Source organism: Lepidochelys olivacea (assembly GCF_965140295.1).
Source record: "Lepidochelys olivacea isolate rLepOli2 genome assembly, chromosome: 7".
In the NCBI taxonomy this organism is placed as follows: domain Eukaryota; kingdom Metazoa; phylum Chordata; order Testudines; family Cheloniidae; genus Lepidochelys; species Lepidochelys olivacea.
The window spans coordinates 84298879-84370967 of record NC_140417.1 but is presented as its reverse complement, the minus strand read 5'-3'; the positions used below and the strand labels follow the sequence as shown (position 1 = coordinate 84370967).

General features: G+C 43.2%; 1 protein-coding gene across 1 annotated transcript; it reads right to left on the bottom strand.

The window, feature by feature from the left end:
• Positions 1-15392: 15392 nt before the first annotated feature.
• LOC311524326 (uncharacterized protein) lies at positions 15393-63271 on the bottom strand. The gene is made up of 4 exons (XM_084635326.1): positions 63192-63271; positions 58794-58936; positions 20095-20186; positions 15393-15862 (listed from the first exon to the last, which is right to left on the bottom strand). The coding sequence occupies exons 1-4, from the start codon at positions 63247-63249 to the stop codon at positions 15820-15822; spliced, it is 336 nt and encodes a 111-aa protein (XP_084491452.1). The 5' UTR covers positions 63250-63271; the 3' UTR covers positions 15393-15819.
• Between the last annotated feature and the right edge of the window lie 8818 nt (positions 63272-72089).

The window sequence follows — 72089 nt, the reverse complement described above, 5'->3', positions numbered from 1 at the left end:
AAAACTGTTCTCCCCTTCACGTTGTATATATATATAAGGATGCTGTGTGCTATGAAATAACTCTTTCATTCCATGAAGAGCTGGCTGCATTTCAGTGTTGGGTGAATTATGCAGTTGTGGTACCAGCTGCATTGTAATTAGTGTCGCAACTCGCTTCTATTGTATAGTAACTCAATTCCGGCTCCCCTTCTAACTTCCAAATGATGCTAACGTTATATTTATGTTAATAGCATCTGTGGAACCTTAATTCTGAGTTTCTTGACTTTCAAACATTTAGGTTTTTCAAACTGCCATGGCCTAATGAGGTCCTTTTGGTACAAGGCACATGTACTGTATTTAAACCCTTAACTCTCTCTTAGGGCCTTATCCAACCCCAGGCAAATCAATGAAAAGAATTTCATTGATTTTAATGGGCATTAGATCAAGCATCTAATGAAGTTTTTTGTTTGGGATCTGGTGAGGTGCTTAGGGATCCTTTGGGATAATAGGTCCATTAGGAATGTAAGTTACTATTCTTATAAATCATGACATCCTCTTATTTTGCTCTGAGTGTATTCTGATGCAGTTCTCAGAAAATACGAATATATTGTGACTGGCTTCTACTGGTATGCAAGTTTTCCTCTTGCTGGAATGTTCTTTTATGAGAAGGATGTTTTCACCTTTAACAACAAAAATCTTATGATGAAACCTGCAAACCATGCTACTTCTACAAGTGGGATGATGTATCATAAATACACATCTGCCAGCAGAGCGGGGGTGTGGGATATGGTTTTTATGGGTGCCCATCCCACTATCAAGGTGAAATCTTTACACCATAACAAGGTACCCACAAAGCCAGGAATCTGAGTTAGTTTCTTATTTAGTCATTCATAGTATTAGCAGCACTGCAGGCCCTGAGTTTTTCTACCCAGGATATAAATATGCAATATTTTGACAAACTGCCAGTGTTTGGGAAATGCGCATCTCTCACTGAGGACACTGGGATCTCTGCCAGAGTTGGTTTTTTTTAATAATATTTTTAACCAAACTGTTTTAAAATTAGCAAGGTGCATTCAGCTGAGTTCAGAGTAGTGGATCATTTGTGAGGAGAATGTGTTATTTACCACACACAGGTTACTTACAAATACATTCCTGTGGGCCCAAACTTGTTTTAAAATATTTTAAATCAGGGGTTAAAATCCCTTCAAAGAGGAAGCAGAGCCACACAGATGTGGGTGTGTTTTTATGTGATATTTATATTATGGCATCATAACATTTGTGTTGCAATGTATCAAACAAAGCACACCACAACGGCCTTTGCAAAGCTCAGACAGGTAGAGGCACTACCTGATGACTCTTATAAATGGGCTGGAGCTATACTCTAATCTGTTCTGGTGCCCTGTAACTCCCAAATTAAATGGATCAGGAGTGTCATGATGCAGAACACCCCACCGGAAGAAACAAAAGGCTCCTTTCCCCATAGGCAGATGGATGACAAGTCTTGCAGGGCAACCCATTTCTAATTCCAAAGACACAAGTCCTGTCTTCCCCCTTTGCATTGCTTTGTCACTAACAACAAGGGCTAGATCTCCAATAAACACAGACTAGAGTGTATGAAGGGGTATGGGGAAGAGGACTGTGGGAGGAACGTTTTTCCTGAGGAGGGAAGGGTTAAAATAGCTACAAGGGCTTGTTCACTCCATCACATTTTTTAAAAGGTTCCCATTTTCATTCAGCAGCTGCCATGATATTCCCAGTGATGAGTAGGATAAAAAGTCATTGCAGCTGGCAGTCTGCCTTTCCATTCCAGAAACAACCTGAACCCTTGAAAATGCAGCAATGACTAAACCAGCAGAAAAGGAAGGGTGGGGAGGAGAATACAATGTGGATTTCTCCCTGATGTGTCAGTTTCCCTTGGCTGTGGGCCCACACGCTTGTCTGATAATGTTATTTCATTTCCTCACCTAACTTGCCATCCAGTTGCTCCAAGCATGTCAGGCTCAGTGAGAGTGGCGGTTGTCCGAACCCCAACGTGAGGCTAACAACTCTCTGGATCAATTGATGGATCATCCTCTCTCGCTCTTCTTGCTCTTGGGAATTAAGAAAAAGGGTATGTCTCACTGAGAATTATTGACAGGCTAAGCCAGGGGACGGAGGGGAGGGGAAGAGAGGAAGGGAGAATTAAAAGGAACTATTATGAGTTATGGTCAAGCAGGTCCCTCGGAATAAAAAGAGAGATGGAGATGGAGAAAATGTAACCAGATTTGAAACAGAGAAAGGCTTTGGGCATGTATTTTGAATGGTGAGCAAGGTAGATAATGACCAAGATACAATATAATTCACAGAATTTGTGTTCAAATAGGTTCCATCTTTTGCTATAAAAGATAATACCTAAAAGGCTGAATAGCCCACAACTGTACAATAACGTATCTACTGCTTCAATCAAAAGGCTGCTAGGTTCCCACCTCTTTGTAACACAGGACAAAATAATAGACTCGAGCTACTACCCATGGAGCCTCAGCATCTGGCCTTCATGGCATTGCATCAGGGTATGAATGTCGCATTTGCAGTGTCATGATGCAGCAGCATCGCTTTGTGATGCTGTGTCGCAACACCATGCCCCAACATCGCCATGTGAAGGTGCTCAGAATTATTGTGGGGCTCTCCAACTACTCTCCGTGCTAGGACTGCAAAACAGAGAGCAGACCTACCATAAACTGGGATGTCTTAATTTCAGGGAGAGCACACCACTAGAAAAAAAAGTATCACTTTCTACTTTGTCAACTCTCACCTTTGGACCACTATGACTACAAAAATGTACTGTGAGTCGTTTATTCTGTTCTCACCCCAAGTCTTTGGCAGAGAACGTGAGCAAGCTCTTGCATGATAAGAAAAAAATGAACAAAAAAATCTATTTGATCTGGGATTCCCTTTGGCCAGAATTTCCCTCAACTTTTGTGTTGTGCAATGGTTAGCTGCCCACTTTTGCCCCTGAAGAAACTATAGATTGTTGATGCTGTATGCACTTGTATATAGAGTGTAAAGTGTTCTGAGATCTTTGGAGATGACAGAGTTAGGTTACTGAAGGTTGCTATCATGTTTACACTATGTTTTGTTATTTGAGGCCCATTTCTCCAAGGTCCATGTGCATTTGGGCATGTGCAATTGCCTGCCTATTTTGCCCATGCAAGCTCTGCAGCTGCACATGCAGACCAGGTGTTTGTATGCACAGAGGGGCGTTCGGACTCATTTTCAAGCACAATATCCAGTTTGTATGGGCAACTTCATGTGCTTCAAATGAACATTCCAGGGCCTGTGTTATGGAGAAAGTCAGACTAGATCATCAAAATTGTTCCTTCTGAGCTTAAAATCTACTACATCTCTGAAACAACAGTGTGATGGGGTGTACCAGGCCTTTGCGACCCCCTGCTGGAGGCTCCATTGCTCTGTTGCCCCTGCACCCCATCCCAGGAAACAGTTCTCTGTGATGAAACGAGCAGCCATTTTAGGAACCAGTGAAATCTGATCCTCCAGTGGCCAGAAGGGCTGGGGATTAGCAACAGCCAGTCAAGGCTCAGCAGGCTGAAACAAAAAGAGCTGCCTGATGTCAGTGAGTCAGTTCCTGGCTGGAGCCAGAGGAATGAGGAGGGATGCTCCCTAGGCTACAGCCAGAGAAACCAAGCTGGGCCAGGGCCCGTTGCTGGCCACACACACAGGAGTCCAGATGGAACCCTGTGGATTTAATTCCAGAGAGCAAATTTAACTGGGAAAGGTGAGAAACTATTTTGCTTATAATTGGCTCTGAAAGCCAAGGAACTGCTTCTAATTTGAGTTTGTTATACTCCAGAAGGTGGTTTGGACTCTGCAACCTGGCCACAAGGCCAAGCCACAAAAGACCTGCAGAGGCTGAAGGAGGTGCTGGGAGCTGAAGAGAATGGCAGTGTGGCACCCGACTATCAAGGAGGCACTCGAGGTGAGTGCAGCCTACTGCTACCAGCCTTGAACTTGATCCCATTGGACCTGAGGCTTAAACTTCCTGAAAATCAAGCCCTCCGTGTGACTTTTTGTAGGGAATATGCACTGTTCTAGTGTGCATGTGGCTCAATAACAGTCCAACTCAATGAGACATGCCTCTGATTAATCTGATATACTGTGAATCCTCCCACCCTCTACCAGTCCCCTCACCAGGAGGAGGAAATCCTGGGTTTCTTGGTAGGGGTTCTGCACCCTTAATGTGGGTCCATTGTGACATTTCAGCAGTTGGTCTAATCAGCCAGCTACAACACGGGCATTTCTATAAAATAATCATCTCTCCACTTGAGACTCCTGTAAGTTGGTTCCATGGCTACAGTTCATGTGGGGGCTGGAGAGGGGAGAAAGAACATTTTGATTTTCTTTTATAGCTTCTGTACAGAGGTCAAACTCTTCTCTAATATTTCTAGAGTCTAAAAGTAATGGTAGTGCAGGATTACTCTGCCAGTACTAGAGAGGCCTTACAGGGTTTTCCAATGCAGTCATTTTCCTTCTTACTTTCCTTTTTATTATCATTTAAGTGCAGAAACAATTGGTCTCAATTTAGAAAGGGTTATAGTCCAGAAATAGAACAGTCTTTTTGTAATATTGCTCTGTTTCCACAGCAAGGGGGGCCGGGGGGGGCGAATAGTGCCACTAGCGATTTGGTGTTATAAGAGGCGTAGGGGTATTCCTAGTGATTCATGTGGAAACTTACCAAAGAGGAGTCCGGAAAAAACCTACGTTTATCAAAACTCTTGCTGTTTCCCCTCCTAGGAAAGCGAAATAATAGGGAGCAAAGTTTAAGTTAAGCTGTGTCAAGAACATGTTGTTCAATAGCTTTTAATTAAAAACAAAAAACAGAGCAGCCCCTCAGATCTTGATTTTGTTTTTAAATTTAGTGTTTGGTCGTCCCAGAAATGGAAAGTAACCTCTCTTTAGCTTGCCATACTGACTGAAGGGTTATACAAAGGGAAAATCTCACCCCAAGAAGGCCTGTCATGGCTTTCCTCTGTCCATCTGAACCACAGATTTGGCCTCCAGATTCCCTGAAAGCCATTACCTACCAAGCATTCCACTTAATTCGAAGGAGAGAGCTCCTTTCTAAACAATACATTGAGATGTAGGGGAGATTCCCTCTCTCAGCATCTCATGTAGCTCTCGGCATAAATCCCTCTTTGAGTTGTAAATAGTGATGTGTGAACCTCAAAAGTACAAGGTCTTCAGTGTGCTTCGGATAAATCTTGCAAAGTTGAGTATCAGAAGCATCTATAAACAATCCAGCCCTTTGAAAGTTTCCTCCTGCACCAACCCCCACCTTCGTTCTCCCAAACAGCTCCTTCCCTTCTGTCTAATCCTAAGTCTTTGTCCCACTTCCTCAAGACATATCATGATTCCTTTCCCTCTCAAATACAAGTAAGCTCTATAACCAGGGCTGGCTCCAGGCACCAGTGAACCAAGCAGGTGCGTGGGGTGGCAAATGTAACGGGGTGGCAGGATGTCGGGCTCTGGGGCAGCAGTCTACCCTCAGTGGTGGTGGGAATTCAGCAGCCAAACCATCAGTCCGCCTCCATGTTTGGCGGGCAGGATTCCGCCTCCCCGTTTGGCAGCAAGTTTTTTTGTTGTTTTTTTGCCGCTTGGGGTGGCAAAAACAATGGAGCCAGCCGTGTTTATAACCCATCCTCTCTCTCGGTAATCGTCTGCTGCCCCTGTCTCCTCAGGCCCTGGAGCCTTGTTGATTCCACTGTGAGGCCTGGCAGCCTCTCTGCTGAGCCTAACACACTGTTTATAAGCAAACAGCACATGGTCTGGGACTTCCCCAGAAAGGAGTAAACCACAATATGTTGAGGTTCATGCCAGTTCATATTTTGAAGCATCTGCTGAATTTGAGAATCAAACTTGGTATCCTGTGTATATCCACCCAGGTGCTACCATAAACCACAGAAAGAAAAGGAGTACTTGTGGCACCTTAGAGACTAACAAATTTATTTGAGCATAAGCTTTCGTGAGCTACAGCTCACTTCATCGGATGCATGCATAAACCATAGCCTATTGTTGAATTACGATATGCACGACAGAGGAGAAAAGCTAACTCAGAACATACTGGCATTTTTATTGAAAGAGAGGGTGAAAATTGAGGGAAATATATTAGAACCGAAAAGTAAGACAGGCTTTGGAAAACAATCCCTACTTTCTGATGTGGAAATGTGCCTAGCCCCTCTTTGTTATCTGCTCAACAGCTATCCTTTCTAGCTGTACTTCATCCGGGGGATCCAATCAAGTCCTCTTTTATTTTGTTTTACATTTCTAATGCGCAGCGGCATGTTATGCTGATTACTAAGCGTCCCATGATGTTAGGTTATGTCACGTAACGAGGCAATTTGATGAGATGCATGGTAATGTGATGTGACATAATGCAACATGATCCATCAGACCCATCTCCAGACATTCATCCAGAAGGAAATGGCAATCCCCAGTGGAGGTTTGGGAGGAGCCTCAAATCTGTCCTCTAAAAACCAATCAGATTTCATAAAGAAGGTAAAAACTGAAGAACATTTCTTTACAAATAATGTCTGACAATGTCTTGGTCATACATTGAACAGGCACATGCATTGATTCAAAATGCTATAATGTGCTTTTTAATACAAGGATGGCAGCTCAAATATACTGTTAATCATTATCAAACAAACAAAAAACAACAATCCCCAAACAGTGATAATTCATCCATTAATTAAGTAGCCTCTTACTCCACCTTTTCATGTTCTCTGTATATGTATATACATCTTCTTACTATATGTTCCATTCTATGCATCCAATGAAGTAGGCTGTAGCCCACAAAAGCTTATGCTCAAATAAATTGGTTAGTCTCTAAGGTGCCACAAGTACTCCTGTTCTTTTTGCAGATAAAGACTAACACGGCTGCTACTCTGAAACCTGAAAATTCATCCATTATTATCAGAATCAGCCAGTGAGCATGAGGAAAGAGAGACATTATCAACACAAGTAATCAAATTACATCAAGAAAAGCTGCTCAGACGATAGCTGATGCCCTTCCTGCACTTTGTGGGACAGACACTATTTTACTAGGTCTGTTTTGTGTCTTGCTGGGCAATTAAAGAGTCCCAAATCTAGTCCATATGCTGTGATTTAACTACATTGGCTCTTCATGGTGCAATGTTGCCTCGATATATGATGGTGTGTTGAGTCATGGCATGGCAATGCGGTGTCACCATCTATGATGTAGAGATCACAATATCACTATGAGATTATTTTGCCTCAAGACAAATACAAACAGGTGGGCACCTAGCACAATGCTCCACCATTTTGGTCCAGAATAGAGGGCTCAGACACTCTGGCCCAACCATTCTAGTGACATTTTAAAGAAAGAATGGTGGGATAACAAGGGTTCAGAGTTCTGCAAAGATTCAATCCCATCCACTAAATAATCCACTTTTAAAACTAGGTATATTTTGAATGAGGGAGCTATAATTCCAACCTGAGGGATTCTAGTGGCTCAAGCTTCACATATGATGCAACTAGAACCCCTCAATGGAATTTATAGCCCCATAATTCACAACTGCTTGCTACCTGATCCTCTGTACATAGCAGCACCTGTCAGGAATTTACTACAAATGCATTTTTATACCAGACTTCATAATAAGTAAAGAAAGAATCCAGCTACCTCCAGTGGCCTTTTAATCATCTAGGGATGAATTCAGTTAAAAGCTCTACAACCGAGGTGACAAACACCCAGCCCATTGGCTGGATCCAGCTCTCTTGACGTATTTATGTGGCCCATTCCTCATGGCTGCGAAGAAAACCTTCCAAATGTGAGCTAAGTATAACCAATGCAGCAATCAGGTTTCAGAGGGGTAGCCATGTTAGTCTGTATCAGCAAAAACAACAAGGAGTCCTTGTGGCACCTTAGAGACTAACACATCTATTTGGGCATAAGCTTTCGTGGGCTAGAACCCAATTCATCAGATGCATGGAGTAGAAAATACAGTAGAGAGGTATAAATACACAGCATATGAAAAGATGGGAGTCACCTTACCAAGTGGGGGGTCGAGTGCTAACGAGCCAAATCAATTAAGGTGGAAGTGGGCTATTCTCAACAGTTGACAAGAAGGGGTGGAAATCACTTTTCTAGTGCTAATGAGGCCAAATGTAATCAAGGTGGCCTATTTAAAACAATTTATACCTTCAAGCCAGCGGGACTGCTATGGGTACCCGCATGCACCCACAGTATGTCAACATTTTTATGGCCGACTTAGAACAACTCTTCCTCAGCTCTCATCCCCTAATACCCCTACTCAACTTGCGCTACATTGATGACATCTTCATCATCTGGACCCATGGGAAGGAGGCCCTTGAGGAATTCCACCAGGATTTCAACAATTTCCACCCCACTATCAACCTCAGCCTGGACCAGTCCACACAAGAGATTCACTTGCTAGACACCACAGTGCAAATAAGCGATGGTCACATAAACATCACCCTATACTGGAAACCTACTGATGGCTTTACTTACCTCCATGCCTCCAGCTTCCATCCAGGACACACCACAAGATCCATTGTCTACAGCCAAGCTCTAAGATACAACTGCATTTGCTCCAATCCCTCAGACAGAGACAAACACCTACGGAATCTCTATCAAGCATTCTTAAAACTACAATACCCACCTGCTGAAGTGAAGAAACAGATTGACAGAGCCAGAACAGTACCCAGAAGTCACCTACTACAGGACAGGCCCAACAAAGAAAGTAAGAGAACTCCAATAGCCATCACCTACAGCTCCCAACTAAAACCTCTCCAGTGCATCATCAAGGATCTACAACCTATCCTGAAGGATGATCCCTCACTCTCACAGACCTTGGGAGACAGGCCAGTCCTCGCTTACAGACAGCCCCCCAACCTGAAGCAAATACTCACCAGCGACTACACACCACACAACAAAATCACTAACCCAGGAACCAAACCCTGCAACAAACTCTGGGGCCAACTCTGTCTGCATATCTATTCAAGGGACACCATCATAGGACCTAACCACATCAGCCACACCATCAGGGGCTCATTCACCGGCACATCTACCAATGTGATATATGCCATCATGTGCTAGCAATGCCCCTCTGCCATGTACATTGGCCAAACCGGACAGTCTCTATGCAAAAGAATAAATGGACACAAATCTGACATTCAAAAAACCGGTAGGAGAACATGTCAGTCTCCCTGGACACTCAATAACAGACTTAAAATTGGCACTTCAACAAAAATACTTCAAAAACAGATTCCAACGAGAAACTGCAGAACTGGAATTAATTTGCAAACTGAACACCATCAAATTAGGCCTGAATAAAGACTGGGCGTGGATGGGTCACTATAAAAACTAATTTCTCCCTACTGATACTCACACCTCCTTGTTAACTGTTTGAAATGGGCTACCTTGATTACATTGGTTTCATTAGCACTAGAAAAGTGATTTCCACCCCTTCTTGTCAACTGTTGAGAATAGCTCACTTCCACCTTAATTGAATTGGCTCGTTAGCACTGACCCCCCCCCACTTGGTAAGGCAACTCCCATCTCTTCATATGCTGTGTATTTACATCTCTCTACTTTATTTTCCACTCCATGCATCTGATGAAGTGGGTTTTAGCCCACAAAAGCTTATGCCCAAATAAATTTGTTAGTCTCTAATGTGCCACAAGGACTCGTTGTCAAAGCAGCAATGTCTTTCTGGGTCAGACGCTTGTCAGGATACTTAAGCACCTTGGGAAAGCACTCAGATAGCATGGCGATGGGTGTGGTGTAAGAACAGACAAACAGAAATAATGCCTTTAGGAGCTATAAACTCCCACTCCCCCGCCCACCACCTCTAATCTTACTGTAACTGGTGATGACACTTTACATGTCATCACTTATCTATTTCATAGAAACTGAATAGCTTGCTTCAAGTCTGTTCATCAGGTAAAGCCTGGGGAAATGGTCTTTCAATATACTCTGCGCATCCTCAAATGTAGGTATGGCTGGACCTAAGCTGTGTGGAGTAGGTTCCAAGTCTAGAGATAAAAATCCTGCTTTGGAAATGGGGATATAATGTTTTATTATTTGTGTTAGGACAGTGCCCAGAATCCCAATCAGGATCAAGGCCCCAGTGAACTAAGTACTGAACAAAAAGTGGCTGGGGAGAGAGTAAACACGCAGCAGAAATAACAGTGGTTCAAAAGCAGAGGAGATTTTCCTTCTATGTGATGTTGAATGTGACTTCACAAGCAATAATGACAACAAAAGGGGTAGTTACTACAAGCAGGGCCCATTCTAACCTGGATTTCTGTGCAAATTTCTCACTGACACCACTGGAAGCTCTGCTGTGCCTTACATTAATGGCCTGGTAAATGAACCATAATAAAAATTGGAATTCAGCATTCTCCAAAAATGAAGTGTGACACCCGTATCCCTTGCCTATCTTTTGCCATTGCAGAGACTCACCACTAGATCTGATTGGAAAAATTTTGACAAGACATTTTTCATCAAAATTTGCCAATTCATCAAAATTTCACCATTTTGTGGAGCTGGCTCAGTGTTAATGAAGTTCCCCCAGAAGCCAGGCAGGGTTTCTGATAGCCAGCTCGCACACCCAGCTTCTCAGCAGTTCACACGGCATTCTGACAGCGAGCCAAGAGTCTGGAAACACTGAGAACCCAGGTTCATGATTCCTCAGCAACCCAGGCTGCCAGGGTCCCAGGATCTGGGGCAGCCTGCCAGGTGGACTGCATCAGAGAGGGGGCTTGCATTTTCTGGGTGAAGAATTTAAATATCTGGTGGGGGGGGGAGGAGTTCCTAAATCAAGCAAAATTAATTTTCAAAAGGGTTAAAATCCTCCATGAAACAGAATTACCATTCTCCACCCAGCTCTAGTCACCACAATACTCTGACACCCCCAGCCCATATACATATTTCTGAGCCTTTTTGGTTGCTTTTAAAGTATTGTAAACAATAATTGGCTGCTGCCAAAATATGTAAATGAATAATAATACCTAGCTACTACACCGCACATCTCTCACACACACATCTCAAAGCACTTTATAAGGGAGTTAGGTATTATTTATACCTATTTTATGGGTGGGAACACTGGAGCAGAGGGAGATGAAGTCACTTGGCCAAGGTTACCCAGCAATGCGGTGGGAGAGTTGGGTTTACAACCCAGAAGAGTCAAGGGGCTGGGTCAATAGCCCACATTCACATTGGGCCAGAGCACAGTGCAAGTCTTCTGTTAACTTCAGTGGGATTTAGATCAGTCCCTTAACATTTTAGCTATTCTAAAATGCAATTGCAGCAATTTCTTTGCATTCTCAGTGGCCTTTTTGACTAAATTCCCTAAAAACTAGTGATAAGAGAATCTCTAAAGATGTGGCATTTCATTTTAGCAGTCAAACATTCAAGTCACTATCCAAATTTCAGTGGTCTGGAAATTGCCTCTCTTCTGAGATTTCCAGTACTTCGTGGTTTGGGATTGGTTGGCAATACCAAAAGAATGTTTCTTTTTGTGTTTTTATTTCCTGACTCAAGCTATGCAAAACTGCAGGAAATATTCCATGATATTTCATTTCCCATTTCCTCATGCCATCCTGCAACTCCAGTTTTTGTGGAATTTTAGAAACCGTAGATCTGTTGTGAAAATATGAAAAATGGAAAAATTTCCAGTGAGAAAAAGTTTTGCTGGAAAAATGGGGCCCATTTTAGTCCATTACATAACTAAAGGCATATTCTGAGCATTTCTAATTTTGTTGCCAATATTTAATGCACCTCTATTCCTCACCCAATGGAAACAAAAGTTGCAGGTCCCTGCTGAAAATATTTGGGGAAATAGTGATGAGGAAGTTAGCAGTGAACATTATAAACTGCAGAAACAGTCTTCAGTCTGGTTTACACATTGTGCAAATGTTCTGCACAGTTTGATTGTATTCAAACCAGTTTGCCCAGTTATTAAAAATAAACAACCACAACAAAAACTTTTTACCCTTAAAATACATTGCTACTGAAAAGCTATTGCATAAAGAGTATTCCACTGATTATAAATTAATTGATGCACTGGGACACCTCAAAGATTATTAATCGTCCTTTATATATCACATTCTTTTGGGACCCGCAAGACTGGAGACTTGAATTCTCCTGTGACTTTTGACACACTTTACATGAATTTCAGGGACATGGAAACCACAAGAATAGATGGAGGCTAAGTGGTTCCTGGATCAATCCAAACAGCAGGGTGGATCCTCAGTGGAGTTATGACATTTTACTTCAGCTGAGGACTGGCCCCAGAGACTCAAACCTCTCTCACCACTACTGACTTCTGGGAAGGAAACGTGCCTCTCCTTTCCCGGCTGGTGGGGAAAAAGGAACAAGAGGAAAAGGAGGAAAAGCTGGTCATCCTATTTCCTTCCTTCCTGGCTGCTGTGAGGAATGCATGCTTTCCCTCCTCTGCCCCAACCCTTAGGTAGTCAGGGAGGTTCTAGGACTTCTGCCCTTCTCTCACCTTATGGTTAAGTGATGGAGAGAGCTTGATGAGTTCAGTGCTGCCAGGTCTTTCTGCTAAGCCCCAAAGACCAGGTAGAGCTAAGGAAACATTCTTCAGTGTACAGAGCAAACCCTGCAATTCACTAAAACCAGGCAGTGGGAGCCATGGGTGGGGACAGATCAGCTGATCTGTCTTTAATCTGCCACTGAAGACCTACACATAGATTTTAATGAACCAGGGGCTTACCAGTAATATTGTATTAATTGTTAATATTAATCAAGTCAATACAAAGAGAGTATTAATTCAAAGTGTCACCAAAAGACTATGGCACTAGAAGGAAATATCAGCCCAGCAATTGTCCCAGTTTCTCTGTCTGAAAAATCAGGGACTACTTAGTAACATTTGTACAGATCCAGGAAAGTCTCTGAAATCAAGGAATAAAGGTTCTAATTAGCTTGAAATAGAGAAATTATTTGCCAGAGTAACATTTACTGAAAGAATGAACATTGGCTTTTCAATTCCCACTTGCCAAAGAGAGAGAATCTTTGTCTGCCCTGAGAAATGAGTTGGGCTAGAAAATGTTAAACTGTACAAAGAGAGTTGTGTGTAAAAACATGTTACTGGCTGTGGTTAACCCTAGGCCAGCTAACCATGCCATATTTTTAAGCATGATTGGCATTGCCTACACTAGGTGTTAGATGGTATGGAACAACAATGTGTTTATTTAAAGCAATGTGGTTTCTGACAACCCATTTTCCCACTGTTGTGATTTTAAAGGACAGTTCAGATAGCTGGCTCTGCAGACCACCATTCTGGTCATCAGTGTTACACTTTCTACATCATTCCCTTTGGGGTGAAATGTAATGTGCAGAATCTAACCCCAGGAGGGAGATGGGGTTTGATCCTTCAATGTGCTGAGCAGCGAGCAGCAACCTGAAAAGTGGTTATGCCTTCAGCTCCCATGCATGTGGGAGACATCCCACAGAATGTGGCTTGTGGTTTGCTGTTCTTTCTATTTTGGCACTTCCCCCAAATGCACTTCATTTTGTAATGAATATGCACATATAATGTGTGCATTCATGTGTGTTTCTCCCAAAAGGCCTGGAAGAGGTAGAGACTTGCCTCTGTGATAGCGTGGAAGATAAAAAAAGAACTGATGTAGAATTCTAAGAAGGATCCTATTGTTCTGTGGCACTTCTACTCCATGGCATTTTGAGGTCTGATGGCTGTGCTCCCATACACAATATGCAACACAACATGTCTATTGAAGGTAATCAGCTACTGACTTGGGTGTGTCCCAGATATTGCATGTGGTGATACAGGTTGCAGCAAATTCAAAGCAAAAAAGACCCTTTTAAAAGGTAGACTAAACCCGTGGCTAGACTTTTTTTTAAAAAAAAATGTATTAGGAAAACGGTTTATCTTTGTGTTTCAGAAATGACCTCATGTAGTTGGTCTGTGGCTTCTGGCACTATATCCTGTTGTCAGTCATTTTATCAACCTGCAAAAGAATAATTGTCCACTTTAAAACTTAGTCATTTATATAGACTATCGATCCACCCACACTAGAGATGAGATTCCAAAACTGGAATCCAGATTTCCAGCTCCCCAAAATTCAATATTGTTTGGTGGTGGGAAATTTAAAGCTGAAGGGAGTTAGACTCCAAATCCTGATGAATTTCAATAGGAGCTGAGCTCCTAAATCCCTTAGGTTTTTGGTGTTTTGGGGTTTTTTTAATCCCAGCCTTGATCCAGATTGTCCCTGTCTTTATAACGGGCCAAACCAAAAATTTGCAAAATTCAGACCTGGATCTGTACTGTGATTTGGAACACATGTTCAGATCCTAGTTTTGTGTCAGGCCCAACTCTAGCATGCTCATACAGAGTATCCTTCTATAGTATCCATACAACGTACTCTGGAATTTCATGGTTTTTGTGTTACTATGATTCTCTCCATGCTCCATGCACAGCAGGAGAGGGAAGTATCACACAGTCATTGATCATTTTGATCAAGCCTCCTGCTGAAAGCAGTAGATTTTCAGATGATAGAATAAATGGATGGGGAAACATTGTTATTTGAAAATTGACTGGGCACAATGACCAGACCTGATGTGGTTCCTAACTGATCAATTGATGGATCTCACAGGAACAGTCAGTAGAGAACTGTGAACTGGGAATTATGGAGATTACTTGTACATTATTTTTAAAAAATCATGCATTGAAAGAGAGTAAGAAGTTGAACAGAAAGGACCCCTTCTCTGTGAATGTATGCAGGAAATCCTGACACAGTACAAAAACACTTCACTGGTATTGGATCAATTCCTAAATTAAGTCTCAGACAAAACAGTTCATTTCATATGAAGATACTTTTTGAATTACCATTTTGGCACCTTTGAACCTGCAGACAACTCTAAGAAGCTAAAAAAGACAAAAACTTGTTAGTTTTAAACCTCCCTCTTATCAAACAGCTTCCACCCCGTCCAGAGAACTTGTATGACAAGAATAAAATAAAGATCCCACTCATCTGAAATCTGGGTAGCTGAGAACATTTACCTTGTCAAAATCTGGACACTGGGTTGCATCCTGAAGTACCTGCTATTTTTTTAGATTTTAAATCTTTAATTCTGGAGGAGTTAAAAATGGAGTGCTTCAAACCCTAACAACAAACTCACAAGTGGAAAGCAATCCCACCACTATGAGACCCACTGGAGAGTGGTAGGCCAATTGCTTTACACAGTAGCTCATTCTACATTTAGGAGATAAACGTTTGAGTGAGTGATTGGACTATATGTAGCCAGTAGAGAAAAATCAATTAAAATACCAAGCAGCTTAGAAAAAGGAGCTTTAATTACCCCATAGGAAAGCCTTAAAGGAGCAGCTATCCACCCGCCTTGTGATATGGGTGGAAGTTCTGCAAATTGAATGGTACACCAGTATTCACAAAGATTACAGGTTAACTGCAAATTAACAGAAGGCATTTTTCTGATTCCTTGCAGTTTCACTGAGATGAGGAATGCTGAGGCATTGCCCTCACTAAGTCGGAGGCCATCCCTACCAGAATCCAGAAGCAAGTAAGCAGATCTTGAACGCTAAAGCAAACAGCTTGCAGTCCCTGTATACAGCTATTGCTGCAGGCAGTCTTTGTGTTGTGGGAAACTGTTCATCTAGATCAGCCTGGCCTTATAGGAGATAAGAGATTCAATAACAGAATAAGTCTTTGACAAATACAGAGTAGGTGGCATCCAGGGGGAAAGGAGTGTGTTGTTGTGCTGTTAAAGGAGACTTGCAGTTTGAAAGAAGCTGATGGTGAGAGTTACAGTATGACCTTAGCACAAGAAAGGCATCGCTGGGTACCCCTGAGGAAAAAATAAAAATAAATCAGTTTCCACAATGTCTTTATCCCCACCTCTCATTTCCCCCTTCCGTCTAACCCCGCTGCAAATGATGGGAGTCAGTAGTGCAACCTGCTTCCTCTTCAGTGGCTTACTATCTAGGAAATGAGTCCCAGGTATCCAGATCATAGCCAGCACCTTAATTGTCAGCCAAGAAACCGAGGATTATGTGGGCACAGAAGACACACTATCCTCTCATTTGTAGAGGTGGGCCCTTCAGCCCATGGTTCAGGCACATGGGAGGGGTAATATGTAGAAGATTGCTCTATTGTTAGCTAGCCTGCACCTGTGCTGTGAATAGAGCGAATTTAAAATTTTTGCTCAAAATATTTTCTCAACAAAAAACATCACTTTTGTCAAAATGGAAGTTTTCATAGGAAATATCCCAAAAGAAATCAAACATGAAAACTGAAAATTTTTTGAAAAATTCTTGTAAATTGTAACTGGTCAGATGAAAATTTCCAAAAAAAAAAACCCCCAATTTTTGCCCCCAAACTATTTTGTTTTCATCGGTTTTTCGTAGGAAAAACCCCATTTCATGAGCACCATCATATGAGACTAAATTGAGGTTTTTGTTCTTCTGGACTGTCAGTTGGTCAATTTTCACAAGAATCAAATTCAAAAATGAGAAAAATCACAAAAATCTAATAAAATGAAGACAGCTGCCTGAGCATGTGATGTCATCGATGGTGCCAAAAAATTCAGGGATCAGGATAGAGGCAAAAAGTGGTGGCCTTCTACTAAAGCAATGGTTCCCTTAAATGGTTTTAATAAAGCAACCCATTAGCTGCATTTTGTCTTTTTCTGTTACCCATCCAGGAGCCAAATTTGGGGGGGGAACAATTTCATAAGCTACTGTGAAACAACAATTTCATAAGCTACCTCCGCCTCCACTGTCTCCTCCTTGCCCCACTGAGGGGACAATGACCACCTACAGCAGCACCCTCCACCCCACCACAACAACTCTAAAGGCCCACAGGGTACGTCCTGATGAGCAGCCAAGCCAAACCTGCAGTACCACTGTGTAGGTCACTATGCCCAGAGCAGGGAGCTGGGCCCAGTCCTTCAGGACAGGAGTTGTCGCTGTGGGGCGAATGCAGAGCATGCTTGCTCTCCAGCCCCCTCTCAGGGTATGTCTACACAGCAAAGAAAATCCTGTGCCAGCCTACTTAGCCTCACAGGGCTTGGGCTTCAGGGATGTTTCATTGCTGTATAGACTTCCTGAGTTGGGCTGGAGCCTGGGGCCTAGGATCTTGCTAGCATGGGCCAGCTGTGGGTATCTAGTTGCTGTGCAAATGTACTGTCAGGGGCTTCCCCTCCACACTGGCCCTGTAAGTCATCTAGAACCTTCCCACAACCCACTAGTCGGTCAGGACTATGGGAGACACTGTACTAAAGAATGATTCACTATCCAAAAATATTGATGTGTAAATTAACCTTAATAGGGTTCAGAATTAACATCATATTAAGCTGATTGTGATAAGGGTAACACACCTCTCCCTGACTGCTATTTTTTCAATATCTGTCTCAAACTTAATAAGATCTCATATTATCTTTCAAAACCCAGAAGATATGTTTGTGAAGATAAGCTTAAGGGCTCCATTTTATTTTGTTCTTTAAATCTTTATTTAAGTTGAAACTTATGGCACCACCAAACAGTATCAGTTTAATTCAACCCCTACTAAAAATAGTATGCTATGCCCCCAAAATTACCATGCTAGAAAATGTCCCTCTGTCAGACACACAGTTCGATGGGAGATATGGAGATTTTCTGCATGACACCATCAGGTGTTTTTTGTTAGACCATTAGATTCTAATAATGCATAGTTGCTCCTTTCTCCAAGCCTTCTGTAAGTGGTTTTGGAAACAAACTACCCAGAATGGAACAAAATTAAACTGCCTGACTGCAGCAGAGTTCAAAATTCAGCAATGAAAAAAGGCAAGAAATACCTTCTGCCTTCAGGGGAACAATGAAGCTACAAATTCCAAGGAATTTGTACAGTCTAAGCAGCTGGGGCAGGTACATGCTATGCTGCTTCTCTCAGTAGGAGCTGAGGAAAAGAAAGCATTGGAGGGGGTAGAGAGGGTACGACAGGGAGACGAGATGCAAAGAGGTGGAGAGAGATACTAATGATAGACTACCTGAGCTTGTCTCTACAGCTCCACAGTCTGGACTATGCAGGCGTGATTTGTAGAGCTCTCTAACTGCCTAGTGTGGAGCCTCTCAATTCTTTGGATTTGCCGAACAAACGCCATCCATTCTGTTACCATGGAAACTTTGGGTCCTGCTATAAATCTTACACACTCTGATATGTTTACTTGCAGTATATCATTCAGCAACTACATGTCCCTGTGTGCTGTATAGAGTACTTGGCAGGGTATGGTCTTTGGTCAACAAATCAGATTGTGTTGGAACTTGAGCTGTGTGGAAGTCTTCAACCCTCCCCACCCCATCCATCTGTATGTTTTCTTCCTTCTGTTTGACTCTGTAATTCCATATATCATAATGTATAGTACAGTGCACTGCTGAATCAGTCCTAGGGACATGCAGTGTGCTTGAAAATGGTGTCCCCTTGGTCTTTGGAGCCTTTCCTGCAGTCAAAGCACTGGAGCTGGAAACGGTGACAGAGATGAGCAGCTGAAGCCTCTTGATAGGCAGAGGGAAGGTGGAAACTGAAGAAATCAGCATACGATAGGCCATCCTTGCTTTTCCTATGCACAAGACCAGCCTGTCGCAATAATCACAGATGGCATGACACCTAGCAGATTATGCATGTTGCTACCAGAGGCTCAGACATGAAAGGGATCAACCAAGGGCATCATTTTTTTCCCTTGGAAAAGTTTTAAGATTCTTTTTGAGGGAAGCAGCAATCCTTGAAAATGGCATTAGAGTACATCGTCTCCCTGAAGGCTACTGCACCGTGCTGCTGCGAATCACTCTAAACCACATGGCAGTACACTGTCTCCAAGCTCCGAAACCAGAACAAAGCATGACCTTCCCTAAAATAGCCGATTTACACATTAGCACTGACCCGATTCAGTGGCTATTAAGTGAAATAGAGTCACAAGCAGGTTAATAAGTCAGCCCAAACAAGTGTAAAGAGATTTCAAGTGGCAGAAAAGGGCATTCTGTGAGATAACCTTAGCCAGGTAGGTGAGGCTCCTTAGCATTCCACCCCTCCCAGGATTGTAGAGGTGTTCCCTTATCTAGAGTATCATGGAAATGTAGGGTTGGAAAGGACCTCGAGAGCTCATCAAGTCCAGCCCTCTGTGCTGAGGCAGGACCAGGTAAATACACATCATCCCCCTCCAATGATGGGGATTCCACAGCCTTCTTTGGAAGCTTATTCCAGACCTTCACAACCCTTATAGTGAGAAAGTTTTTCATAATATCTAACTTAAATCTCCACTGCTGCAGATTAAGCCCATTACTTGTTCTCCTACCATCAGTGGTTATGGAGAACAGTTTATCACAATCTTCTTTATAACAGTCCTTAACATATTTGAAGACTATTATCAGGTTCCCCCTTAGTTTTCTTTTCTCAAGCCTAAACATGTCCAGTTTTTTTAAACTTTCCTCATAGGTTAGGTTTTCATTTTTGTAACCCTCCTATGGGCTCTCTCTAAGGAAAGAAATTAGGTTGGTTTGGCATGAATACTTCTCAGGGACAATGAAAAGTTAAATAAACATATGGGGGACCTAGGCTTGCACTCAGCCAAACATGGTTTTCAGTCTGCTAAGTGACTAGTATGCAGAACTTAATCCTCTGGTTTAAGAATTGCTCATCTGCACAGGGGTGTGTCACAGGGAGGGCTTTTTCCTCCTTAACTTGGTGTGCCAACCCTGTAGTTTCACAATATTTTAAGGCCCTAGCTCCTGGAGTCAGGTGATTACGTGAGCATCTCCGCTTTCAGATTGGCAGAGAAAAAACGACTCAGTGTATCCTAAAGGCTCAGAGACCAGAAGGCAACAAAAGAGAACATAACATGTACTGTTTTGTTTAAAATTTCATGATTTTTTGAGGGCTGACTCATGGTTTGTTTATTTTTATGCTTAGAGATTCACAATATTTCCATTCCAAAATAAAGCCCTCTCCTTCTGGGGTGTAAGCATAGCTTCCAAATAAAGAATGCTCTTCTTCCTCTGCGCTTCAGATCCATGAGATAAATAAAATCACTGTCTTTCTCACTCTCACCTTAGCTGCTGCTTCTTACTGGCTGGTACATCAAGCAGTGGGCCCTGCTTGCCTGATGACTTCCAGATGCCTTGCCCTCTCCTGCCTGGCCCCTGCCAACAAGAACAGGAGAGGGAGTGGTTTTTAAGCAGGATTTTTCTTGAGTGGGCCCCAGTGCATAGACTCCTTTAGAGATCCTGACAGGCAGTATGTCCCATCACTGTGCAGCAGGGATATAGCTCAAGTACAGAAACACCTGACCCTCTTGTGAATAATTTTGTATCAAATGCTTGGTAAGGACTGAACAGGCCTTGGGATCATCACTGGTTATCACCACTTATTGATCATATTGACCACTTGTTTTGTACAAAGAAGACAGGAGAAAGTATGCTGAAGCTAGCCCTTCCTTTATTCATTAGTGCATAAAAACAAAGATTTTCTATGGGAGTAAAAGTGAAAGTCATCTCTCTGGATGCTTGTAAAGAATCCAAAATAAAATAATCCCAATTCTCATCCAAAGTTAATAGAGAAAACATCAATATGGAATGAGGGAGCATCAGAATAGAACTTTGGATCAATTAATAACGAGATCATTACTGCTTATTTATCCCTTATTAACTCTGGACTTCACCACCTGATTTAATTTTAATATTGTCTTAATAAGCATACGTGAAAAGTTATTTAATCTGCCCATGAAACATATTAGACATGGGGTTGAATTAATGGTATAAAGAATTATACATGTTCTTCCCATTTAAAATCAAACTGTGCTATGGAAGACCACCACCATCCATGAGAATTAACATGCCAAAGCATAGGTCATTAAGACAGTCACAAACAGCACGCAGCTCTTTGGCGGCTGTGAATGTTTACTGGAGGTGAGAATGGTTGAACTAGAGCTGCAACCATTACTACAATGTGTGAATGGAATTGAGGAAAGGCAATGTCGGCATTAATGTCACTCCGGTGTGTGAATAAATCACCTCCCTGAGTGACGTAAGTTACACCAACATAAGCGCCATTGTAGACATTGCCTCTCCTATCAGGTGTGTTGCATGCAGGGCTGTGCGATCCTATGGATGTATTGGAAATGCCAAATAACCATGGATAAGAATGGAGTTAAGGTACCAATAAGGTTGAACTCAGGGCTGGATATCAGTCAGGATCGGTCACTGATTCCCTCTGTGGCCTTAAACAAGTCACTTAACATCTCTATGATTTGGTTGTAAGATGAGAAGGGACATAAAATACTAAGGATTCATTGGGGACAGACATTCAAACTGGGTTTGCCTGGGAATGGATCAGGCAGAAGCCAATGTATTGTTTAATTGTACCACCCAGCCTGTGCCCTACCTTCCATCTTCAGCTGGTAACTACACTTTTCTGACTTTGTGGGTACTAATATAGTATTTGGTTCTGTGGAACACTGGTCCAACTCTTATGGAGAGAGGGGGCTGTAGTGTTTTGGTGGCCTCCACTTCAGTAGAAGGAGGACCAATCTTCTCAGGGACAGGAAATGTAGACTAATCAGGAGGGTGTTTAATAAAGAGGGTAAAAATAGGGATGATTTGAGCACTCAGCACAAAATGGAAATGTTGAGAAGAAAATTAATCAAGGAATCAAAGGACGTGAAGAGAAGATATTCTTTAATTGCTAGCAGCCTGGTAACAAACCAGAGGAATTGAAATTGCTCATTTATAAGTGTAAATTTAATCTAGGTGAAAACTGGTGCGGTGGTTCCCATAATAGGAATGTTAAAATCAGTGATTATAACCTATTTAGAAAGGATTGAGTGGGCAAAAAGGGAATGGGAGTAGCACGCTATGTCAAAAATGGCATTACTTGTTTCCGAATCACTGATTACTCAGAAGAAAATGATCTTGAATGTTTATGGATCAGCATCATAACAGATAAAGCACATGATGGAGTATTAGTTGGTGTATGCTACAGACCACCAATTAACAATTGGGAACAGGATGACCGATTCTTTATGTACCTATCTATAATGTGTAATGTTGGGGAGGAAATCTGCATGATCATGAGGGATTTCAATTTGAGTGACACATGCTGGAGGTCGGATGCTGTGAGGTCTAAAACGTCCAGGGAATTTCTAAATATTATAGATGGTAATTTCCTACCCCATGATGGATCCACCATATTTTTGAGGAAATTCTACATTAGACCTCATCTTGACAGAAAGAAGAATTTATTACAGAACTAAAAATTAATGGTAATTTAAGTGCAAGTAATCATGATTTGATCACATTTATAATGTGTAAACAGAATGAAGTCCAGACCCATTTTATATATATATATATATATATATATATATATATATATATACACACACACACATATACATATACACATACACACTTACACTTCTTGAAAAGGGCCAGTCTCACAAAGCTGAAAATAATTATGACCCAGATCTGCTGGGAGGAAGAATGTAAACAGAAAAATCTGAATGATATTTGGGAATTGTTTAAGAACATTTTACTAGATGCCCAAAAAGCCATAATCCCACAGTCAAGGAAAACGGCTGTATTGGTTTAAAAAGTGAAGGTAGCTATAAAAAATGCCAAATAACAAATGGAAGAAAGGGGAAGTTGTAAGTAATGAATATAAATCAGGAGCTACAAATTGTAGAAAACTGATAAGGGAAGCAAGAGGATACAAGGAGAACTCTATGGCCAGCAGCATTAAGACAATAAGTGAGTTCAAGTATATTAGGAACAAAAAGAATCCAAACAATAGTATTGGTAGAATTAATAATATTGGAGAAAAGATATCAAATTAACATAGCACACATTAAATGGATTAAAAACTGGATAACTGTTAGGTCTCAAAATGTATTTGTAATCAGGGAACCATAATCTAATAGGTGTTTCTAGTGGTTCTTGGCCCTACACTATTTAACATTTTTATTAATGACTTGTAAGAAAACAAAATCACTGACAAAGTTTGCGGATGACACAAAAATCAGAGGAGTGGTAAATAATGAAGGAAACAGGTCACTAATACAGTTTGATCTGGATCACTTGGTAAGATGGGTGCAAGCAAACAATGTGTGTTTTAATATGGCTAAATGTAAATGTATACATGTAAGAACAAAGAATGTAGGCCAGACTTTTAGGATGAGGGATTCTATCCTGGGCAAGAGTGATTCTGAAAAAGATTTGGGGGTCGTGGTGGATAATTGGCTGAAAATGAGTTCCCAATCTGATGCTGTGGCCAAAAGGGCTAATCTAATCCTTGGCTGCATAAATAGGGGAATCTTGAATAAAAGAAGAGATGTTATTTTACATCTGTATTTGGCATTGGTGCAACTACTGTGGAATACTGTATTCAATTTTGCTGTTCACAATTCATGAAGGATGTTGATAAATTGGAGAGGGTTCAGAGAAGAGCCATGAGAATTGTTAAAGGATTAGAAAACATGCTTTATAGTGATACACTGAAGGAGCTCACTCTATTTATCTTAACAAAGAGGAGGTTCAGAAATGATTTCATTAGAGTCAATAAATACCTACCTGGGGGAACAAATATTTAATAATGGACTCTTCAATCTAGCAGAGGAAGCTATAACATGATCCAATAGCTGGAAGTTGAAGCAAGACAAATTCAGATTGGAAATAAGTCATAAATTTTTAATAGTGAGAGTCATTAAACTTTGGAACAACTCAACAAGGGTCATGGTGGATTCTCCATCACTGACAATTTCTAAATCGAGATTGGATGTTTTTCTAAGAGATATGATCTAAAAACTATTTTGGAGAAGTCTATGGTCTGTTATGTCGGAGGTAAGACTAGATGATCACTGGGGTGTCACAAGTACTGAGCAGGCAAAGCTGCAGGGCCTTACTCCTGACAAAAGGTCTCTTCTGACCTTGGAATCTATGAATCCATGAACACTAACTGCCAAAGCTGACAACAGAAGCTGAAAGTGGCAAACTTTATTTAATCTGTGCTAATGAAAGCCAGAAGCTTGAGATTCCAAAAGCCCTAGACAGTATATTATTAGCTCTTCAAAGTCTTTTACTGTGTGTTTGTACAACATCTAAAACAAGGGGGCCCCAACCCTACCTCCTGGGGGTTATTGGTGCTACCATAATACAAATGCTGAATAATTATATTTGCCCATAGCCCAGATGTCCTGCCACATGGTGGTCCTGAGCAACCTGTTCCCTAAATCAGCAGAGAGCAGCTGGCTGATACATGAACACCACAAGTGAGACTCTTTGCAACAGGCTTTATCTTGTATTTGTCTGTGAAACACCATACACATTTTATAATACTATTAATAATGATATGAGCCATTCAGATGACAGGGACTGTGCCATCACAATAAAGGAAGGGGAAGGGGGACAGGTAATCAGAAGACACATGGTAAAATAATTAAGTACAGTCCTTCACTTCTAATATTCAGGCTCCCATGGCTCTCTAGAGCAAGCAGAAGATTTCCATCTCCTGGTTCTCTCCTTGTCTGTCACTGTGCTGTCTTTTGTGGGATTTGTCAACACAATACACAGAGGCACCTAATTACCCCCACAATGGTCGGTATGTCTGCAGCATCCCAGCTTCACACTGAGTGTTTCTTTAAAGAAACACTGACCACCTTCTACTGGCACACTTTCAGACACTCTTAATCAAAGTGTGCTGTTGATTAACTCTCATTTGCAACTAACGTGTATGAATTGGCAGATTCCGCATTCTGACCCTGGTAGTGCTTTACAGATGCCCCCTCTCTCTGCACAACACCCTCACTCCAAAACACACACATCTGGGGCCCAGTCCAACTCCTTGTGGATTCAGTGGGCATATTTCTGTTGACTTAAGTGGGAGAGGGATTGGGCCTTTGGTCCTTATCACCACACCATGACCAGAACTGCTTTCACTCCCTGTTCACGGGAGTCTTGTCTACAGTAGCTATCTCACCATTGCTATCACTTGGGTCCCTCTGGTGGTAGGAGCACTAGCATTTTAACCCCTTATTGTCCAGTCTTCCTCTGACCAGGGTTCGATTGCACAGTAGTCAAAAAATACCCATAGGAGCACTACAATTGCACAACACCTTGCTTCAAGGGATAGTAATTTGCTGCTGTACTATACCTAATTACTACCCTTCCACTCCTCATGCAGACTCAGTTCTGCTCTATTCATTCCTCTCGCCCGGTCCTCATTCACAAGCCCTGGATGGGAGATAAACAGGTGTGTGGCACCCCGACCCTTGCATATCTGAAGTAAGGTTTGGATAGCCCAAGTGGGAATGCAAAGATAGGGTGTTTTCCCCTCCTCATACTTCTGTGGGGATGTGGCACACAACCTGAGTCAAAATCCAGCCCACAATAAGTTTTGCTTTAAAAATATTTTATGGCCTTAAAAGGGCCACAGATCCCAAAACGCCTGTCTCCATAAAGCTCCTCCTGATACTGCTTCTAAACAAGGATTCCAACACTCCAAGGGCTGAGGTGGAGTAACCCACCACCCAGCAGCCAAAAGCACTGTGGGAAGATAGCTTCAACAGAGAAGCAATGGACTGATGGAGGACTTAGAATGAGCTCCCTTCTCCCCATTAGGCATAGGCCTCTGGGTCAGGTCTGAGGTACACTGGCAGAGTGAGGTAGGGAAATCTTCCCCAGCTGCTGCCCATGATGGGCTGCACCTGTTTGGAGGATAAAAGGTTTCAGGATACAAGGTTGCCACCTTCAAGAGCATTAAATTAATACAGGGTGCTGGGTTTGTTTTGGTTCCTGGGCATGAACATTGCATCATCCATCAGCTCTGTCTGTTGGCCGATAAGAACTGAACCCACAGGCTGAGCAGAGCAGAAAGTATAAGATGCAAAAAACCCCTCATAAACTGGTAAATCTAATTTCAAGTCTCCCAGCCCCTCCAGTTACCCTTTACTCTGCAGTTGGTATGTAATTAACTCTGAATAACATATCCTGAAAATGTATAATCAAATTCTATTGCTCTGGCAATCTCAGGCAGTGTGAGCACAGAGCGGCTATGACAGTATAGTTGACTAGATGACCTGTATTTTATGATGATCCCTGCACTGTGAATAGCTCACTTGATTTAATTCATGGGAAGTATTGCTCATAAGCAGAAAGACAGCAAGAATCCTGCTTGCTCAGTTAGGGCCAGATTGTGGCTCATATTTACATGGCTACAAGGGGGCATAAGAGGGAGTAACCCCTCCCGCACAAGCCCCTATGTGATGTCCAAACACCTATACACTTCCTTACTAGGCCTTGGACATGGGTGGGAGAGAGTAGGGGTTGCATGCCTGGAACTCCCACCGCCAATGTCCAGGAAAAGGTGAATAATTGGTGAAGGCTTCGCTCTATGCCCCACAACCAGCCAACGAACAGAGCTTGGCCAATGCAAAGCACTGTCACAAATTAACTTCACCTTAGAGTAAGGAAGAAACCAGGGAACGATCTGTGTCTTAGTCATAGTCTTCCCTAGGCTGCTCCCTGAGTCGTGCACCTACACTCTGCTCAGAATATGGGCCAGTGAGCTAAGGTTCAGCTAAGGTTCAGTAAGACAGACTTACTTCTGTCTCATGTAATAAAACAGAAATAGGTCTTGGATTAAATGCATCTTGCTCCACAATTCCATCACTTTCCTTCTGAACCCCTAATGTCTACCACGGTTCAATATAGAACACTGGAAGTAATGCTAAGAACATGACACCATTTGCAAGGCATTCTGTTGTACTTATGAGATAATTAGATAACCACTGCTAACAAATACTTGCATTTAATAAGCATGTTAATTGATATTGACTAATTTACCACAGGTACTTTGTCAGTGCCAATTAGATGCCTAAAATCAACTTGAAAAATGGGAAGCCATGTGTTTTTTGTGGTTGGATTAGACCTAAGAGTTGGGATCCAAGAGATATTGGCTGCTAATCCAACCCAAGTCCTTACCTCACTGTTTGACCTCAAGTCACTAAAGTGCCTTAAGCCTCTGTCAAACCAGAAAGAGCAGGAGTTGCCCTGGAAACTGGGTGCTACCTTTAAGTTGGAAGTCCCTGGGGCAAGCACAATGATGGGGAGTCAATGACTGGGTTTTTCTAAATCCATACTCAATATGTGAATATTATAAATACAGAGCTGTAAAGAGAAAGTAGGGCCATGCCTATAAACTCTTCTTAAAGTGTTTCAGAACTCTGAGACAGAGCAGGAAAATAGTAAACGCTTTTAAAAGGAGGGGGCCAGATTCTCTTCTGTGATCCAGCCCTGAGCTGGACCACAGCTGGGGATTCCTTTGGGGTGACAGTTCCCAGCTAGCCTAGAGACCACATAGGCAGCTCCTGTGCTGCCTTTCCTGCAGCCTCTGACATAGGGGGCATGTCAGGGACAGGAGGAGGAGGGCCTGAATGTAGCTATCCTTTGCAAGCAGACGGGACTCCTAAGCCAGGCAGCATATTATAGAGTGGCTCCCAGGCTATGTAAACTCACTCCAGAATCAGAGAGCTGGAACCAGCTCCTTGTGCTCTCTACCCTCAGCCACACCAAGTGGGCACAACTGAGAATCAGGTCATCCTAACCTATTTCCCCAAATGTCACGCAGTGAAGATGGAATTATTACACGTATGACAATTTACAAAGGTTTGTCTTAATGCCTGGGGATTAGATTTCACTCTTGAATGCTGCCGAAGCTTCGGAATCTTTCCCACGGTGGCTCGGCAAACGTGAAATTTGCAGAAGCTCCATGCACATTTGAAGTTAGCATGGCAATGCTGGGTGGCAGGAGGCTCACAAAGGAGATCTCGCAGAAATGGACCAGTTTTGTATTGTTTTGTACCAATCTAAATTTCTTGAAGGTTATTTGTCAAACAGAACACGCCATCCATCACTCATTGTAGAGGGAGGTTACATCAGTGGAGGGTTTTCAGGGTTAAAAATGAAGGTGAGCAAATGCAGCAAAGTTTGGTTTTAGGTTTGCCTGTTTCCCATAAAGCTGAGTAAACTCAAACCTGACCTTCCACCTATGCTGTGGATTAGGTGACCCTACATCAGGGCCAGCATTAGAGGATAGCAAGCAGGGCAATTGCCTGGGGCCCTGTGCCACAGGAGGTCCTGCACAGCAGGGTTTGGGCTTGGGCTTTAGCTCCAGCTTTGCGTGGCAGGGCTCGGGCTTCGGCTTCAGAAATATTGTGGAAATTCAATGTGTCAGACGGTAAGGCAGCAGGGTGGGGGCCCACTCCTTAGTGTCTGCCCTTGGCCCAAGAAAGTCTAACACCATCCCTGTATGGCAAGTTCTGGAGAATGGAGTCTTCTGAACTAGCATCTTCTGCTACTCTATACAATCATTCCCTCCTACAGGCTAAGGGTTGGTGCTTGGGAATCTTCTAGGCTGCAGAAGTGCTTCTCTATGCAATTCCCATTTCTTTTCCCCGAATGGGAAGTCAGGAGTATCACTGTGACATGACATCCTCAGGATGTGGGGCTGCACTTTCTTCATGCAACTGTCTAAATAAAGTCTCTTCTGGGCTAGCTACATCTTGTTCTGTTTGGGTTGCAACCGAGCATCATATAAAAGCAGCACTGTCTAATGGTTTGAGCCTGGGACATTGATCCACGTCTAACCCGGACTCCACCTCTTCCTCACAGTAGGTCCTTAGACAAGTCACTCAGGGCCTGACTTTTCAGATTTGTGTTACACCCACAGCTCCCATCAACTTCAATTGCACTTCTGAAAGTCAGGCTCTTAACCTCTGTGCCTTAGTTTACCCATCTGTAAAATAGGAATAACTGTGCAACGAAGGGGTTTTTTTTTAAGAGAGTAACTCATTAATGCTTGCGCAGCACTTTGAAACTGTAAAAGTGCTATACGTTATTTCACAATGCAGTGCAAATTTGCAGTATAGTTCAGCAGTCTCAAATATGGCTTGGTTGGGTAGGAACCTTTGATTTCCATCAGAATCAATTTTCTACTTTGAGTTGCAGAGTGGTAGCCATGTTAGTCTGTATCAGCAAAAAGAGCGAGGAGTGCTTGTGGCACCTTAGAGACTAACAAATTTATTTGGGCATAAGCTTTCATTTAGCCCACGAAAGCTAATGCCCAAATAAATTTTAGTGTCTCTAAGGTGCCACAAGTACTCCTTGTTCTTTCTACTTTGAGTTGAAATTCTGAAGGCAGGAATTTCCTGCTGCAAAAAAAGCAATCAGAAACTACTGATGATTCTGCCAGTTCTTTCCAGTTCACAATAGGTCCCTCTTATCAGTCTCTTTCTTACCTGAAGCTTCAGTGGGCATTGAACAAAGGAAAAAGCTTCTACAGGGGAGACTAACACCTAACATTTGAAATAATGAGAGTGTTACAACAGTTGTTTAGAGAGTGCTGACAGCCTTCAAGGCTTAGAATTGAAATAGAAGATTGCCTCTTAGCAGGAAGGCTGTAGCTGATACACTGAAAATAAAGACAGACTCTTTGGCTTCTGGAAGGTGTAATCATTTTCACCAGGGGCCTACTCCTGCTGCCCATACCTTACCCTGCAAGCAGACTCATTGGACCAACTCATGGCTGGTCCTAACACAACCAGGCAGGGGTGAAAGAGGGAATAATAGTCTTCCACAGCCATCTCCCTGTACAGCCTGCCTGGACTTTGGGGCCAGATACAGGGGAGGAGATCAGAAGTGCGAGTCTGTTGTTCCCCACAGAGCAGGTGCAGGTGGATGGGACAAGGACCCCCTTTGCCTTGGCTATCCCCAATGCACTAGCCACCAGAACTGAGTTGGTGCTGGATGGTAATAATTTGCGGCTTATATAGGCCAGCAGCAAATTGCTACCTTCCTAGAGCCAGGGTGAAGCAGGGAGAGAATCCCTGAGCCACAGTCCTTTCCCTGGGATGCTCCTGGGGCAGTACAGCACATGCTGCTCCTTAGTGTGGGCTGTGTCCTGGTGGTGTATGATGGGTCTTGTTTTGATGTTACAATTCTGCAAATTAAAAATGTTGTATAAAAAACAGCAGGAAATTCAGGCAATAAAAAAATGGGCCATTAAGCAATAGAATGAAAAACGCTTTCAACCTTTGTTAAGATTTCGGCTGTGTCATTTTGGTTGGTTTTTGAAGTTTGCTGGTTAGAGGGAAATGAGCCGGTCACATTTTCCCCAAAATTTAGTTTTTGTAAAAATAAAAAGCCTAAGAGCAATGGAAATGTGTCCATAACTTTTTTTTTTAAATCCCAATTAAAAGTCTGGGTTTTTTTAAAGCAGCAAACATTTTCCATAGCCTTCGCAATTCAGATATTGCTGCTTTGGTTGTCCATATGAGAACCTGGAAGTGAAATTGACTAGAAACAAAGGTGAAGCTGAGTAAGTTGTTTCCATTTTGTTCATCTGGAACACAGAGATAGGTAAACAAGCAGCATATGTAGTTCAAAGTACATTAAAAAACAACAACAACAATTCTTTCCGTTTTAATAATCAAAGGTGTTCTTAGTAAGACGAGTAAGGGAATATTTTAAAATCAGATTTTTAACATGAGATTGTCCCCTTAAATAATGAATTGTGCTTTGATGCCTTTCTCAGCTCTCAGGCAAATTACCATGGATACATTTCTGTTCTGGCTTGTTGGAATGGGTTTCTAATTGCATGAATTTGGAATAAATGATAATGGGAAACTGTCTTACAGTAGCTCACTTTGTTCAGATTATTCTGAAATGACTGAGATTTGGTAAACATACCTTGGGATAGAAATAACTCAGTTAGCCAGTGAAGACAAACTCACGTCCTTCCTTGCCAACAGTAGATAGGTAACAGGAAAGGAAGCCTCAGTAGAGAGAGATGGTAAAGGCACAGGGCACATTGCCTGACACTAAACAGGCATGGCTGCTGCACAAAACACCATTACCCCTTGTAACAGCAATTACCAAACTAAATGACCAGAGGAAGAATCAGAGGGAAAGGGGAAAAGGAGGCTGACACTGAGGCCACAGAACTAAATAGTTGGTCAGTGAATCAATGGTACCACCCTATTTTAAGTAGCAAATGTGTGGTCTATCCACACTAGCCATTCTGTCTCTCTGAAGCACTGCTGCATGCCCACCCTAGTCTGTTGTTGTTGCACTGCACTCTAACACCTATCATCACACAGGTTCTCAGTTTCCTGACATGATAGCTTGTGGGACATTTTTGGAAAGCTTTCTGGGGGCCCAAGGGGATTGTGGGGGAAATGGTCAAACACCTTGGGAGTAGCCATTTCCAGTGTGAATGGTCAGAGCTTGTGCCATTTACTTAGCCAGACAATTTTCTGCTGAAATTCCTGAAAAGTAATCATGAAGCAGTGGAGAGTAAGTATACCAGCTGCACTTGTGCAGAATCAGGAAATGACACCTGCAATTAACGGGATTTGTGCTGCAAGTTTTACTCTCCCTTCCCTGTCCCTGCCCCCACCACTCTCTATCCCTGGAGTAACCAACTCCATGCACTAGGACGTTCAGTGGGTGGAGCACTGCTTCTGGATCTAGAACAGACTAGAAAACCATAAAGCTAGTCTGAACACCAAGACTGTTAGCAAAACATCTGGACAAAAAGGTTCATCTAGCAGCATTTCCAGAATGTGGCTGGGGTCAGGATTTGATGTATTTCCATTAGAAGCAAATACAGAGGCATGGATCTGCAGAGAATATCCCGCAACCATGGAACATTTACAGTAATTTAAGCATTCCTGACAAGTGAATGTTGCGTGGTAGATCAGAAAGGGGGACATGGTCTTGGAGGTTGCTGGGCCTAAATCACTTAGAGCTTTGTAGATGATAACCTGTATCTTGAATACCATCTGGAATTGGCAGCAATGTAGGGTGTGCAAAAGGAGTGTAATATAGTCTTGCTGGTACTTCCTCTAAGAAGGGCAGTTGTATTCTGCTCTAGTATTTCTGGGTGGTCTTCACAATTAACCGTGGGCACTGCAGTAATCTAGCCCAGAGGTTTTTAAACTGTGGTCAATTGATCACTAGTGATATGCAGAGCAGAGCCCTTTCTGCTAGTCCACAGTATGAAATATTTTTCTAACCAGGCAGTGCAAGGGTTGGAGAGTTGGGAAAGGAGGTGAGCCCATTAGAGGATCTCGGTCTTATAAAGTGGTTGCAGAATGAAAAGATTGGACAGTTCCCGGTCTTGTTAGAGAAAAACCCAGCACAAATGACCACAGTGAGGTTTGTATGTGAGATCTACATAGGATAGGAAAGTGTGCACAGTCTTTCAGCCATCTGAAGATGAAAGAAGGTATTTGTGGCCATCTGAGGATCCCTGAACTGAGACCCTCAGATTGCAAACTGCTCTGACAATGGGTGGGGCAGGTGCCCCTTGGGTGAAGGAGCAGTCATAAAATTAATCAATTCCTCAAGAATGCTTTTCTCTGCCAAGCAGCATAACCTCTGTCTTACTGGGACTGAACTTAAGCCAGCTGGCTTTCATCCAGCTCCATGTCTCTAGCAGGCACGGAAGCTGATTCTCCATTGCCTTGCACCTAGGGTATTCATCATTTGCACTGTGCAAAGTGGATGTAAAAGGCTGCTAGGTCAGAATGACAGCCTCTTAGATCCACTTTGCACTGGTGCAAGTTACCATGCAGGTGCAAGGCAGAGAAGAACTACACCCTGAGAAAATTAGGAGATTTCTCTATCTAGGTCTCTGGAAAAGGAGACAGAGCTGACTGTTAGAGCAGCATACTGGAGTTTTGCCTGAGTAAGGTTGTGCAGGTTTTAGCCCTTAAAGAACAAAGTCGAAGGAAATAAATAGGGTTACTCTCATGGAGTATTATAAAAATTCAAATAAGTAAATAAGTGTCTATTTAAAGTGTGATTTTAAAAAACCAGATGGCTAATTTTAGCCTCTCATTATTTTTAAAGCACAATGGCTTAGTGCGCGAGGCTCATTTATCAATCCCATAAGCATGCAGGGAGTTTCCTACAATTTCTTTTGTACCATTGTTGTTTACAGTACATGTGCAGTTTGGGGGAGAGGACAGCAGACTTTGGGGGCTAAGTGCATGAGAGGGAGAGAGCCATGGCAGATGAAGAATCTCATGTTACATCTGCACATGCGTCATTATGGCACTTTCTGTGGGTTCCCTGGAGCTCTGAAGAGGAAGAAAGCTGAGGGCGGGTTGACCCTGGGAAGGTTTAGAAAGGTAATGTGAGGAATATAAATATTTTCCTTCTGTATAAAATGTCTTGTAACTCTGACCTTTATTTAGGGACAAAGTTACTTCTAAAATCCTTTCTTTCTACCACCACCCTCTTCCTGTCTCCTTCAGAACAAGTCATTGGCAGTATGTTTGTTGCAGGGCAGATCATTGCTGTGCTCTGGTGACAACAGGCTCTAATCCCTTCCCGAATGAGTAGGGAGGGTGATGATCCATACACCTCTTGTCTCCAAGCTGAATGTGGAGCATGTGCTGCAGCACCCCCCACTGCAATGCAGCCACCTTTAGAGAGGAGAGGGGACTTGGCAGCTGTTTAACTGCCCGCAGCAACACTATGCGGCAATCCATTCTTTCAGAAAGTACAGCTTGCCCTGAGATGCTGAAGATGTTCTTGTGCAATAGAATGAAGGCCAGAATCTTCATTGAACTCTGAGATCTTTGTGTCATTCAAGTGGGACAAAGGGGAAAGATTCTGGCTATAAATGGCCAGCAGAGACTTCATCTGACAAAGTGCAGGACCCCCACTGGCATATAGACAGATCCAGCCCCAACCACACCCACCTACCGCTGGTGAAAGATGTATGCCGAGGGAAGGAGAAGCATGCCAGCAGCATGGTGATGCTTCACTCCACCAATCCTTCACTGACATTACACCAGTCGGGTAAATTAGAGAAGATCCGAAGCTGCCTTAACTCACTGGTGTTGGGCCTTATGCAGAATCAGGAAGCAGTAGGTGGCTCCCTGATGGCCACCGTCCCTCCTGCACTGAACAGAAGGACTGTCAAACCAAGGTTCTTTTATCAAAACATCTGTAATGCAGAAAATATTTGGAGGCACATTTGACCTTCTGTAAAAATAAGACAAAGGAGAAACAATGACAGCTCATTATATAATAAAATAATAATAATAATAGCAACACTAGCTAGCTCTTATAATAGTGCCTTCCAGCAGCAGATCTCAAAGTGCTTTATAAAGGGAGGTAACTGGAGCTCTCATCCTACAGCCCCTGCTCACATGAGTAGTTCCACTGAAGTCCATGGGAATTCTCCTGTGAGATGGGTCTGCTACATTAGGCCCATATAAAGTAATCATAACAATACCTTATATTTTATATCCTCTTTCATTCATAGATCTCAAAGCACTGCTGCTGTATACTGCAAAGAGGGGCCCGTTTTTACTGCAGAAACTTCCGTATTCTAAGCTATAACATGTCAGTCCCATAGAACCTGATCTACCCTGTCAATGATTTATTGCATTCTTCCTTCTATTCATTTAACAGGTTTATTCCTTTGTCAGACATTCATTTAAAAAGGCCTCCCTTTCCTACATTCTCTGTCTGGTGCAGAAGAAACTGATTACGTTAGTGGGCCTATTCCTCTAGCTCTAATTTACGGTGGGCTCCACTGCACATAACTGGAACAAGAACCACCTATCGGGGCTGAAAAAAATCCCACCCACTCATAGGAAGCATCGATTGGACACTGTGCGATCAATAACTCCAACAGGCAGCAGAGTAAACAAGCATACTTACTAACTGCTGAGGGTTGCAGTCTGCCTCAGGCTCACTCTTGTTGGTGGCTAAAACTTCTGGCCAAGCCCAAGGAGTGAGCCTCACCAGAGTGTGTGTTTTTAGGGTTGCTGGTGTGGGCACAAAATACAGCTTCCTGATGGCACTTTAAGAAGCTGCCCAAAGTCTTAGGAAACCTGCGGATTTGGCATACATGACCCACTGCGTATGACACACGATCAATCAGCAGATTACCTGTCTGCGGTATTACTATGGTGCCCACTACAACAGTGTCTCTAAGTCTGTGCCAGATCATACCTTCCTGCATTAAACATCATGGGAAGGGCTCTGTGGGAGGAAATCCTGAGGATCCCCTTGTGGTGACTGTTCCCCTCCCCTCATATCACACATCAGGGGCTGGGGATTTCCACCCCTGAAAAAGAGGCCTGCCCCCAAACCTGGTAGATCTGAGGGTGGGATTCCCCTAATTCCCAGGCACCTTGGTCCCACAGAAACCCCGGAGAGGTTCTGCAGAAAAAAGAATAGCCTGCGGCTTTGTTACTTTTCCAGGTAAGCTCTCTGGGGGCACAGTAGGGCTAATATGCATCTCTGGTCCACCTAGTCTAGTTCCCCTCCCCTATGTGGATCCCAGACCATGTGGAAAGGGGCCTGTGACGTAGGGGTGTGGGGATGGTGCTGTGGAGGAGACTGAACTCCCACTTAAGCCTAGAGAAGGGAAGGCCCACATCAGAGGGTCTGCAGGACAGGGGACTATCTAGCACTGTGTTATCAGTGTCCTTTCCCCAGAGTAGCTTGTTGGTCAGTTCTCACCCCACGCCTAGCCAAGTTAAACTACAGGAATGTGTATGATTGATGTTCCCTTTGAGCTTAGAAGTTGAGTCTGACTCCCATGCAAAGCAGCCAGGGTGACTGTGTAACTGAATGTGTCAGCAACAGGCTCCTCTGAAAGGTTTCAATGTTCTCATTTGCCTGGATTGCTTTTATTTATTGCCATCGTTAATTAGTTTTGTTTGGTAGGAAGGACAAGTCCCCTGAGAATGTCTGTGCATTAGAGACCATTATTCCATCTTGTCTGGAAGCTAAGGCAGGCAAAGCCCCTCACTGCTCAGCCTGGCACAATTAATTAGCCAACCCCATTAGTGAAGCTGCAGGCCAGAGAGAGCATACTGTGTAATGCAGATAGAGTTTCTTCCCAGTGCGCTGCTTCACTTGACCCACGTCAAGTGTAGTGTGACTCTGAGATAAAGGTGGGCAGGCTGATGTGCAGCACAGGATCACGGCCACTTGTTCCTCACTGGTGGTAACTTTCTCTAAGAACCCATAAAGTGAAACTCCTTTCCCTACAGAGCTAATGCGCTCAGCATCCATCATCTGGGTTCATGCCTGATGGAATCTGTCAGCTACTCACACATATACAGTGATAAGGTTCACAACAAGCATATGACAAAGTTACAAGTGTCATACTGGAAACCTTTGAAAACCAGGTACTTGGGATCTTTTAGTCCATGCCCCAGCCATTGTGAGATTAGGCCCCATCATATACAACCCATCAGATTGAAGCCATCACTTTAGCTAGATGACCAAGGAAGAGCTCAGTGATAGGCACTGTTGTCTCTGCCAAACAAGCACCTAGACACAATGGACGATGTCAATAGCAAGTGAAGTCCTCCCAGCTGAGGTCTAGACCTAGTGTTCCTTTGTCTCTTACCTATTACTGTGAGGTCTTACAGTCAGATTTGATGGCATTTCTCTATTTGTAAGCAATGTGATAACTTTTGAATGCCACATTTAATTTATACTAAAATGTCAGGGAATGTTCTAGGCTTCAATGGCCACAACCTCTTAATTTGGGGGAAAATGGAGGACACGTGGAGACCCTGCCCTCTGGGTTTGTACAGCCACTGCTTTGAGCAGGTCTGCAGTTGTCTAAAGACCAAAGAAGTGGTTGATGACAGCCATTAACACCTTCCAGTATGACAAGATCCTATCTCATCTCTGGTTTCAGAGGAGCAGCCGTGTTAGTCGGTATTCGCAAAAAGAAAAGGAGGACTTGTGGCACCTTAGAGACTTACCAATTTATTTGAGCATAAGCTTTCGTGAGCTACAGCTCACTTCATGGGATGCATTCAGTGGAAAATACAGTGGGGAGATTTATACACACAGAGAACATGAAACAACGGGTGTTACCATACACACTGTAACAAGAGAGTGAGCACTTAAGGTGAGCTGTTACCAGCAGGAGAGCGGGGGGGCCGGGGGGGGGAAAACCTTTTGTAGTGATAATCAAGGTGGGCCATTTCCAGCAGTTGACAAGAACGTCTGAGGAACACTGGGGGGTGGAGGGGGGAATAAACATGGGGAAATAGTTTTACCTTGTGTAATGACCCATCCTCTCCCAGTCTCTATTCAAGCCAAAGTTAATTGTATCCAGTTTGCAAATTAATTCCAATTCAGCAGTCTCTCGTTGGAGTCTGTTTTTGAAGTTTTTTTGTTGAAGAATTGCAACTTTTAGGTCTGTAATTGAGTGACCAAAGAGAGTGAAGTGTTCTCCAACTGGTTTTTGAATGTTATAATTCTTGACGTCTGATGTGTGTCCATTTATTCTTTTACGTAGAGTCTGTCCAGTCTGGCCAATGTACATGGCAGAGGGGCATTGCTGGCACATGATGGCCTATATCACATTGGTAGATGTGCAGGTGAACGAGCCTCTGATAGTGTGGCTGATGTGATTAGGCCCTATGATGGTGTCTCCTGAATAGATATATGGACACAGTTGGCAACGGGCTTTGTTGCAAGGATAGGTTCCTGGGTTAGTGGTTCTGTGGTGTGATGTGTGGTTGCTGGTAAGTTTTGCTTCAGGTTGGGGGGCTGTCTGTAAGCAAGGACTGGCCTGTCTCCCAAGATCTGTGAGAGTGATAGGTCATCCTTCAGGATAGGTTGTAGATCCTTGATGATGCATTGGAGAGGTTTTAGTTGGGGGCTGAAGGTGATGGCTAGTGGCGTTCTGTTATTTTCTTTGTTGGGCCTGTCTTGTAGTAGGTGACTTCTGGGTACTCTTCTGGCTCTGTCAATCTGTTTCTTCACTTCAGCAGGTGGGTAGTGTAGTTGTAAGAATGCTCATCCTCCCCTTAGGGTTTAACATGTCGACACCCTGCCTGACCTTTCTCTTTCTGTCTGAGAGAGAAAAGGGAAGGGGGGAACAGGGGGAAGGAGGGGCACACAGAGGCCTGGCAGTGGCATGGGGTAGAGGTTGGGAGGGAAAGGGGGTAACATACAACCCCTGGCATGGGGAAGAGAATGGGGGACCATGGTATGGAGGAGGGAGGGCACACAGCATCACGAGAGGCAGTGACTGGGGACCCCCTGTTATGAGGGAAGGGAGAAATGAGGGTATAAACTGACCCTGCCATTGGGGCTTAGGAGGCACAGAGTGCCCGAGGCGGGGGTGAGGGATTGGAAAGAGTCTCTGCGATGGAGGGCAATAGGAGAGTGGCACAGAGGGAACTTGTGGGGAGTGGGAGAATGCAAGGAGTCCCTGGTATGTGCAGTGCACTCGGCTGACAGAAGCAACAAAGTGTGCAACCCTCCAGCTCTGTTTTATCATATTACCCAAAGCCAGTGTCCTAAAGACAGCAGCTCTTGCAAGAGAGCAAAAGGGATCCTTCCTTGACCGAGCCAGTGAGTGTTATGCTGAGCTTCTCTCAGCTGGAAGTCACTCGATAAGTATCTTTTTGCCACCCTCTTCTTGCAAGTTCACGGTCACATAAGTAGTAACATAACACTGCATAGCTAACTTAGCTATATCTGCACACAACAGAGGTTACTGTAGTTAGGGGCCAACTATGCCAGCATTTACTATGCTCTTAGTGTTACAGGTTCAGAAACCAATCGTAAAATTTAGAATACAAGCTCTGAACCCATTATAGGAGTCAGCTAACTTTTCCTTGCTACAGAACCTAATGGCCCTTTCCAGGGAACCCAGCCTTATCTTCAGAAAGGATCTTTCCCCAAACTCCATGTAGCTGCAGTAGGACTCAGTGCCTGCAACCTGCCAGGTCTTCCAATGGAAAAGCACAGGGAACTGACTAGGGCACAGGGTATGATCAGGCAGCAAAGGGGTGTTCTCACAATAGCAGAGATGGAGTATGTTATTTTCTTCTGCTGCCTGGAGTGTACCTCTCAATAATACAATGACTGAATTTTAGTTTTATTGATTTTTTTAATAGCATAAAAAACAAAAACTGAGCTCCTGAAAGAACAAAAATATGTGCTCCAGATAGATTTTAAGCATTGAAAAAGTTAGAAGCCCAGACTGGGCCTGATCCAAAGCCCACTGATGTCCATGGAAAGATTCCCCATTTGAGTGAGGCTGATGGACAAAGGGCCTAACAAACGTTAAAGGAACAAGAGTGGGTGCAATGTGTACAAACTGGATAATATTCCAGTAAATAGGTCACAAGCCCTTAATGGCTTTCACTGTTTTCTGTAAAAAGAAAAGGAGTATTTGTGGCACCTTAGAGACTAACCAATTTATTTGAGCATAAGCTTTCGTGAGCTACAGCTCACTTCATCGGATGCATATAGAAGTTCTAAGACTCCATTCCTGGTCTATCCCCGGCAAAGACAGCATAAAGACAGACCGGGGATAGACCAAGAATGGAGTCTTAGAGTCTTGGAGTCTTAGAACTTTTATAAGCATCCGATGAAGTGAGCTGTAGCTCACGAAAGCTTATGCTCAAATAAATTGGTTAGTCTCTAAGGTGCCACAAGTCCTCCTTTTCTTTTTGCGAATACAGACTAACACGGTTGTTACTCTGAAAACTGTTTTCTGTGTTTCAGAAGCCTGCCAGAGCAGCAATGTATCTATGTAGCTAGGCTTTACATGCTGTGTGGTTAGTAAACATGGTTGTTTGGACCTTACTGCCTGTGTGCTTCCTTCATATTACATTTGAAGACAGAGCACTGGGACACAAGGAGGATTAGGAGAGGAGAGGTCAGGTCATGGGGATTCTTAAAGGTTTGATTTCCATTTTCTAGGTTGCTGTAAGATCCTGGTGAACATCTCTGTCACCCTGACATCCAGCACAGCATTACAATATCCAGAGGCGTGGGAGGGAGAGGACATGCATTCACTATTTACTTGGCCTGCATAACAATATTCAATTTCAAATCAATGACCTAGAATTTTCTCTCATTACCAAGCCCATCACTTGAACTATCCAGACTCCCTAGTACACTAATTTCTGTTATTACCATTTCCTTCCCTGGAATAATATGTAAAGTTTAAATAGAAAAGCCACAGCACATTAGGCAGAGCAGTTTATCTGACAGACCAGCAGTCTCTTGAGAAAAGGAACAAACAGAATTTGTCTTGTGGTCAGGGTGACACTTTGCCACAAAGGGAGAGTGCAGAGAAGTTAATTAAACCCTAAAGAAGCCATTTATTAGAAAAGGAAAGACACATATAGCTGCTGTTCGATACTGGGGAAGGGTTCATTATAAAGGAAACCCTTTCTTTAGCAGTTAATAAACTATTTTAAAGCTACCACCTAGCTTTGAGGAACAGATAGTGGAGTGTCTGTGGCTCAGTGTGCACCTGTCCAAGGCAGAGGTCCCATGGAATAAAAAGGCATCAAGTTTATAAAACACTTGTTTGGGGAAACTGGAGCTCTCAGGAGTAAAGCAATGGGATATAGAGCCTCTCTCCTCTAGGTCCCTGGTTCAAATTGGTCCCTAGGTACAGTAATTGCTAAAAATACTTCATGTGAAATGCACTAGTGGGCTCTGTGTGTTCCTGGTGCATAAAGGTGACCCCACCACCAAGATCCCTGGGGCTAGCTGGCACCCCTGTTGGCAGGCTCAGCAATGAGGCCAAAGCTTCAACTGGAATCCAGGTAAGGGATGAGGTACATTGGCAGGCGGGGGGCAGAAGGGAGACTGCAGTGTCCCTGCTCAGGCTGCCAATCTAGCTTCTTTGACCATGCATTTCACTTCAAAAAATATTATAGATGGAGTGGAAAATGCTGATTGCTCCGTTGAATCAAGACCCTCAGCTCACTTACGCTTTGACTTCAAAGAGTGTCCATTCCTTGGCACAGGATGACAAAGGGCCAAGAAAAAAATCCGTATTTCCTAACTCCAAGTAAAAAACAAACAAACTCTTCTCCTTATTCAGATGGTGCTTCAGCCCTACTTCTCTCTGCAGTCTTAGTAGTGTCCAAGGGGCCCCCGAGTCTCCTCCTTGCTCACCCTTTGAAATGTGAGGAATTAAGGGATCCCCAGGGGCTAAAGGCAGAGACTACAGTTTTCACGGAGTTGGGTGGCCTGATATATCTCATGCTCCTACTGCTGGATGGCAGCAGAGCACAGCTTATACTGAAAGAAAAGAACATGAGTTCTGGGAAGGAAAAATTCCTCCTCCTTCTGCTGTCAGAGTTCAACAGCATTTGCTTCCATTAGGTAACTAACATCAAGTCATCTCACTAATGCTGCTAACCCAACAGGTGTGCCACCTCCAGGTAAGAGCTTACCAAGGACTGGAAAAGACAACTTAGTTTAGACGGGGTCTTTCAGAAAAGGCCAGCTATGCTAAAATTCATCCAACCATATTATCTATAAAGCAGCGCATACAGCAGTAGAAATGATTGCCCTTGTTCTGCAGCCATACTCCATTGTAGAGGATATTGGCTTTAAGAGGGTCTTAAACTTAGAGAATATTGAACCACGATATTGCCTCAAAGCAAATACTATTCCTCCCCACCCCGGTCATGTTATATATTTACAGTAGCTTAGCCATCAAAGTAAGGCACCCTGTCAGACAAGCAGAGGGCAAAATCATTCAGTCAGTGATATGTGGAAAAGCAGCCAAAGAATTTCATTGCTATAAAACTATAATGGGTTAGCTTTGAATCTAAAGAAAGTGGGGAGCTTATTGTTCATTCTGCCTCTGGGCCTGGCATCATACATCTGGCACTGCCAACGCTCAGCAGAGCTATGCCAGGAGTTCATGCTACAAAAAAGAATGAAAATAAATAGCTGAGCTCCATATTGAACATTTCCTGCAAAAACACATTTGTGGACATTCAAAGCCATTTGGAATATCTAGTTAGCCTCTGGGTCACCTCACAAAGGCTCAGACAGCTTCTCTTATGATGAAGATTACTTGAGGATTCTGTGCTCATTTTCATCCACTACTTCACCGGGATCTTAACTGGACCCTATAGGATTTCCTTGACAATGATCTGTAAGTGCGCCTGTCAGGTGCATTACACCAGGTTTGCACCCACTTTAATCACAGATACAAAAAGCACGTAAAGCTCTCACCCAATTTAGCTAGGGAAAAAAAACTTTCCTCTTTAACACCTTGTTGCAGAAACACTATTCTCCGAGATGGAATGCCAACTACTGCGTGACTGGACACATTTGTCATCAAGGGCACAGTTGTGACCTGTATTACACACCTGTGAAGGGGCGTAAGGGGGCATAAGGTGCCCCCTTACTCTCCTATGTGGGCTCCCACATCATGGGATGCAGCATAGAGGGGAGAACAGCCTTCTTAGAGCCACTCTCCCACCTGAGCAGAGGTGGGCATGGGGATTGGGTGGATCCTTGACTCCAGCCCCAACTCATTGGCCAGTTCAACTGAGCCAGCAAGGAGAAGCATCTATTCTACATCCGATACAGCACTAGCACAGATTATTTCCCCCTTGGTGCAAGGAGGAGGTATGTCTACACTGCAATTAGACACCAGGGGCTGGCCTGGACTATGGGGCTGTTTAATTGCAGTGTAAATGTTCAGGCTTCGGCTGGAGCCCAAGTCTTGGGATCCCAGGAGGGCGGTGGGTCCCAGAGCCCAGGCTCCAGCCTGTGTCCAAACATCTACACTACGGTTATACAGCCCTGTAGCTGGAGCCTGCTGACACGCCCAGCTATGGGTGTTTAATTGCAGTGTAAACATATCCTGAGTGACGATATGACCCCTGCTCCTGGGGCAGCACAGCTATGCATTGCCCCGTACTCAGAGCTCGTGGGTAAGCCACAATGTTTCACCTAAGTGTCAGTCATACAGTCCTCGTATGCAATGACTTTGGCATAAGCATGGTCCTTCATTCTTGCTGATGCTAAAACATCTCTTCCATATCTTGAAACTTTTTACCACTTCAGTGCCGACAGCACATTAAATCAGGTTCTCTCTGGGGACAAAACACTGGCTAAAACAAGAGATTACCCAGCTATGTCATACCCACATGGTCAACAAACATTTGTTGGTCACTACTCCTTCCCATCTACTCAGTCCTGATGATTTAAAATTGGGTTCAGTGCTGTGGATGGACTTCAAAGGATCTGCTTAAAGGCATAGCAAAAAGTAACATTTCTAGTTTTGCATGAATAGGGCAACAATCAAACATCACACTTCATGGAATAAGTGAATTGTTACAAGCCTGGGCGGGGGGAAGGGAATTGTTCCCTTCCATAGAAAGCATTACAGAACTGCATAGGTGCATTAGGGGTTTCCACACCTCTTTCTCTAAATCACCAGGTTTTGGTCTACATCAAATGCAGGACTGGAGGGACTGGTAGTCTGATCCTGTATGACACAACCTATGTTCTGCTATTACTTTAAATTGCTTTCTTAAAGCAGTAATCTACATGTGCTAGAAAGGCTTGGCTAGGCTTCCACCAAGAGTGCACTGCAAGTACATACACTGCTTTCCATACATACGGAAAACGCAGTCCCTCCCTTGAGGAAGAGACAAATTAGAATCCTATCCTGCAATTGATAGTGTGTGGCTGGGGCTGTGCCCAGCCAGAACCTTCCATGGGGCCTGTAAGGCCACACGTGCACTGTCTGCTCTAGCCTTGATGCCTAGTTCATTCAGACACATAGCGTGATATCCCTAGCCTGGCAAAGGCCACAGGCGTTATAACTTGGTTATGTGTTTGCAGATATAACATTCCTCCGGTGTGTATAGTGACTCTTCAGACACAGAGTCCTAAAGAGAGAGAGTCTATCCGACAGTCCACCTCATGGCCGTGCAGGCAAGTCTGAGTTCACGGCTATCATTTTCCTAGGAATATTAAATATGAATTGAAACTGCAATAAATATTCTGAATGACAATACCTACTGTATCTCTTTCCTAGAAAACGTTTAAAGATAAAGTGGTAGGATTTAAATAGCTCAAAACAATTATTTTAAAGCTTCTGGAACAATTCTTCCCTACCCCCTTCCGGGGTTGTCCATACTGTTCCTGCAAGGCAGAATAGCAAAGACGACAATTAGATATCATTGCCACTGTTAGTGTCTGCCTAAGAGACACCCTGGAGTGGACTGATAGGGATTGTTTCAGGTTAAGGCTAAGGGTCTTTGGCAGAGCTCTGTGGGAAATGCCTGGATCACATTTGTCCCCACTCATTATTGCTGACTCTAGTGGGTTACATCACTTGACTGGGTTCTAAAAATCACACAAATTGACCCCAGATTCATAGGGTTCAAAAGGCATTTGCTACATGCAACAGCAGTTTCCTCTTGTTTTCTATCTAGAGAGCACTTGTTTTTCTGAATTGTGCCTTGTCCTTGCGCTCAAGAGGCTGCTCTAAGGGCTTCTAGTCCCAAGAGTGAAATTGACAGAGGTGGTGATAAAGCTCAATTTTATCATTTCAGGGAAGGCTCCATGGGCTTGGTAATTACACAACTCCCATGTCTCCTCCCATTCCCCATATCCTGCCTTCATCAAATGCCCCTGATGCTGACTAAAATAACATGAGCTGGTATCTTATTAGTTACATGAAATTAGTTACCACTTTTATATTTTTCAGTTAAAAGAACTTGACTAAACGGGGGTGGGGACCAAACGATAACAGCCAATCAATAGCTCTTTCTGTCCTAGCATGCAATGGGTCAGTAAGTTAGGGTTATTTATCTGTAACCCTTCTGCCCATCCGAGTTGGCAGCAACAAGGTCCAGGTACAGTATTTAGTGGTTCCGTTTCAATAATGTAATGCAAAACCGGCTCAAGCCCCCACCCAGTGACCTGGGACAATTACATACCACACCCTTGTGCTCCTCTAAGAGGCAATACTTCACCTCTTGCAAGCACAGAGTGAGTGTAGCAAAAGCCTTTTAATAAAGGAGGGAAACAGTGTGGCATTATGTTGGGGAAACACCACAAACAGGATTCATAACACCAACCATGAGCAAAAGACCCACCCCCAAGTAAGTTTGGCAGTGTCCTTTTCCCCTCAGGGTCTTAAGTCCAGCAACCCAATAGTCACCCACCCACAGTTTCTGTCCTTGGTCAGTGCAGCCCCCCAGCGTTCAGAAGTTCATCTGCAGAGTTTACCTCCCAGCCTGAGAGGAAGTGGAGGGAGGTATGGGGGGGCATCTTACATGCTCCGCTGCTCGGGTAGACAGCCGAGTGCCACACCTCTCCATAGGATTCTGCTGCAGTCTTCACCACCAGCCGCGCCTCTGCACCAGCCGTCCTGCTGTCCGCTCCTCTCCACCAGCCGTCCTCTCTGCTCTCCATGCTAGCCATCCTGCTGTCCACTCACCAACTTGTCTTCAGACCGCCCCCAACTTAACACAGCTCTCAGCTCTTAGTAACTTCAGCTCTCAGTGATTTTTAGCTGGTAGTAGGGGAGCCTCAATGCTGGTGCACCACTAACCCAAAGTAGGTCTAATGCTTAGACCTAGGTATTAGTGATTTCAGCTCTGCAGCATGTAACAAGACTCCTAATGGAGCCAGAGTTAGCTCTATTATTACACAGTAGAGAGAGGAGGCATCAAAGTCATGTTTCAGGTCCTCAGAAGCAGCCCATGCTACCACGTACACATACTTATCCTCAACCTCTCACAATTGACTGGGTTTTGGAACCCTTGCCTAGTGAGTGCTACTTAGTTGAGGGTGAGTCCTTCTGTCATAAAATGCCAAGTACAGTTCTACTGTCCTTGATTCACATAACCAGGATAACAACCCTTTATTACTCCTGCCCCAATAACAAAGAGACTGGGGATCCCACAGCAGCCAAAGTGACCATTTGGGCAAGCAGTCCATCAAGCTAGGCAGGGTGGGTGTGCCCATACAAACGAGATCATCCCCTGAAGTCCTTTTCCACAGCTCACCACCAGATGTCAGGGTAGAGCTCATTCTGACTCTGCTTACATATCAAATCACCTTCCTCTTCCTTTCCCCCCCCTTCATCTTTCTACATCGCTTTTAGTTTCTACAAGTAATCTAGTCTCTTAATGCACAGCAAAGACACGTATTTCTCATCCCTGTTCCTACAGCCACATATGGGTTAAGTCACATGAAGGAAACACTCCCTCTGAATCGCATCAGGTCCAGCTAATGACACTTGTTGAAAACAAACACACAGGCACCCACATTCTTGCACAGCTGACTAACTGACAGGGCAGCAAACTAATGTTTGGGGAAATCCCTGAGTCAGGGAAGTAACCAGCAGGGAGAGACTCCTGGCCCAATGCAAATTGAAAGTGCCATAATTGCTCTCTGAGGATCAGAAGGAACATGTGTTAGTACTGCCATGTTGGCGGGTGGGGGAGGGGATGTTGTATGGCACCTGTGAGCTCATTTTGTTCCCTTCCCTCCCCATGCTAAAAATGCAGCACTGCTGACAGGCTTTGTATGAAACATTACATCTTGCAAATTTCCACACCTGTCAAGCCAATCTACTGCAGCAATGACCAGAATTGCAAGAAATGTAAGGTAGTGGGTTGGAAGAGGAAGAAACAAAGCAAAGCCCAACAAGGCAGAAATGAGAAGATGCACCGTATCAGAACTAGGTATGAGTCTGCATAAGATTTCAGTGGCTTTCCCATCTCTGACCTGAATCTCTGGGACAGACAAGACTGACAGCTGGTGCTATCCTTGGAAGAAAGGCCCTTTGCCATCCATCCCATGGAAGAGAGGAGAAAGGCATTTGTAGCAGAGAGGTCAGTGCTGGAAAGTATGCAGACGTGCGGCATCTTCTGAATGTAGTCGGTGAAACAGGCCAATGATTGTGATCACCTTTAGATATATTGGCAGAGAGACACTAGTGCTGAATCAGTGGCAGCTGGGAAAGATTGAGCAGGCAAATGATGGTGGCAGCAGGCCTTGTGGCCTAGTAGTGAGCACTAATTTAAGCCACTCACTGTGAGTGGAGAAAAATCACTCAGCCTCTTTATATTTCAACCACATCAGCTTGAAAACTGGGTAAAAAGCAATAGGAACCTCACTGCACAGGGCCCACTGCATCTTACCCTGAGCTTCCATGCATGAAATAGCTATGTTAGAAAAGAACAAAGAGCTCTGTTTTTGTCTCTGATCACTCTTGCACTAATGTTGAGTTAGTGATAGGAAGAAAGTATTTCAGAAGGGGTATTTTTAACTAACCAAATACTTGTTTGCAAAATTGTAGCTCCAAGAAGTGGATGGTATTTGTGACTGGCATAGGATCTTTCTGTTGTCTAATTGAATAGACACATTAACACTGGGTGAAGATAGAGTCTAATCAGCAGATTTTTATTGAAGTTGATGGAACTAAGCTGTTTTACACCAGCTGAGGATCTGCCCCATTATTTTAAATGTTTGAAGGTGAAAGGGCTCCAGTATCCTGTAACTCTTGATGTTTGAGCATCTGGATCATAACCTGCACCCTTTAGGATCTCTGCTCAGAACCACACTGAAGAGCCTCTATGTGGTCAGCCCTGAGTCTCTTCTGGGAGATGGAGCATAGGGCTCATGAGCACACAACTCATAAGCTGTCAACTCTGATCAAGTTTTCTGTCACATGGAGCTGTCACTTTGTCTTTGACCTGGCCAGCATAGATGCCTGAATCAAGGTCCTTTCATCCTGAGCTGAATCAGTGCTAAATTGCAGTGACCTCCCACCTCATTTCAGGAAAGACGTCACTCTTCTCCATAAAGGCAATAAGCTTAAGAGCACTGAAGTGTTCTTGTTGACCAGAAAGACCCCAGTTATCAAATCCTGACAGGGACTCTGTTGCCAGTTGTAGGTCAGTCCTCAACAAACAGCAGCACATCCTGAGAGATTGCTTGTGAAGAAAGCATAATTAACCCAGCCAATGATTTTCTAATAATTCCTTTTACACTGCTTCTTGATGATAATGCTACATCTGCCTCCTTTAATACCTCTGCCTGCACGTCTCCCAGCTCCCCCCCCCCTCATTTACCTCGTTGATAACTGGGCTTTGTTTATCTAAGAAAAAGCCTCTATTCTGTTATCTCTTCCCCCACCCTGTTGGCCTCCCATCTTCACTCTTCCCCCAGCTGTTCTCTGAGGCCCAAGGCTTTAATGAGTTAAAGGAATCAGGCCTCTAAGCACACACTTTTATCTGCTGGCATTCCTGCCCCTCCTGATAAAGTCACTCGGGGATGAAGGGGAAGACAGGGCAGACTGAACTAGCTGGCTTGGATCTTCAAGGTGACAGAGATAACTATGCGGGTCCAACCCAGGGGATTCCCCATAAGCCCAGACATTTCATCATGCATCTTTTCCCTGGATCACAGTACCATGCCTGGACTGCTCCCCTTATAAATTGATATTCAGATCAGGCCATAGGAAAGACTTAACCCCCCTGCCACACAGTCCTTAAAATGAGGTACGAAATCACATTTAAATTCAGATAATGCACAGTTCCAGCTATATTAAAATAGTTTCTGGCATGCTTTGGCCAGTTAGGGCCTAAAAGTCCATCTCTTTACCAGACCCCATATAAATTGGAGGAAAAAAAAGACCTTTTAAATCATCTAGTACTCCCATCATGCGCTTGCACTTAAATATTCCCCACATTGTATTATCTGGAGCTTTATCCAGTGTCCTGAGCACAAAAAGAAATACAGGCCACAAGGCACAGTGTTGCTGGTTTGTTGGGGATGTTTGATTTCACCCACATAACCACATTTTTAATAGTAATCCCAGACTCCCTTTTGTTGGGCACTGTGCGATTCCCAAAGAGCAGAGCTGCGTGCATGCATACATACAGCAGATTACTATTAAATGAATTTGTAACACTGAGGCCCCTTCATGTACAGTGCAGAGGGAATCATTAAGAGCTCATTTGATCTTTGTGTGAATGTCACAAGTGCTTCCGTAGGTCTACCACAGAATTAGCTGATAGGCACTGACTTGTTCCCCTTTGTTCCCAGCCTGGGATGGGATGGATGCATAAATCAGTAGGTACAAATTGGCAAGTTCCTTAGTCATGGGTTATTAATATTGTAATATGTTCCATTAATTCCGATGCCACCTCTGAACTCATGTCATTATCAGATGCAAGCTGACCTAACCACTCTTTTCTGGAGGACTGTATCAGACATGAAACATCTTCCAGGCTGTGAGTGGTTGGGAGAAAGCCTTGGAAAGGTCATGGTGTTGTATAATTTTTTTTGCCTACAAAGGCTTATATTGTGAATTCTAACTCTAGACTGTGCCCTGTGGACAAATGCCTCTGAGCCTGATTTCAGGCCTCTCACTTACACTGGTGCTAATCAGGAGTAACTCCATGAAGCCAATGTTTTTTCACTGGTGTGAGAGCAGAATAAGCCGCCGTATGCCAATAAACCAGCACCTGCATATGTCATACACGTAAAGTGGGCACCATGTTGGGTGCTAAGCTGGTGCTGGGGCATCACTGCAGGTGCCAGAGACAGCAACAGGATTTTCACCAGAAGGTGCCAGAACACAGCCAGGTGCCTCGAGATGGCACTGGTGGTACCTGAGACCAGACTGATGGCATCACTGGGACACCCAAGACTCTTCTGGGAGTGTCACTGTGGTTGCCTGAGAATAGTGCCAGAGAGGTCTCTGAGGATGCCTGAGATAGCCCCGGGGTGCTACTGGAGGGTGCCCTAGAATATAAAGGTGTGATGTTAACATATTGCCATTCCTATAGATGTTTCACAATTTGTCACAGAAGGAGTTCAACAGTAATACATTATTTCTTATTGTAATTAATGCTGAATGCCACACAACTGTGTACACAGTGCTACAGATGTTCATTGGGGTCAACATAGAAGGCTGGTGAAAAGTTTTACATAAAAAAACAAAACTGTTTCAACAGAAAACTGAGCGTTTGACTAAACACTAAAATATTTTGATTTGGAAGTACTGCAGTAGGGCCCCATGGGAGTTGCAGTTCAGTTGCTTGCTTAATGTCCTTATTCTTCTCTGTGGGCTGGGCTCCCCAGCTGAACTACATTTCCCATGAAGCACCAAGGGGAAGGCCATCTATGATAAACCATCTCCATTCTCTAACAGGGGAGACCATAGTGCTTCAGGGGAGATATAGTCTGACCAGAGAGTGGGAACATGAGGAATACAATTCCAAAGATGCACTGTGACAGCATTTCCAAATCAAAATATTTCAATTTTTTGGTTTTCAAATTTCTGCCAAAAAAAACCTGAAAATTTCTCATGGAAAAATAATTTCCAACCAGTTATACCAACATGTTTGTCTCTTCTGTCACCAAATTAAAGGAGGAGAAATGTCATCATGCAGGAGGAAATTAAGGTGTGAGCGTGGCCTTAAAGCATCCCAGTGCAAGAGAGCAGGGGACTTGCTGATATAGTAAGGGTCAGCTGGCCTGACCAGTTCACTGTACCCCAACTCACTAATGTCATAACATGTAAGATACCAATAGAAAGTTAATAACAACAATCATTAATATTATTGCATGGTATACGTATGGAGGACAAATGCAAAATTATGAACATATTGGGAATTATGTTACCATAGTGAGTCTTCCAAGCAGGCCTGAAGTTGCCCCACCCTAAACATAAGAATGTGGTTCCACCACCTTGAAGGTTCTTCCAAGGTACATTAAGAGACAATGGGAATCATTTACATAAAAGGTAAACAAAACCACCAAACCAACAAGGGGAGGAGGTAACCACTCAACATCACGTCAGGGGGAGGGGATTGCAGGAGCAGATAGATTTTGCTTTTTAACACACACCAGCAGGGGAAGAGACCAGCATGGAACTTCCTTCACCACCAGATTCCATGTCTGCTTCCTCACAGCTTGAATGAACTTTACTTTGGGAGGTAACCTTCAAAATAATCCATTTCAAAGGTTCATTTGGGCTATAAAAGAGAGGGCAAAGAACCCAAAGTTATCTTTACCTAAGAAGACAAAGGAACCGAGCATTCTGGTCTTTGTGGGAGATCCTGACCTATAGGGTGATTAGACATCTTGCTGAAAGGTAGGATTCTTACCACACTAATTTGAACTAAGACTTGTAGTTTTATTAAGTCTTAGTCTCTAGAAAGCAATTGTCTCTTTTATTTGCTTGTAACCAAATCAATATCCTTTGTATTTGAGCTCACTTAAAATCCCATCTATTTTTGTTAATAAGCTTGTTTTACTTTTAATCTAAACCAACCCAATGCTGTGTTTGAACTGAAGTGATTGTTAACTGCAGTCAGCGTGATAAGCTGTTGCATTTTGTCTCTTTAGACAAATCTTAATAACAAATCTTATTATTCCTCTGAATGAGCCAGGCAAGAGTTGGACATTGCTGAGCACACAGTTTTGGGAAAACCCAGGACTTTGGGGTGTTGGGGTCATCTTGCCAGATGTAACCAAAAAGATGATAGATACCAGAGTGTGGCCAGAGTGTAACAAGCAGGCTGCTGGCATCAGAGTAGCTGGTCCAGGGTGGCTTATCACACAGACTCAGTGCATGTGTGTACTCTGGCTAGGAGCACCCAGACAAGGGGACTACTGCAGCAGACCATTTTATGCCACCCAGTGTTACAGGGCAGTCAGTGACACAAGCCATCACTGGTCTGGATTACACCCCAGAACAAGACAGAGGGACCTAGATGGCTGGTATGGAACATCCACAGCACTGGGGACTAGAGATCCTTAACTCTACTCCTGACTGCCACTGCCTCATTGTGTGGCTTTGGGCTAGCCATTCACCTCACTGTTTCAGTTTTCCCATGTGGAGGTGAGGCTAATACTACCTACCCACATGATTCACAAGACTGTTGTGAGGACTGAATGTCTGTGCAGTGTTTTGACATATAAACCAACGTACTCTGTCAGAACTAAGCATCACCGCTGCCATGAATTCTACCAAAGCTGGGATTATAAATTGCAGCCATGAATATATTCACAAAAGAACAGAGTCAGACCAGCACTTACAGAAAAGAGATGTTACAGAAGATACAAACCTTAGCAAAGTAAGTGGATAGGCCTGGATGTCCCATTTGCCCTTCTGTTACTGTGCAACTAAGTGCCACTTATTTATAGATGTATATATTATTACTGGAGGATGATGGGCTGACAGTGTCTGTTCTCCATGGGGGAAAGCAGCTTTTCTAATTTTAAACAAATTTTTGAACAGCATTGGTCAGATTTCCTCTAGCTGTTCCAGTTAGGGCTGCTAAATAGATACGTGAGTCGGGTTTAGCATTTGTGGAGGGTTCCCCCCACACTTACACTTTTCACTTAACTCACTGAGTCATAAACTGAGCTAAGCTGAAGTTGTTTTATACAGTGAACAAAGGCAAAGAAATAAAAGAAATTAAATATCTTCCTCTCATAACTGAGTGTATGACTTCTTATTTACACAAAGAAACACTTTTCAAATCATTTTCAAATTCATCTTTGGAATGTAGTAAGTACTAATTTAGGCCCTGATCCAGAAGCATGTACTTAACATTTAGCACGTGAGCAGTCCCAATGAAGTCAATGGGATTACCCATGTGCTAAAAGTTAAGCAAGTCCACAAGTGCCTTGCTCAATAGGGGGCATATTCATTATTCTAAATTATCAAATGAACAGCTCATACAAATAAATTTCAGCCTAAGGATTGTTTGTGAACTGGTCACTCTAACTATTTGTTATTCATAGCGGTTGACTGATCACCTAAATTACAGTGTGCTGTTTCTGCTCCCTGATTAGAGTTCTCAAACTTTTGAAGCAGGGAAATAATAAATGATGACACAGGAGCAGAGAATAAAAGTTTGTGGATAAAAGCCCTTTGTTTGTATATGAAAATGGGTATTTGTATGAAGTCACCTTTCCCCAAATGTTTATACTAATAAAAGCATATTTGTGTATTTTCTACTAGTGAATAAAAAGAAGCACAAACATGGTTGGCACAAACAGCAGTTTGTACTATGAGTGAATGTTAGCAAACAGGCTTTGCAGTATTTGCCCAACTCTAAATAGAAGTTTGTTTGCAATTCCTTTTAAAACATCAGAAAGGCAAAACCCAGTACTTTGTTTCATTCAGAGCAGAAAATGGTTTTATCACAATCTCATTCTACTATGTAACAGCAAAAATCCAACATCAACACCATTTTGAAAGCACATCAAACATCCAGTGATAGTGACTAAACCCACAGAAGTCCAGCAGCAATGGTAAAGTAGATTAGGTAGATAATTTACTGCCCATTCTTGCCTTTCCAAAATTTCCTGGTAGTCTGTATTGGAGAAGTTTTTTTTTTTTTTTTAACCTTACTTCTCCTTTTCAGTGTTGGCTGTTATATTCAGCCCCAAAGACAGCTGTACTCAGTGATCGAAGAGAGGTCCTTTAACATATATTACCTGGAATGCAAATCCTAGCCCTACTGAAATCAATGGAAGTTTTGATATGGACTTCAATGGGGCCCAGGATTTCACACCAGGATTTTGACATGGTCTTAATTGCACCTCCCTTTCAAAACCTACAATTTTACAAACTCAAACAACTCAATATTGGGTGCACAATTATTTGAGAATGGAAATTAAGAGCTTTAGATGTATAATTCCCTCAGTACCAGCAAATAAGGTACTAGGAGGCTTAAGGGTCCACTCTGATGGCCACTGAAGTCAATAGGAGTCTTTTTGTTGACTTTCAGGGGACTTTGGATTGGCCTCGGTAGTATTAAAACCGTGCACTTGGTCTAAAAGTATAAAGAGGCTGCTTTTCAAAAATCTGGCCAACAGTCCGTAGGGGATTTTGAGATCCTGCAGGATGAAAGATGCTAGGACAATGTAAAGTTAAAAATAAAGTTGTTGGGCTCATGCTGTGTGGACAGCCTTCCAGACAGATCTCATGGAAGACTCACACAGCCCTTGAATATAATTGGTTGAATAATTCTTTGAGAACAAAGGCACTACAAACTGACAATTTGGACATCATTTCTGTTTCTACTCTACCTATCACTTCTGTATCTATAACCAGGAAACGTAAAAAAAATAAATTGGAGGGTAGCGAGTGCAGTGGTCAGTGGGGTAAAGTAGCCAACATTATTTCTATGGCTATAGCTCATTATCTTCCCTCTGAGAGGATGCTTGCCTAGATTCTTTTCCTCTCCGTCCATCCACAGACGAGAAGAGCTTCAAAAATTAAATCCAATACCAAAAGGTAGTGAGGGAAATGTTTAATTGTCCTGACACTGCAGAAGTCGGATAAGCTCGTATTGATTTTTTGTAGCAAAGTCTCCTGAGTATGAGCATGTATATGTGTGCGTGTCTTACACTTACTCCATTTCTAATCTCCCATTGCATTGTGAGAGCCTGACATTTCCTCTGCAAAATGGCCAGTTAAAGAGGAATTTTTTCTCCCTCTTGTCCCTTTCTCTGGTAAGAGATAGATTTCATCCTGTCTAAAGTGATTCCATTCAGAATGAGCAATTTATCTCTTAATCCAAACTCTTTCCTCACACCCTACACTCACCCTTTTCACTCCCATAAGAAAACAAAGGTCCTTGACATTGAATCATAGTGTTGGCCATTCACACATCCATCCATCCATCTTTCCACATCTGATCAGGACAGCCTTGACAAAGGATCAATCTGTAAAAGTATGGGTCAGTGGGTGGCTGAGCTCTGAATTCAAACTTTTATCACCATCATAAGGCACAGAAGCACATTGGGCTCTCACAGTAGCAACTCCAAATCTTTCAGTGCTTCCAAATTTGCAAAAATACAATCCCGGATAATGCGCAGTACAGGTACCAGGTACAAAAATTACACTAAACAAGATGTCAGGGTGGCCTGGGCCTAACACATTTGTGCTGCAGGCTTGAGTAATGAGGCTCATAGGACAGACAAGGCACAGCTCTTTATTAACTGTTCCCAGCCAACAGAAATTTCCATAATTTAGTGAAGCCCCATGTAACGGGGTGGGACTCACCACCATGGTGCCTCCTGCTGGTTGTTCTGGGAATTAGCTCAGTCGTTTCACAGGGCACTGTCCTCAGGTGGTGTGTTGCCACCGTCACTTCTACTCCAGACTCACATTTGCCTCAGGGATTGCGGCATCCTCTTCAGGACACAGCCCTCTGGCCATGCCCCATTCCATTCTCCCCCCTTCCGGGGGAATGGCAGTCCTTTGTGCAGCCAGTAAACTCCATGGCCAACTGCAACCCAAGCTTCTAGTCACTTGCCTCAGTGGCAAACTGCAGCCCTTCACTTGTCATTCCCCTCCATGGCAAGTGGGGGCAAAGGGGAGGAGGGAGACCTAGGCCCACCCACTACTCCATGTCCTGACCCAGGGACCTTCTAGGCAGCAGCCATGCACTGTGTCTCCTTCAATTCCCACCATCCACTTCCCCATAGCCCTAGCACCTTCTCTGCCCCTGTATCACGGCTTCAGTCTTTCAGCCAGTCAGGCGGAGCTCCCTCTTGCTCCCCTGACTCAGCGCAGTACTGCTCTGTCCAGGGTGCTGGCAGTTCCATCAGCCCTTCAAGGACCCAGTCTCTTTTCCCTGGGCTCCCAAGAGAGAACTACCCCACTCTGCCCTGCAACTCTCTTTATATATGGGCCTGCTCTTCCCTGATTGGCTGCTCATTGCAGCCCTCTCTCTGATTGGCTGTCTGCTGCACAGCTTCCCCAGGGCTGCTTTTAACCCTTTCTCCACCAGTATGGGGCAGACACCCTGTCACACCCCACCATAACTCAACCTCTACCAATCCCATCTGTTGCCTAGTAGAAACAAGACAAAAATTATATTTTTATAGAGCAGGGCCCAAACAGCTTAGGGCTTTAATAGACTTTGGCTCTTAAGAATGCCAAGAAATTAATTCAGATGGGTGAATGAATTTAGGCAGACAGGAGAGATCAGTGACACAGAAAAAGATGCAATGATAAACAGAGATGGGCAAGCAACAAGGTCTGTATTCATATCCTGATTATTTTTAGGCTACGGTTCAGGTCCAAGGTCAATAACGCATAGCATTTGCATTAAGGTTCTACTAAGAGAAACTATTATGAAACATCCCCCCCCCCCCCGCAACTGCCATGGACAGAGAAATCACAAGATATGCTATTTGTGTTAGATTCCTGACACAAATAAAGGAGAGTCAGAAAATAAGCCTACTCCATTTGTGAAGATGACCTAGAATCAAAACTGGAGCAGGTTCATATTCACAGCTTTGACCCCCTGAAGGCCACTCCTCAGATTCAAAGCTTCCAGGCTCTGCTACTGGCCCATTTCTAGTTATAAGTAAAGCCCTGAGTGAACTAATATGGATAAAATAAGAACTAAGGTGACCCTTTAGCCAGAGTTCAGACTGACTCCACAGCTGAGATTCACAAAAAGTTTAATTATCTTTTTCTTTTCCAGTATTTTGTAGTTTCTGCATTTCTATGTTCTGGCTGAGGCCAGAACAGAAGTGACAAAATAAAACAAGAAAAGGTGCTCTGGTAAGATTTACGGCCCATTTCTGGGACCCAAGAACTCCAGACAGTTTGGACTAGCATATAGAATTCTGGGTGTTTATCTGACCTGAGTCACCAAATCCACTGAGGTTTGCCCATTACTATAATTATAAGAGCATCAGTCTGTCCTCCGTGATGGAGAAACATCCAGAGCAGCCAACAAGGAGACATGCAGTCTTAAAAGAAAAAAACCCAGCCTCCCTGGAGATGTAATAGGCTTAGCAGCCCTGCTTGACACATGTCGGATAAAATAAAAAATAAATAAATAACAATGTTTATAAGAAGATTAGCTTGAACATGGTGAAATTTCTCTAGGGAACCTCCATGGCTGAAGCTCAATATGACAGCTCCCAGGGCCATTAAAATTCTCCCCCTTCCCAGTCTCCCCCTATCCCTTCCCCTCAAGCAGCTTTGATTTGGGAGATTGAAGACACATCTGCTGGGGACACTCCAATTTTCACCATGTGTAACCATGTCTGCTGTCCCCTTTCCTCTAGAGGACAGAGGTGAGGTGTTGGGAGTTAGCTCAGTGGAAGTAATGCGTTGTGACTATCCAATTTGTGACTGCGACCCCTCCAGGAAAAAAACATGTCTCTGAGAAGCAGATTATCCTCAGGCCTTTTACTACATTGTTCAAAAACAAATCCTTTTAAGCTTATGTATATATAACAAACACCCTCCAATCATTTATATAATAATTTAAATCTATATATAGATAGATAGATTTAAATTATTATATAAATATAAATATCTATATATCTAAATATTCACACACCCCTATTAGTTACACACATGTGTATTATATGTGGATACACAGAAAGCTGTGCTATGCTGTTTGTTGTACAGTGAAACTTTCCATAGGGTTGTGGAAACGGTGCTTATGCTCTTAGTATTGAATACCAATCCCTCAGGCAAAGCTCAAGTAAATGGGCTTGAGCAGGGAATACATAGTGGGGATGGAAAACTCTCCAACTGCCCAGCCACACAGACCTGATTCTGCACAGTGTTGAGCAGCCTTAACTCCCCTTTAATTTCAGGCCCCATATAACCATTACCACTACTGTATCTCAGGGTTTGTCACAATGGCCAGAGCCCCAGCACATGCTGTTCGTTCACTGCAGCCTCATAGATGATGTTGTTTTGCAGCATGCAAGGTTGCACAATGCCTGTGTGGCTTCTTCTCAGCCTCTGTACAGACCCATGGACTAGAACCAAGGTCTGTAGAGCTTGGCACGGCTGACATGCCCACAGAGCCACCTCCAGGGAGCACTGGTAAGAATAGGTACTGCAGGAAGTACTGCCCAAAGAACTGAGAATGACAGTATCCTGCAGCCCTCTGATTGGGCAAGTGCACTACTGAACTCTGGCTGGTGCCCCAAGAAGTTGCCTGGGCAAGTTGTCTGGGTAACTTCAGACATCACCTCATCTTCTGACCCCAGTCTGACTGACCCTAACTCTTGCCTCCTGACTCCAGCCTGGTACTATCCCTGATCTCCAACCCCAGCCTGACTCTGATTCTTGCTTGTTGAACCCAGGCTCTGACTGCTGCTCACTGACTACCATCCCTTATGTGTGTACCCCAGACCAGCTATGACTGCTAGTCCAGACTGCCTAAACTGGTCCCTTACAGCCTGTCCTCTCTCTGTCAGACAGTGAAAACATGTTCATTCCACTCCCTTTTGCTCTCCCATTGGGAGAGGTGTGGCAAAGGGACACACAGTTGGGCAGCACATAAGACTTGATCAAAATCCCATGGAAGTCAGTAGAAGGCTCCCATGGACTTCAGTGGATTTAGGGCCAGACCCTTAATATTGTTCAGTACCTGATATAGCAAATGGAAAGTGATATAAGAACAGTGCACTTTCAAAAAAGTATGGGCCTTATGAGATGTAAATAATTTTTCATTTAAAGTGCCTCATTCAAGGGATGGTGGCAGGGGGGAAGGACTAGAATCAGATGGACTGGGGTCAGGAAGGTGTGAGGGGAAAAAGAAAGAAGCAAAGACAATTAGCAGAAATTAGGGGCATCAATTTTTTTATAACTGGTTTATTCTAAATAATATACCTCTGAAATGCACATAGGCACATTATTATCTGGACGTTTCATATAGCTACCCATTTTAAAAACAGTGACTGAATTGTGATGCTGTAATTCCATCAAGTTGTTCTAGAGACTTGAACTTCTTCTCAGTCATTTACGATGCCACCAGAATCTCCTTGATGGAATTACCAGAGGCTTGCTCTAGATGTATTGACAACAGGTGGAGTTGGGATTCCCTGCCTCTTTGGTTCTCTGAAATGCACACCAAGGTCCTCTGCACTGACAGCAGTGGTACTCACAGAAAGTGCTGCAGCCGACGCCCAAAGCAACTTCCACTGTTTGCCTCTCCCATTCCTCACCATTGTTTCTTGCCTCTCCTCTTTTTCCTCGCTCTCTCCTTCATTTCCTATTTTTCTTCTTTCCGTGATCACTCTGGCCACATCTACAATGGAAAAATAGGCCACATTTAAAACCATTAAGCAGGTTGTTAGTCCTTGACCATGCCCGACTAACATGTTTTGAAACACCACTTGCCCTTGTCTAAACATTGTAAAGTCTTGCTTAAAATTGCGTCAGTTAAAATGGGCTAGCCAACACGTTTTAAAACACAACCTATTTTCCTAACCAAGACATGGCCTCCAAGAGCTGCCGAAAGACCCATATTGTGGTCAGAGTCCCTCCAAACCCCCTTCAACTTTTAAAGATTTCTGCCCTATTTGCACGGGGTTAGTAAGTAGATTTTCTAATAACGTCCACATCCCAAAATCCACCATTAGCAATGGCACCAGTTTGCCCCCTTGTTGCTTTCTGGCAGTCTCTGAAGAGAGGACAGGCAGGAAGACTGAACTACTCTCCCTTTGTACCACGTGCCCACACACTTCTTCCTCCCTCCCCGCTATTCCCTGGTCTCCATGAAGAAAAAAAGAGGCCAAACTGTCTGCTGGCATAAATTGGCACAGTTCCTTTGAATGCAGTGGAACTGCACCAGCACTGCGAATTTAGCTATTGGTGTCAAACCCCTCTACTTCAGTACCACAAATGCGATCTTCACATGGCTTGTACTGTGCTTTGAAAACACCTCAGACTGGTCAGGCTGGTCTAATGTGGTATAGTTGTGAGGGAAATGACTGTCCTGCCATGTTTTATTAATAATCAAGCTTAGAAGTTATGTAACACTTTATTTACATTAACTAATCCTTACAGCATCCCCAGTGAAGTATCATTATCCCTTATTCACACATAGGAAAGCTGAGGCACAGAGAGAAGGTGAAGTGACTTGCCAAAGGCCAAAGAGGGAAGTGAGTGCGAGAGTCAAGATTAGAAAACAGGAGTTCCTGGCTCTGTGTGTTCTTAGACTGATAGACTATGCCCTACTTCACAGTAAAGAGACCCAGGGGAAAGACAGCTAGTGTGACGTCTAGGAAAGGAAAAAAAAAAAGTAGCAAAAGATATTCTGCATCGTCCTCACCTGCAATAAAACTTCCTCAGCTCCATAGATTATGTCCTTTTTTTTGCCTCTTTTGGGTTTGTCTCCTTCTCATGAGTTATGAGCTGCCTCTGCCTTGTCATCTTGCTTCTGTAGCATGGTAAGAATATTATTTATTTGGAAGGGGAGGGATTGTTAAGGTAGATGGATTGTGAGTGTCTACTTTAAATACAACATGCATAAAAAAATCTTTTTTTCAGATCCACCATTGGATTTTGCATTAAATTCCTTATTTTTCATTCAAATTGAAGGGCTTTTCTTTTATTTCTTTACAAAAATAAGCATTAAAAGTTATGTGATGAATAACCTGCAAGCAGGTCCTCAAGGATCTGTAGAAAGGTCTGGCATAGAACACTGCGATTGAAATGAGGTTGAAAGAATAAGTCAGTAATGTGTGTGTAACTTAAAGAGGGAGGGCCATTCATTCCCATTATGAAGAACTACACTACCATTAATAATCATTTTAACAAGAGCTGACCTGATCCAACAGCTCTGTATTACCTTTCTGGGAGTGAATTCTTATTTAATGGAATACACTATGCATACAAATTCCCAATATTTATTATTGCTTCACCTGGCTTGAAATAGAAGCATTTATTCAGCCAAATTGTATTAAAGGAATATGCATACTGTATTTCCTTTGTTATAAAGCATTCACCTTACAAGGTGCTTCTGTAAAAGCCATGCGATGATCACTTTACATCTATGTTTTCCTGACCTGTAATAACCCAGGTTCAGAAAACAGGGACAGCCTGATTAGGAGATTATACTTTCCCACAAACGCTAGCTGGGTAATTTTTAACTCTTAGAAGCCGTTTTAGTTCTGGGTTGTTGAAGTTCTTTTTGAGGAGAGAGAGAGAGAGTGAGTGGAAAGGACTGAATATACTCTCATAGGCAACAAGACTAAGCCTGGGCTTTGTATACATGACTGTTCTTGCTAAGACATCTTTCCATAACCCTGGATCTCTTGTAAAAAACTATGGAACAAAGATTCAGGGTCAAAACAATGGTCCAGCTAGCTCAATATCCTGTCTTCTGACAGTGGCCGCAGCCAGATGCTTCAGAGGGAATGAACAGAAAAGGACAATTATCACATGATCCATCCCCGGTCTTCCAGTCCCAGCTTCTGGCAGTTGGAGAGTTAGAGACACCCAGAACATTGGGTTGTGTCCCTCACCATCTTTGCTAATTGCCATTAATGGACCTATTCTCCATGAACTTATCGAATTATTTTTTGAAACCAGTTATACTTTTGGACTACACAACATCCCCAGGCAATGAGTTCCACAGGTTGATGGTGCATTATGTGAAGAAGTACTTCCTTTTGTTTTTTTTTAAACCTGCTGCATATTAATTTCATTGGGTGACCCCTAGTTCATGTGTTATGAATAGGAGTAAATACTACTTCCTTATTCACTTGCTCCACAACATTCATGATTTTATAGATCTCTATCATATGCTCTCTTAGCCATCTCTTTTCTCAGATGAACAGTCCCAGTCTTTATAATCTCTCCTTATATAGAAGGTGTTCCATAGCCCTAAGCATTTTTGTTGCCTTCCTCTGTAGTTTTTCCAGTTCTAATATCTCTTTTTTGAGATGGAGTGACCAAAACTGCACACAGTATTCAAGGTGTGAGTGTACCATGAATGTATATAGTGGCATTATGATATTTTATGGTTTATTATCTATCCCTTTCCTAGTGGTTCCTAGCACTCTATTAGCTTTTTTGACTACTGCTGCACACTGAACAGCTGTTTTCAGAGAACTATCCATAATGATTCCAAGATCTCTTTCCTGAGTGGTAATAGCTAATTTAGACCCATCATTTTGTATGTACAGTTAGGATTATGTTTCCAATGTGCATTGCTTTGCACTTATCAACATTGAATTTCATCTGTCATTTTCTTGCCCAGCCACACAGTTTTGTGAGATCCCTTTGTAACTCTTCACAGTCAGCTTTGGACTTAACTATCTTGAGAAATTTTATACCATCTGCAAACTTTGCCACCTCATTGTTTACCCCTTTTTCCTGATCATTTACGAATATGTTGAACAGCACTCATCTTAGTATAGATCCTTGAGGGACACCACTATTCATCTCTCTCCACTGTAAAAACTGACCATTCATTCTTACCTTTTGTTTCCTGTCTTTTAACCAGTTACTGATCCATGAGAGGACCTTCCCTGTTATCTCATAGTGCTTACTTGTCAAAGGCTTTCTGAAAATCCAAGTACATCCAAGTCCCCTGGATCACTCTTGTCCACATGTTTGTTGGCCCCCTCAAAGCATTGTAATAGATTGATGAGGCATGATTTCCCTTTACAAAAGCCATGTTGACGCTTTCTCAAAATATTGTGTCCATCTATGTATCTGATAATTCTGTTCTTAATATTATATTATATGAAATATTATAGTTTCAACCAACTTGCCTGGAACTGAAGTTACGCTTATGCGTCTGTAATTCCCACAATTACCTCTGGAGTCTTTTTAAATATTGGTGTTACATTAACTATCATCCTGTCGTGGTATGGAGGCTGATTCTACCTACCACAGATAGTAGTTCTGCAATTTCATATTTGAGTCCCTCCAGAACTCCTGGGTGAATGCCATGTGGTCCTGGTGACTTATTACTATTTAATTTATCAATTTGTTCCAAAACCTCCTCTACTGACACCTCAATCTGGGACAGTTCCACAGATTTATCACCTAAAAAGAATGGCTTAGGTGTGGGAATCTCCCTCCCATCCTTGGCCATGAAGACTGAGGCAAAGAATTCATTTAGCGTCTCCACAACAGCCGTGTCTTTCCATGAATGCTTCTTTAGAACTCTTTAGATGGGAGAGCAGAAATGCAGAAAGTCCAGTGAACAAGACTTACCATGAGCCAATACCCAAGAAAAGCTGCAGTGCAGTCTGGAGACCTGATAAGCATTCCCTGTCATTAAAGGGCAGTTTGAAAACTGTTTCTTGTAAAGAAGTTAAAATGAGAGCTGGGACAAACCTAGTTGTTTTCGATTCTCATAACTCAGTCATGTTTTTGTAGTACAAGCAAAATTTCACCTGGTTTTGAGTTAGCATCTATGGCCTGCCTATAGAACACATTACAAAGCTCCCAAATATTTTTAGGCAGGAAATATAAGGAAAGTTACTGCCCTTCCAACAATCAGCAGACACAGGAATGAGCTTAAAGGAAGGAATGGTTCAACTTACCTGTCCAGTACTTTTTCACTGTTTTGTGCCCAGCATACTGAGCGTGACTGAGTTTCATTATGACAGGTTTCAGAGTAGCAGCCGTGTTAGTCTGTATTCGCTAAAAGAAAAGGAGTACGAGTGGCACCTTAGAGACTAACCAAAGTGAGCTGTAGCTCACGAAAGCTTATGCTCAAATAAATTGGTTAGTCTCTAAGGTGCCACTAGTACTCCTTTTCTTTTTGAGTTTCATTATAGTGCCTTCCAAGGGAAATGTGGAATGTTTTATCACTTGTTTAAGGTTTCAAAAGTCCTGAAAGACATTGGGCCTCATTCTCCACTGCCTTGCACCTTGTGTAGTAATGTAACCTATGAAAAGTGGGTGAAAAATGCTGCCAAAGCAGAATTATCCACTCATTTACACCAGTGGTAATGTTTTAAACCCACTTTGCATTTATCTTGCAGAAGAATAAATGACTATACAGGTGTAAAGAAGTGCAGAATCAGATCCTCTGAAATTATGTTTGTGGGGCTTGTCTAAAAGAAGTATAGAGATACGCAGTTCTGTAGCTTCTAATGAAGATCACTGCTTTTTAATTCAATCCATTTGCTTCCTGAGTCAGACATGGAGCGCAAAAGGTACTTTTTCTCAGTGTATTTACAAAACAGATTACTGTTAGATCAAGATAATAGGAACGTTCTCCTGGGACTTGAAAATGTCTACATATTCTGCAAAAATATCAAGTTTTGTAATCTCACATTGGTCTAGAGATAATTGATGAATTCAAGATTTAAACATGCTTTCAGGCCCAATATAAATAGTGCCTGCATGTCCGCAACATAAAATTCGAACTCAAGTGTTGCATTTTTGTATCTGCTTCTAGCTTGTTGTATGCACCATAATAATTTAAACTCACCTTTATAGCCAAATAGTTACTTTAGTTGTTAGTGTGCTACAAGGCACTTGAGGTTAAAAATTTTGGTGTATTTTTCTCTTGGCAATGCCAACCTGGGCACCAGCGTCAAATTTTAATCTAACAAAATGAGAATCTGGGTCCGAGAGACATCAGTAAAAATAAATCTATGAAATACTTGGCTTGGGAATGATCTCTTGGTTTCTTGAGCATGGTTACCACTGACTGTATCAATGAAAACTCATAGTGGTCAGAAACATTGCCTCCTACATTAATATGAACTGCCTTTGCAAAGTGACTGCATTTCCTACATTTTGCATAGTGATGACAGTGGGGGATTACAGTGGACGAAAAGCTGGATATGAGTCAGCAGCGTGCTCTTGTTGCCAAGAAGGCCAACAGTATATTGGGCTGCATTAGTAGAAGCATTGCCAGCAGATCGAGGGGAGGGATTATTCCTCTCAACTCGGCACTGGTGAGGCCACAGCTGGAGTAAATTCTGTCCAGTTTTGGTCCCCCCGCTACAAAAGGGATGTGGACAAATTGGAGCGAGTCCAGAGGAGGGCAACGAAAATTATTAGGGGGCTGGGGCACACAGGGCCAGATTAACCTTTTGCGGGCCCCAGCGCCAAACGTATTTGTGGGCCCCATGTGGTCATTGTGGGCTCCGAGTGTGGGCCTGGTATGGCAGTGCCATGGGTGCCATAGTATACCCGGTGCTGAATCTCAGAGGCATTCTTCATTTTGATCACACACCTCGACATGACCACATGCGTTGCCATATGCCGCTCCCTCAGCCCCCAGTTTTTCTCATTGAGCTGTACACCCATGTGGGTTTACCAGTGTTCACAGTGAGCAGAATTTCACAGTGATCAGGGAAACTCCCCACAGATTTATCTCCTTCCTCATTCAGACCTTCTATAGCCATGTCTCCAGTACCACCCTATGTCACCAGTCACCGTATGCGGTCCTGGTCTCAGCTCAAAGTTCCAAAGCCAGCAGATACCTGATCAGTTCTGACAAATCCCTCCCTCAGCACCCATCCTGCCGTTTGAGCAAGCCACTTGCAAACACCATTTCCCCAAAGTGAGGACTTAGCCCTTAGGAATCTGAAGACGCCAGCCTTTCTTCCTCTGCTCCCTTCTACATGCTAGTCTACTACCTGATCACCACTACCTCTCCTCTTGTTTCCTTTGTACTTTGGACATGCTCCCCAACCAGCTTGGGCTGTTCTCCCGCTGCAAGCCTGACCTGCTTCCTCTTTCCCTGCTCCCCTTGACATTCCTTTCCTACTGGTGACCTCTGTTCCTTGAGGTTAACTCCAGTTTCTTTAACTGCTCTAGCTTAATGGCCCCCAGTAGTCACAGAGCCACCTGCAGCTTCTCTGGCTATAGCCATGGGCCCAATTGCCAGAGGCCAGCCTTAGATAGCTGCAGCTACTAGTCAAGGAAGGGGTGGCAATTCCAAGGCTGAGCATACTTGAACCTTGCAACGGCAGCACTAGGGACTCTAAATCCTCACCGCTGGCCCTAGGCAGCTGCAGACTCTGCAGTTAGGCACTTCCCTCCTCTAGGCCATAGCTTTAAGTACCTGAGATGCCCATCACCTGCAGCAGAGACCACCAATTCCCACATACCCCTCAGCTAGCACACAGTTGTGCAGAAAGTGCAGCCTGAATGATTTTGGGGTCTGGGGTGCCAGGAGGTTCCAATCCCTGAGCAGCAGCTCTGCAAAAAGCTCACATACCCCCCTCCACTGTGGGACCAGGACCCTGTGAAGACAGTGGAGTTACCCTGTAATATAACCAGATCTGTCCAAAGCCTCTTGAAGTGAGTGAGAGTCTTTTCATGGTCTTTAATGGGCTGCCTATAGAAGCAAAGTACCCCATTCTAGGCTCCAGGAGCAATGTGCAGTCTATGCTGCACTGGTTTACTATTGTAACAGGAAGGTCTTGCGTTACCTAGTGAACAAGCAACACCTCCTACAACACCTAACCTTTTCTGAGAGACTTCCCACCCAATTACTAAATGTAAACCTGCTTCACTTACCAGGGCTGAAAATACCAGGTTGTGTGGTCACAAAAGCAAGGCACTTCTGAATTCAGCAGGAATTTTGGACATGCGCAAAACACAGACGGAATTCGTTCCTGCATGGTTACAGAACTGCAGTCAAGTGGAACAATTTTCAGCTTGTGTGATTGGAGGATATCTGGATCCATATTACAAGACTGTCCTACATAAAAGAAGAAAAGTTGAGGTGCCTTTATTATTCTTTTGTTACACTCTTCGTTTCTATGGGGAATTTGCCAATGCAATATTACTGTCTTCCTTTTAAACAAACAAAACTAAAAAAAATGGTAATAGCTGTTGAAAATAGCAATTTCAGTCCTAGTTAGCACTGGGAAGACCCCAGCATTTGTTACTCGATTTTATCCTACTTTTTCTACAGCAAATTACAGTGGATCAGTATACTTGATTTGGGAGAAATGAAATAACAGCTGCCCAAATTGAGCCTGAGCACTCCTGAATTTTGAGAGTATTCAAATCTGGAAGGCAGGTGCTAGATTCCCTTTCTGAATATTGGGTAAATCTGGAAAGGTAAAGTCAATTTCTGCTTCCATGGCTCAGAAGTGCAAATCCTCCTGAGTGCCTGGTACTGTACCTAAAGCTGCCCAAGTCCTCTAGTAGAGCCTCCCCTCCCTTACTTTTCATTTTAACTTCTCCTAGTGCGGTCCACATACCTCCCCTGCTAAGTTTCAGATAGAGAGGTGCACTGTCCATTCATTCAACCCAGTTCCTTCTTTGGGGGCTGCCAGGTGAGGTCACACCAGCATCCCTAATCCAGTCTGAGGAAGTCTTCTGAGGGTGCTATCTGGGCCAAAGCCTTCTAACTCCTTGGGCATACTTGTTCCCCACTCACAGTGCCACCCCCTTCTAGCAGCCAGCTCTCCATTCACAGCAAGCTGCAGCGCATGGGGTCTCAGCTTCCCCACTCCCACTCCCTCTCCCTCTCCCTCTCCCTCCCCCTCCCTTTCCTGTTGATAGCAGCCAAGGGAATGCTGGAAATGTAGTTCCTTCCCTGCTCCAGGGCCGGCTCTCTAGGCAGGGAGCTGGCCAAGGAACTACAGCTCCCAGGGTCCTTTGGGTTCTCAGCTCCCAAGCTGGATCCCCGCTGCTCAGAGGCTCCGCTTGTGCAGTGCTGTGAGAGGGGAGGAAACGAGTATTATGGGCTTGGGCTTCTGAGCTTGGGCCCAGCACCATGGTAAATCTGGTACTGGGGGCACATGACTTATGAGGAGAGGCTGAGGGAACTGGACTTGTTTAGTCTGCAGAAGAGAAGAGTGAGGGGCAATTTGATAGCAGCCTTCAACTACCTGAAGGGGGGTTCCAAAGAGGATGGAGCTCGGCTGTTCTCAGTGGTGGCAGATGACTGAACAAGGAGCAATGGTCTCAAGTTGCAGTGAGGGAGGTCTAGATTGGATATTAGGAAACACTATTTCACTAGGAGGATGGTGAAGCACTGGAATGCGTTACCTAGGAAGTGGTGGAATCTCCATCCTCAGAGGTTTTTAAGGCTTGGCTTGACAAAGCCCTGGCTGGGATGATTTAGTGGGTGTTGATCCTGCTTTGAGCAGAGGATTGGATTAGATGACCTCCTGAGGTCTCTTCCAACCCTATGATTCTATGACAGTGATGGCTTTTTTCAGGGAAAATTCCAGCACTGTAAATTTTCCTCCACATCAATTGCATAATTACTGTGCCCTTGTGATATTGCCACTGTTTATCTGTGGGTTTTTTTGTCTAGCTCCCTGTGTTTTTTCGTTTTGTCTGGTTTTGTCTTTCCTTTCCCAGCTGAATGAATATACATTTTTATCACCTTGCATTCTTGGGTGGCTGGACTTGGGTATGGACAGCATGGTGATGGCACCACTCTCATTATTTAATGGTGATTACCTTATTGTGGAAGAAAATCAAGCATCTTTTCAGATTCCATTAGATCTGCCTATGGTCTTTAATACTGCTGCAGCATTGACCCAGCTGTGGACCCTGGCAGGGATTGACTGAGTTGTGTTATAAGGAACCAATGTGCCTGACTGAGGAAGCAGAGAGCAGTATTGGGTGACTGTGCATAAGAATCATGCTCTATTCTGTCGCCCCCCACCCCTTTTCAATATGAATGTGAGGTTCTTAGAGGGAAGGCTGATGTAATCTGAGCTGCATTGTTTTCAATATGTAAAGGGAATCCTGCTCTACATCTGTGTTACATCAGACCTATAACTGACTAGCTTACCCAGGGTCTGGCTGGGATCAGGGCTGAGATGAGGGCAAACAGGCTGGAGACTCAACCTGGATAAGCAGGAGAATTGGTAGAGGTCAGGTTAGCTACTGCAACTGAGGGGGTGTGCCCACCTTTTGTTTGCAGCCTAAGGATTTTATTCATCTTTTGCTGCTTTTGGAGAGCTAGACAGCAGCAGCAGGCAGGAATGCTTTTTATTCGCGACATCTGGCTAGGAACTTGCAAATCATTACAGCTCAGTACAGTAATCCATAACTTTGTCACCTCCACACATTCTACATTGTGCTATACTCTAAGACGGCCCAGAGACTGTGACTAGAGCAGACTCTTTTTGTTCACTGGTTTAGTGGCGATTCGTGCAATGGTCCCTGCTCTGCATTGACTTCCAGTTCATTTGTGGGTGCAATTTAAGTTGTTGGTTCTACCTTATAAAGCCCTAAATTGTTTAGGCCATGAGTGTCTCACTGACCTCCTCTGTCCCTGACACTCAAGCTACCAGTCCCCTGGTTTAATCAGGGCATGGTGGCTGGAGAGCAGGGCATTTTCATAATGGACCCTCCACTGTGGAAATGGCATTTCCCATTAGTGCCAAACTTTGTTGACCTTCAGATCATACAGAACACTCATCCTGTCTCCCTCACTTCTCCCCCCTTTGTTTTTATAAGGAGAGGGGAGCTGAGTGGGCACCATTAAGTGGTAGGTGAGTGTCCCAGTTGGGTGGCTTCAGGGGAGTTAATATTTTGTACACTGGTTCCATTTTGCACATTTTGTATCTGAGTTTTGTAGGCCAACTCCTCAGCTGGTGTCAATCTACATAGCTCCACACCAGCTTACACCTACTGAGGAGATGGTTGTGTTTGTGTACCCAGGGCTCTCTGATTGTCATCTTTTAAAATAAATATAAATAAATGATTTGTAAAACTCCAGGCTGTGTTGCTGTGCCATTCCACATGGTATGTGCAGCTTTAAAAGCGGGAACTCTGCCGATGGGCAAAGGTAAGGTTGCAGAGTTTGCCCAGATTAGAGAATGTACACAAAGATATATGTTTATTATTTTTATTTATCATTTGTATTGTATTAGTGCCTAGGGGATGCATCTGAGATTAGGGCTCCATTGTGCTAGTTAACAAATGGTCCCTGCCCATAGATAAGACAGATGAAGGTGGGAAAAAGGATACACTGTTGTTATTATAATATATATATCACCAATTCAAGATCCAAAGAATTATGTTCAGCAGGAGACAAAGATTTTATATATTCTATGGTTGGATGCTAAATACCCCCATTATCCTTAATCTGATTGTTTGCTCTGTACTTTGCCCTTTATAAAATGGTAACATTCGATAAATCATGTAACCATACTTTTATAGGTGCTATGTTATATTACCATAATATTGTCATCTACTGTTTAGCAATTCACAACCTTGTATATAGAGAATTCAGGGCTGGATCTTCAGCTGGTATAAATCAATGCAGCTTCAGCAGAGATACTGATTTACACCAGCTGAGGATCTGGTCCTTCATCTCTTTTTTTCTCTTTATTGTTACTTGGTTAGAACTGTCATAACGTACAAAAGCTTGGACCAAATGAAAATTCAGTAGACAAGCCTTCTGATACAATGTACAATAGTTATTTAGATCTGGACACGAGTATTAAATTCTGAGGGGTGCCCATATTAATTTTACAGTGCTGATAATATGGTGACAAGTTAGGGTTATACTAGCTAATTTGCTTGGTGTAATATAAAGTTCTGTCTGAAACACCAAAGTGTAACATTTTGTTAAGTTTGACATGTATACGTTGCCATTCTTATCTTGGTCAGCCAGTCTGCCTAGCAAGTGTATTTTTTATTCTATAAATGTGATAGGATAATTAATATTATATCAGTTCTAAGAGAAGAATGATACTAAATATTGACAGCTATTCCAAGACTGGAATGCTGTTCTGTTCTCAGCTGGGCATGTGTGACAGTGCAGGGAATGAGTAGGTGAGCCAACACTTTGATCACATTGATGCTAATTAGTGCCCCAGGAGAAGTTGATTGGGGTAATGATCTAATCAGGCTCGTGGGCTGGGTGGGGGTAAATATTCAATTGGCTCTATCAGCCCAGGGCTGATAAAAGAGGCACAGGAAGGCTCTGTAGGGGAATCACAAAACACCATCATCATCATCCAGAGCTAAGCTAGTCCAGTCATACAAAGGCCTCAGAGTAGGGAGATCTCTGTTCCTCTCGGGTCCTGCTGAGGGGGCATAAAGCTTGGCAAACATTGTAAATAGGCAGGCCCCCAGGGGACTGTGGTGATATTGGTGAAAAGGAGCTGAAATAAAGTTTTACTGAGAGCACACCCCGTGGAGTCTGTGCAGTTTCTGCAGGGAAAAGGACAGGGTGTTACAGCATGTCATTATGTAGCCGATGGCTAACAGTAATTGTTCAAGAATAGATTTTTCCCTAAATAAGTCTCATTTTAAGAGAAGTGGTTTGTTTCCTTTGGTGAAACAATGTTCAGTATCAAATATCAGGGGGCAATTGTGTTAGTCTGTATCCACAAAAATAACAAGGAGACTGGTGGTACCTTAAAGACTAACAGATTTATTTGGGCATAAGCTTTCGTGGGTAAAACACCACTTCTTCAGATACAACTGTTCAGTATAACTTTCTAGGCCAGGATGTTCAAAGTTGGCTAGTGATTATGGGTGTGCTTCTTCAGTGAGGTATATATTTAAATGGTCTCAATAGTAAAAATGGCAAACACAAAACAAACTACCAGTAACTATCCACTTCAAATAGTTATCTTACAAGATAGACCACTTGCTGCTAGCCAAGGCTTCTGCTGGCTGTCTTGATACCTACAGCCAGTGTTGCCAACTCTCATGATTTTGTTGCAAGTCTCATGATATTTGATGTGTTCATAAACCCATGTTTTTGGAGTTGAGAGACTCTCACTTTCATTTTAAAACAAAAATAAGTTTTTTAGCTCTTACGTTTGTGGAGGAAAAACTTTTGAAAATGTGAATCAAATGTACCTACCAAGGCTCAGAAATCAAAAGACAAAAAGAACCCAAATATTCTTTTTATGTCTTGATTTTAAGCAAATACCATGATTTTTGAGGCCCAACTTATAATTTTTCAATATCTGAAGTCGGCAATACTGTAGAACTGAAGAGACATGTAGAATAAGTGTACATAGTACAGTCTCTAGCAGTGAGCTGCTGTACAAACGAGAAATATGGCATCTATGCATGAGTACACAAATATGATAGCAGGCACATAACATAACTGGCTGAATATATTAAACATATTGATTAGATAACAGTAGAGCCCCTATGTTTAGCATTTATAATACATGGAGGCAAACACAACATAAAAAACACAATGGATTTGTGGTGTGATTTTCCATAAGACTATAGGAATGGCTATATTGGCTCAGACCAATGGTCCAGCTAATCCAGCATCCTGTCTTCCGACAGTAGCCAGTGCGAGATGGTTCTGTGGGAATGAACTGAACAGGGCAATTATTGAGTAATCCATCTTCTGTCAGCCAGTCCCAGCTTCTGGCTGTCAAAAAATAGCCCAAAAATAGCCAAAGTGGCTTAGGAGCCCTCAGCACTACCTAAGAACTAGTGAAAAAAACCTCTCCCTCCCTACATAGGAAGTGATTACCTATAATTCTCCACACATAAAGAATTAAACTTTTCCTCTGCACTAA

What these genes read in the sequence shown, in the direction of transcription:
- LOC311524326 (XM_084635326.1), bottom strand. Translation starts at nt 63,249, where the DNA reads ATGAAACTCAGTCACGCTCAGTATGCTGGGCACAAAACAGTGAAAAAG. An exon ending in AGTGAAAAAGTACTGGACAG is followed by an intron (nt 58,937 to 63,191) that starts GTAAGTTGAACC and finishes TTTCCATTGTAG; the next exon opens with ATGTGGCCAGAGTGATCACG. An exon ending in CGTCGGCTGCAGCACTTTCT is followed by an intron (nt 20,187 to 58,793) that starts GTGAGTACCACT and finishes TCTTGTTGGCAG; the next exon opens with GGGCCAGGCAGGAGAGGGCA.